We start from the raw sequence: 71,928 nt of genomic DNA, 5'->3' as shown, positions 1-71,928 counted from the left end.
TGTTGTATTTTATCTATATGTGTTCCTAAAGGGTGTCTATTTCTATTTTGGTTGTTTCCAACTTGATAAAAATACATTCTGCAGTATTTTTTTTTGAAGAGACTTTTTTTCCCCACGTACTATCGTATTGGTAAGAATCATCCTCATTGCTGCCTGTCACTGGAGTTCATTCATTCTGTGTCCTTTGTATCTTGATTTATTCCTCCACTCTCCTCTAGATGGCCATTCAAATTGTAGGTTTTTGCTATTGTGAAGGGCGCTGCTATAAATATTCTTTTTTTTTTGAGATGGAGTCTCGCTCTGTCACCCAGGCTGGAGTGCAGTGGCACAATCTTGGCTCACTGCAACCTCCACCTCCTGGGTTCAAGCGATTATCCTGCCTCAGCCTTTCGAGTAGCTGGGACTACAGGCACACACCACCATGCCCAGCTAATTTTTGTATTTTTGGTAAAGATGGGGTTTCACCATGTTGGCCAGGATGGTCTCGATCTCTTGACCTCGTGCTCCGCTTGCCTTGGCCTCCCAAAGTGCTGGGATTACAGGCGTGAGCCACCATGCTCACCTCAAAATATTCTTGCCTCAAATATTCTTATATGTTCTCCCCCTACACCTGGTATAGTCCTAGGAGTGGAATTATTTAACTTTAAGATTAATGCTGGATTGTTTTTCCAAAGTGGCTACAGCAAATTACTGCCCCTAGCATTGGATTCCCATTATCCATATCCTCTGCTTCCCTCCAATGCTTTTATTGATAAGCTTATTAATTTTTTCTGATTACCTGGCCATCTAAAATGGAATCCAATTTGAGCCTTCATTTACATAAATACCATAGGCTGGGTTTTTGCTTACGTGGAACTTGTCACTCCCTCCTTCCTTTTTATTTCTCCTTTTTGAAATGGGAATATTTATCCTATGCCTGTCCCACTACTGCATTTTGTAAGCACATAATACAGTGCTTACTTCTCTGGCTTTGCAGGTTCACAGCTGGCGAGGAATGTTTTCCTGAGATAAATCATACCTTGAGTCTCACCCATATCTGATTTAGATAACATTTAGATCAGACCTTGGACTTCAGACTTCAGGGCTGATGCTGGAATGAGTTAAGACTTTTGATTATGTTGGGATGGAATAAATGTATTTTGTATGCTTTAAGGACACGAATTTTGGGGGAGGCACTGGGGTGAAATGCTATGGACTGAATTATGTCCCCCAAAATTTGTATATTGAAATCTGAATCCCCAGGGTGAAGATATTTGGAGATGGGGACTTTGGGAATTAATTAGATTTAGTTGAAGTCCTGAGTATGGGATTAATGCCCTTGTAAGAAGATCATGGAGAGTGCCACCCAATCCACCAAAAAGGCCATGTGAGAACACAGCGTGAAGACGGCTGCATACAAGCCAAGAACAGCGCCCTTGCAGGAACCTGACTTGGTTCCCAGCAACTTCCAGCCTCCAGGACTGTGAGAAAATAAATGGCTGCGGTGTAAGCCCCCCAGCCTATGGTATTTTGTTATGGCAGCCAGACCTGACTAAGACAGCTGGTGCTGTCGACCATCTCTTCATCTGTTTACTGGTCCATCTGTTGCCTTTACAGTTAAATGCCTGATCACATCTTTTGTCTGTTTTTCAATTAGGTGGTTCTATTAGATACCGAGAGCTGCTGTAACCAGTTACCACAAACTTGGCAGCTTAAAACAACACGGTTCTATTATCTCACAGATCTGGAAGTCAGAATTCTGAAGTGGGTCTCGCAAGGCTACAGTCAAGGTGTGCAGAGCTGCCCGCCTTCCAGAGGCTCTCAAGAGAATTTGTTTCCTCACCTGTCCCAGCTTCTAGGAGTTGCCTGAATTCCATGGCTCATGGCCCCTTCCAGCAATCACATCACTCTGGCCTGTTTTTGTTCTTATCTTTCTCTCCCTGATCCTCCTGCCCCCGTCTTATAAGGACCTTTGTGATTCCAGTAGGCCCATGCAGATATTCTTGTACAATGTTCCCATCTCAAGATCCTTAATACAATCGTATCTGCAATGTCCCTCTTGCCATATAGGGTAACATATTCAGCGGTTTGGGGGATACGGTTGTGAGTCTCCTTGGGGAGAGGGGCATTGTTCTGCCTACCATAGTTGTGCTTTTGCCTTTTTTCATGGGTCAGTATAAGAGGAGCCTCCTAACAGAAAATAAAAAGTGTTAGCCGGGATGTGGAGAAATTAGAACCCTTGTGCCCTGCTGGTGGGAATGTAGAATGGCACGGCAGCTATGGAAAACAATATGGCAGTGCCTCAAAAAATTAAAGATAGGATTTCTATATGATCTGGCAATTCCACCTCTGGGTATACACCCAAATGAGACGGAAGCAGGGACTTAGTCAGATGACCTGTAACCCCATGTTCACAGCAGCATTCTTCACAATAGCCGAAAGGAGGAATCAACCCAAGTGTCTATCAACAGATGATGGATAAACAAATGTGGAATACACAGACAGTGGAATGCTTGAAAAGAAGGAAATCCTGACAAATGCTACAACATGGCTAAACCTTGAGGACATTATGCTGAATGAAATAAGGCAGACACAAAAGAAGAGCTATTGTAAGATTCTACTTATATGAGATTCCTAGAGCAGTTAATTTCATAGAGACGGAAAGTAGAATGGTGGGCCTAGGGTAGTGGCTTGTGCCTATAATCTCAGCCCTTTGAGAGGCCAAGGGAAGAGGATTGCTTGAGGCTGAGAGTTTGAGGCCAGCATGGGCAACATAGTGAGAACCTCTCTCTACAAAAAATAAATTAAATTAAAAAAAAAGAAGTAGAATGGTGGTTGCCAGAGGCTAGGATAAGAGGAGAATAATCCTTTCCTCTTATCTCTATTTAGAGAATAGTCAAATCTCTAAAGTTACTGTTTAATGGGTAGAGTTTTTGTTTCCCAAGATGGAGGTGGAGTTCTGTAGATAGATGGAGAGTCTGGGTTTCCTAAGATGGGGAGAATTCTGTAGATAGATGGTGGTGATGGTTGCATAGTAATGTGAATGTGGCCAGGCGTGGTGGCTTATGTCTGTAATCCCAGCACTTTGGGAGGCCGAGGCAGGTGGATCACCTGAGGTCAAGGGTTTGAGACCAACATGGAGAAACCCCGTGTCTACAAAAAATACAAAAATTAGCCAGGCATGGTGGCACACGCCTATAATCCCAGCTATTCAGGAGGCTGAGGTGGGAGAATCGCTTGAACCCAGGAGGCAGAGGTTACAGTGAGCCAAGATCACATCACTGCACTCCAGCCTGGGCGACAGAGTGAGACTCTGTCTCAAAAAAAAAAAAAAAAAGTGAATGTACTTAACGCTGCTGAACTGTACACTCAAAAGTGGTTGAGATAGTAAATTTTATGTTATGTATATTTTTAACCGCAATTAAAAAATGAAGAGTGACATATCAGCATTTGCATGTGCAGTATTGTTCATTTTTTTTGTTCAGTAAACTCTTTTTTAAAAACAATTATTTATTTACTATCATTTTTTAAGAGCTGGGGTCTTGCTTTGTTGCCCAGGCTGCAGTGCAGTGGCATGATCATAGTTCACGCTAGTCTAAAACTCCTGGACTCAAGTGATTCTCCTGCCTCAACCTCTCAAGTAGCTAGGACTACAGGCGTGCCACCATGCCCAGCACATTTTTCCTTTTCCAGTAGAGACAGAGACTCACTATGTTGCCCAGGGTGGTCTACAAACTCTGGGGCTGAAGCAATTGTCCCACCTCAGCCTCCCAGAGTGCTGGGATTACAAGCATGAGCTACCATACCTGGCCTCAATAAACTCTTATTAGTGAATAAACATTCTCCAGATCCTGTGTCAGGCACTGGGGCTCCCAAGAAGAATAAGACACTGTCCCTGTCCTCAGAGCTCATGGTTTCAGAGAGATGAGGCGCACAGCTAAGCAATGTATGCAACAGAGTGCTCTAGAGTATTCTGGGTGATAAAAGCCTATAGGTGACCCGAGGAATACAGGGGAGGGAGTGGCTGGTTCTTCTAGCGGGCTACAGGGCAAGTCCGAAGCCTTTCTGGAAAGTGTAACATGTGACCTGATTTCTCAAGCCTGAACAAGTAGTCACCAAGCTTTGGGGGTTGGGGAGGGAGAAATTTGAGCAATGCAGGGGCCTGACATGTCGTGGTGTGTTCATGGCTCTGCACTTGGTTCTTTGGGGCTCGAGGTGACAGAGGAAGCCTGGGCCAGCAGCGGATAGTGTAGAGAAGGAAGCAGAGGCCAGACCACAGGCGTCTCTGGCTGGATGAGGTGCTGGACACTCCCTGTAGGCCATGGGAATGGCCTGTAGGACAGATTCTGAGCAGGAGGGTGACAGGATCGCCTTCAAGTTAGAACCATCAATCGGCAACGCAAGACTACTTATCCGATTTATTCATTCTTGCTTCTAGACTATGTAGAAACTAGCAGAAAGCCTAAAAGTCTAGCGTTTTCAGGCCTATTTGGAGAGAATGATGGACATGGGTTTGTGAAATATCAAATGCTTATTCTGACCCAAATTGCTCATAATCAGAAGGGGTACTTTTTTATTTGTTTATTTTTTGTTTTGCGATAGGGTCTTACTCTGTTGCCCAGGCTGAGGTGCAGTGGCATGATCATAGCTCACTGCAGCCTTGAACTCCTGGGTTCAAGGGATCCTCCCAACTCAGCCTACTGAGCAGCTGGGACTACACTGCATGCCACCACACTTGGCTAATTTTGTATTTTTTAGTAGAGAGAGAGTCTCGCTATGTTGCCCAGACTGGTCTTGAACTCCCTGCCCCAAAGGATCCTCCCACCTTGGCCTCCCAGTGTGTTAGGATTATAGGCACGAGCCACTGCACTCAGTCAGAGGAGTATGAGTACTTAGATATTTGCACACAAATCTCAGTCTGACATAAGTCTGTAACTCCAGCAGCAAAAAAAAGTCTCTATTCTCTTTTCTTAGCAGTGTTTCAAATTGAGCCTTATTGATTATGACCTTGTAGTTTATCTCTCACAAGTAGCTTTCTAATAAAAAATACTTATGTAATTGTCTTTACTTAATGTTCAAGAGTCTAGCATATTCTCCGTGAATCAGGAGACTAATATTTTATGCTGGCAGTGACGCAGAAACCTAGAGTTCATTGTCTGAGACTACAGCTTGTCCCAAAGATCTCCATGGAACATGAAGTAATCCCTATCAGCTACAACCAGAAAATCAGTTTCCCATGAAGTTAGAACAATACGGCTGGGTTCCAGGAGGTAAAGCATCCTGCAGCTTTGCTGGATGGTATTATTTCTGGTTTTCATCAGGCTGCAATGAATTTTCACTTGTTATAATAGGGAAGCCCATTTCCTGCAAAGAAATATCTTTCCTAGGGGTCTGTCTGCTCTCTAGCTCACCACGTTCAGAAAGAACAAGAACTTTACAAGTGTTTACAAACATCGTCTTGTGTTAGGCAAGTATCAAAAAATCTTGTCTCTCACAGACATTTCGGGGAATCCACACAAATAACTCAGAAAGTCTGTTCATTGCAGAAAAGCCAGTATGAGTTTGCCTTTTTTTTTTTTTTTTGAGACAAGGTCTTGCTCTGTCACCCAGGCTGGGGCTGGAGTGCAATGGCGCGATCACGGCTCACTGCAGCCTCGAATTCCTGGGCTCCAGTGATTCTCCCTCCTCAGCCTCCTGAGTAGCTGAGACCACAGGGACATGCCACCACATCCAGGTACTTTTTTAAAATTTATTTTTATTTTTATTTTTTTTGAGACAGAGTCTCGCTCTGTTGCCCAGGCTGGAGTTCAGTGGTGTGATCTCAGCCCACTGCAACTTTTGCCTCCTGGGTTCAAGCAATTCTCCTGCCTCAGCCTCTCGAGTAGCTGGGACTACAGGCGCACGCCACCTCGCCCAGCTAATCTTTGTATTTTTAGTAGAGACGAGGTTTCACCATATTGGCCAGGCTGGTCTCGAACTCCTGACCTCAGGTGATCCACCTGCCTCGGCCTCCCAAAATGATGGGATTACAGGTGTGAGCCACCACGCCTGGCGAATACCCAGCTAATTTTAAAATTTTTTTGTAGAGACAGGGTCTCACCACGTTGCCCAGACTGGTCTCGAACTCCTGCGCTCAAGCCATCCTCCTGTCTTGGCTTCCCAAAGTGTTGGGATTACTGGTATAAGCCACTGCACCTGACCTATTCTGACTTTTGTGTGGCATGAAGTGAAAAAGCTTAACAGGGCATTTCCTTTCGTGCTGCTCTGGCTGTGATGAGCATTTGCAGAATCCCTGGGCATTATTCTCATGGCGTTACTCTCTCACTAAAGAGCCTGAGGGCTCGAAGTCATTATCACTCAGTTCTCCCTGAAACTTCAAGTCAGCATCTCAGCTATTCTGTCAATATTGTGAGCAAAAACTAGTAGCCACACTTTCCAAGTGACAGAGAGGAAGTGTGAGCATGCCACTTCATTACATTTCGTCTCCGGTTGACAGAAGATTCTGACCATCCCTCTTGTTGTCTAGAACACTGGAGGGTGATTTTGTGTCTAAAGCACATGTGGCAATGTTTGGAGACATTTTCCATTGTCATGACTGGGGTTGAGGGAGCTACTGGCATCAGGTGAGTAGAGGCCAGGGATGTTGCTAAACATCCTACAATGCCCGGACAGCCTCCTTTCTGCAACAAAGAATTTTCCAGTCTAAAATGCCAGTGGTGTGAAGATTAAGAAATCCTGGTCTAGAACTAGAATCCAAATGCCCCAGTGCCGGCCATTTAGTTCTCTCAGAAAGCAGACTTTTCTGCCCACCCCAGTCATGTTCTCCTTTTGTAGTGATGGAAGTTACAACAAGATGCAAGACCAGATTACATTTTCCAGCCTTCTTTGCAGTTTAGTATGGCCATTTCACTAGTTCCCACCAATGGAACAAGACCTAAAGTGATGTGCGACACTCTGGCCAAGGCTTCTGAAAATTCCCTTTCTCCTTCTGCTGGCAAGATGTAGATGACAACTAGGCTTTATAGGAGAGCCATGATGGGAGCCTGGATCCCTGTATCACCTTATGGCAGAGAGCTGCCCACCAGCTGAAAACACATACTGCAGTCTCTTATGTGAGTGAGAAGTAAACTCCCGTGTTTGAGCCAATATACATCTTTAGGTCTACTTGTCACAGCAGCTTAGCTCACCCTAGCCAGTAAACAGCCAATCCCCAAAAGCCTATTTTGATGCTAGGAGCCTCAGGAAGCAGAGAGAGCTCTGAATGAGGCAAACATGGCAGGAATCTTTGCCCCTGAGGTTAGCTTGGGTCCCCTCTGCTAACTGGTAGGAGCAGTGCAAGCTCAAGCCTGCCATCGAGGGGCTCTTGCTTTGTTGAGTACAGCCTTGACTGCAGGAGTAGGTGGTGATGTGATCCCCACTCTGTGTGATTTCAGCTACGTCATCACGATTAGACACTTAGGCTACTCTGATGGTCCATTTTATGTGTCAGCTCAACTGGGCCACTAAAGGCCCAGATATCTGGTCAAACATTATTCTGCTGTGTCTGTGAAGGTGTTTCTGGATGAGGTTAGAATTTGAATCTGTAGACTGAGTGAGGCCAATTGTTCTCTCTGATGTGGGTGGGCTGCATCCCGTCAGTTGAAGGCCTGGGTAGTACATAAAGGCTGATTAATAGGAAACCCCTTCCTGCCTGACTGTGGGGACCAGGACATTGGTCTTTTTCTGTCTTTGGTCTCAAACAGAAACATCTGCTCTTCTTGGGTTTTGAGCCTGTGGCTTTCAGACTGGAATGTACACTCCTGGGTCTTCAACTTGCTGACTGCAGATCTGGGGAAGTTTCAGCCTCCATAATTGCACAGGCGAATTCCTTATAAATCTCTCTCTGTCTCTGGCGCTTTCTTTCTCTACACACACACACACACACACACACACACACACGTACCCTGTTGGTTCTTTTCCTCTGGAGAACCCTAATATAGTTGCAAATTGCAGAAACTCACCTGAAAGCAGTTTAGGCAGAAAAGGAAGAGGCTCAGAGAACCAAAGCATAGGAAGTGATGGGGTGCAGCTGGCCACAGGGACGGCCTGACCAGCAGGGTGCATTTTGTCCACCTCTTATCCCTACTGCTTTGGGTGTGTTGGCTTCATTCTCTCTTTCTGCAGTTAAGCCTCTTCACACAGCAGGGAAAAAGCATCGTCATCTCTGAGCTCGTATCCTCACAGCTGCTGGGTCAAAGAGGAAGCGTCCTCCCTGTCTCCCATTTGAAAATCCTGGGAGGGACTCGGGTTGAGCTTCCCTGCTGTGGCTGGAGCAGGCTGTGTTATCAGGAGAAATAAGAAATGGGCATAAACAACGGCTGTACATTGTTTCTTGTGTGTGCTCTGTGACATTGGGATATGGTCACTGTCCCCTTCCACTTCTGCTGGCTCATCTTTGCCTCCCATCCCTGCTACTTTGACCCAGGGACTCAAAGTGTAGCCTCAGGGAGCAAATCACAGAATTTTTTCCCAACAACCCCTCCCCCACCACTCCTACAGTGGCAGTGGTGGCTGTCCAAAACGTGACAGGAGAAAATTCTAACTGCAAAATGTGACAGATCCTACAACACGATGATACATGAGATCTGTCATTTAACTCAAGCTAGAAAATTTCAGAAGATAAACTGACTGCCATACATCTTAACTAGTCCCTGTCCAGTTTCTATTGGCTACTGCTAGTTTATTTCTTTTATGTTTTTGAGACGGAGTCTCACTCTGTCACACAGGCTGGAGTGCAGTGGCACAATCTCAGCTCATTGCAACCCCCGCCTCATGGGTTCAAGGGGTCCTGCTCCCTCAGCCTCCTGAGTAGCTGGGATTACAGGTGTGTGCCACCATGTCCAGTTAATTTTTGTATATTTTTAGTAGAGATGGGGTTTCACCATGTTGGCCAGGCTGGTCTTGAACTCCTGACCTCAGGTCATCCACCTGCCTCAGCCTCCCAAAGTGTTGGGATTACAGGCATGAGCCACTGTGCCCGGCCCATACTAGTTTATTTCATTCATCATACTTATCATACTCTGTGATTCCTTGCTTGATGTGTTTACTTGTTTACTGTCCACCTCTCCTACCAGAATTCAGCTCCCTGAGGGCCAGGTTCCATCTGTCTTGGTTCTTGCAGTGTTTCCACACCTGGCACAGTGGTTGGCGTACCCCTACTTGTGATGTGTGCAACAGAATATGCCTTTTGCCAATGCTTGGGATGTTGCTGGGGTTTTGCTGAGGTTTTCCACTTTTCTCTGCGCATGGTGACTTAAAGGTCTGCAGGCACTTCTTGGAATCTACTCTTACTTCCGCCATGCCTTGCAGAAGTTCCTTGAGGTCTCTGAGGCCTGAGCAGCTGTTTTCTTCTTATGTCTAGTGTAATCGTCCTCTACTTTCATACTCTTTTAGTCATTTCAGTGACAACTTGGAAGAGGGGATTCCTGGTACAATATCGGAAAGTCATAAAATGATACAGCAGTGATCGCTCTTTGGAGATGGTGCTCATAGTCTCACCTTCCAGGGGTTTTTCATTCATTCTACAAATATTTATTTATTGGCAGGGGCTCAGTTCACTCTCTTGGGCCACTCTCTTGGGCAAGTTCCAAGTCTTCATGTTGACCTGTCTACCGCATTTGCCATTGCGACTGCTCTTTCCTGTCTGGGGTTTTCTCCACCCTCTCGTTTCTCAATGCAGTAGGGGTCAAGACCCTGTTCCTTCCTAGTTTGCCTTCTTCCTCTTTGACATCACCTCTCTGTCTTCCTCAGAGATTCCCCGCCTTCCTTCAGTATACCACATGGCACATTGGCCCACTGATCTGCCCTTGTCCAGCTTCTTGTCCCAGGTGGTCTCCTCCAAGGCCTTTGGTTCGGTTTCCTTCCGCAGGGGCTGGTTCTCAATTGCGCGTGTGGAGTCAGAGCACACCCCTGTGCTTTAGCAATCACACCTCAAACTCAACACGTGCAGAGTGGAGGTTGCTTCCTCCCCACACCCTTGCTCCTCTTGCTTCTCTTTTCCTCAGCATTTCCCTGCTCCTCATCCAACTTGCAGCCAACTCTTGTGGATTCCACATTCCCAGCATCTCTGTGGGACCCTACCTCTCCATCCTGGCTACTCTTGCCTTAGTCCCAGTCAGAATCATGTTTTTTTTTTTTTCCCAAGACAAAGTCTTGCTCTGTCACCCAGGCTGGAATGCAGTGGCGTGATCTTGGCTCACTACAACTTCCGCATCCTGGGTTCAAGTGATTCTCCTGCCCCAGCCTCCTGAGTAGCTGAGATTACAGGTGCGTGCCATCATGCTTGGCTAATTTTTGTATTTTTAGTAGAGACAGGGTTTCATCATGTTGGCCAGGCTGGTCTTGAACTCCTGACCTCATGATCCACCCACCTTGGCCTCCCATTAGTGTTGGGATTACGGGCATGAGCCACCGTGTCTGACCCATGTTTAATGTCTGTCAGTGTGACCCCTATCTTCTTGCCTCCAGTTCTTCTCTCCTTTTAGCTCCTCCTTGCCTCCTTTAAATGATCTCTCTATAATACAGCATTGTATTATATCTGCGATACAGCATTGTATCTGACTTCATCCTTTATTTATTTATTTTTTGAGATAGAGTCTTGCTTTTGTTGCCCAGGCTGGAGTGCAATGGCATACTCTAGGCTCACTGCAACCTCTGCCTCCCGAGTTCAAGTGATTCTCCTCCCTTAGTCTCCCGATGGTTGGGATTACAGGTGTCTGCCACCACCCCAGGCTAATTTTCATATTTTTAGTAGAGACAGGGTTTCGCCATGTTGGCCAGGCTGGTCTCGAACTCTTGACCTTGTGATCTGCCTGCCTCGGCTTCTCAAAGTGCTGGGATTACAGGTATGAGCTGCTGCGCCCAGCCTGACTTCATTCTTTCAATACCTCAATACCTTGAACGCTGGATTAAGTTCCAAATCCTTGTCACCAGAGGCCCTTCATGCCGGGCTGCTGCCCGTCTCTCCAGCCTGCCCTCCATCCCTTGCACCCCTTACTCCAAGTCTGCAGAACTGTTTGAATGTGCCCAGTGTGCACTACTCTACCCTACCACACTGTGCTGCTTCCTTTTCACAAACACCTCTGTATTCGTTTGCTAGAACTGTCATAACAAAGTACCACAGCCCGGGTGGTTTAAACAACAGAAAGTTGTTTCTTCCCAATTCCAGAGGCTAGAAGTTCAAGATCAAGGTGTTGGCAGGGTTGGTTCCTTCAGAGGCCTCTCTCCTTGCTTGTGGATGGCATCTTCTCCCTGCATCTTCTCATGGTCATCCCTTTGTGGGTGTCTCTGTGGGTGTCTGTGTCCTAATCGTGTCTTATAAGGACACCAGTCCTACTGGACTAGGGCCCACCCTAATGACCTCATTTTGACTTAGTTACTTCTTTAAAGACCTATCTCCAAATACGGTTCTATTCTGAGGTTGTGGGTATTAGACTTCAATGAATAATTTTGGGGGGACCATAAGTCAGCCCATAACACTTCTCCCTCTGGCTAAAAATGAATGTCATTCTCACATGCAAAATACACTCACCCCATCCCAACAGTATCCAAATCTTAACTATTTGCAGCACCAACTTTTAAGTTCAAAATCTCATCTAAATCTCATCTCAACCCAGTATGGGTGAGACTCCAAGTATACTTCCTGGGGCAAAGTTTCTCTCCAGCTATGAAACTGAAACCGGACAACAAGCTACGTACCTACAAGACCTAGGGTTGGGGCCAGCATAGAAAGAAATTGGAAAGGAGAAAGGGGTCATATGTTAGGATACTTCAATGTATGCATTTTTGGGGTCAACTCAATGGAGAACAGCCTCCCTTGAGTGAACCTGGAAGACGCCGCTCACCATTTAATGTCCACTTATCAGGCTGCCCATTTGGGAGCCTCCTTCTCCCCTGTGCTCCTCCATATGCCACCCAATATATCTCTCCATCTCAGTGCCATAACACTCACCGCATCCGTTTGATGGCTGACTCTCTTCCCTGCCAGACTACACATCTCACGACTTTCGGTACACGCTCCACGAGTGACTATTACGCACATAAACCCCATGACAGGCGCTTTGTTGTTTTGTACATGCTGTGTCCTCAGAGCCTAAAACAAGTCTGATAGATGGCAGGTATTCAACAAATATTTGTTGAATCCGCGAGTGAATACAAATAAACACACACACCAAATGTGTATCATGCACACATTCTGGATTCTGATTTTCCAGGAGTCTGTGAATCTATGCAGTTTCTTCAAGGAGAGTCCAAGGGGACACCAACACACTCCTCCTTCCCCTCAATGGCCGGATACCAGCTGAGCAACCGTCAGATGTCTCCGGGTCTCCCGATGACTCACCGAGTGCTTTCTTTGGGAGGAGTGGGAGGAGAGGATGGCTGACAAAAATAACTGCGGGCACTTGAAGCGGCATCAAGCCTCTGTCGGTGGGGGAACAACGGGGGCGCATCTGAAGGTTTCTCCCAGGCAGGGCGGGCAGCTCTCTATTCTCCAGCACCGGAGGTTCTCCTATGTGTTTAGAGAATTAGACAGACGTAGAGTGAATGGAATAAAACAGGCATTGCTCCCAAGCAGTCAGCTGCTCGTGTCATATGTGAAATTCTGTACCAGCTGTGAAGGAAGCACACAGGAAGGGGGCTTAGTGAGCACTGTTAAAGTGATCATTCTGTGTGTCTGTCTTTTTTGTTCTTTAAAAAGGGCTTTATGCTTTGTACTTTATCTCATCTAATGATTACATCAATCAGGTCAGAAGGGCACTTTCACAGAAGAAAAAGGCTCAGAGAGAATCACTGACTTGCTGGAGAGGATCATTACAGCATGGTTCCCAACATGTGGTCCAAGGACCAGCAGTGTCACCACCACCTGTGAACTTGGTAGACACGCAAACTCTGGGCCCTTTCCAGGTTAGAAACTCTTGGGTGGGGCCCAGGAGCCCATTGTACAAGATCTCCAGGTGACTCAAATGCATACCTGAGTTTGAGAACCCCTGGCTTAGAGTCACACAGGCAGCAATTACAGATCCTGGATGAGAACCCAAGGACATCCTTGGGTACTATCCTTTAGCAAGTGACTTGCATGTTAGTAGCTGACAATATCTCTCTGGACAATCTATTGCGATATTAATTTACATTTTGCTTTTGCTTCTACTTCAGTTTATGAAGCTCTGCACAGTCCGGTGCTGGCTGCATCTCCAGTTCCCCTCCCGCTCACTGTGCTGGGGCCACACTGGCCTTCTCTCTGTTCTTTAGACACGGCATGCACTTTTCTGTCAGGACCTTATCCTTGCTGGCTTGATTCTTCTCACTTTAAGTCTCAAGGCAGTCATCCCCTCTTCAGAGAGAACTTTAGGACATGCCTTAGTCGCATCATAGCACTCGACACCTCCCAAAGTTAACTTGTTTATTTTATTTTATTTTACTTTACTTTATTTTTGGAGACAGTCTCACTCTGTTGCCCAGGCTGGAGTGCAGTGGCTCAATCTCGGCTCACTGCAACCTCTGCCTCCCGGATTCAAGCAGTTCTCCTGCCTCAGCCTCCCCAGTAGCTGAGACTACAGGCATATGCCTCTATGCCTGGCTAATTTTTTTTTTTTTTTTTAATTTTAGTAGAGACGGGGTTTCATCTTGTTGCCCAGGCTGGTCTCAAACTCCTGAGCTCAGGCAATCCGCTCGCCTCCCAAAGTGCTAGGATTACAGGTGTGAGCCACCACGCCCGGCCACCTTCGTTGTTTATTAGAAAGTAAATTCCCTGAGAGCAGGGTCCTGCTGGTCCTATCCAACATTGTATTTCCAAAGTCTACCGCAGTACTTGGCATATAGTAGACACTCAACAAACACTTCCTGAAAAAATAAACCATGAACTAGAGGCAACTTGAAAGAAGGAAAAAGCCCTTTCCTCCATTCTTGAATCCTGTAAGAATGGCCAGTCTAGGCTGGCTCTCCTTTGGGGAAGAGGGCAGGAAGAAAAATTAACAGTTTCTTGGTTATCAGGGATGCCTAATGGAAGCTGCAGTTGCCACAGATGGCACGGGAGGGAAGTTGGGCTTAGATGGGAAGAGTGTGGCTTCCTTAAGACTTGCAAGGGGACAGCTCTCTCGGTTTTTTTTTTTTTTTTGGAGACGGAGTCTTGCTCTGTCACCCAGGCTAGAGTACAATGGCGTGATCTCGGCTCACCACAACCTCCGCCTCCCGGGTTCAAGCGATTCTCCTGCCTCAGCCTCCCAAGTAGCTGGGATTACAGGCATGAGCCACCACACTTGGCTAATTTTGTATTTTTAGTAGAGATGGGGTTTCTCCATGTTGGTCAGGCTGGTCTTGAACTCCTGACCTCAGATGATCTGCCCACCTTGGCCTCCCAAAGTGCTAGGATTACAGGTGTGAGCCACCGCTCCTGGCCTCAGTCTTTTTTTTTATTGTGGTGAAAAACATGTAAGATAAAATCTACCCTCTTAACAAATTTGTAAGTGTAGAGTATAGGCTTATTAACTTTAAAACTTTCTTATATTGTGTGACTGAAACTCCACATGCATTAAGCAGCAGCTCCCCATCAATCCCCCCCAAGGCCTGGTAACTGCCATTCGGCTTTCAACTTCTATGAGTTTTGTTTGTTTGTTTGTTTTGCTTTAGATACCTCATATAAATGGAATCATGCAGTATTTGTCCTTGTATGACTGGCTTATTTGACAACATAATGTCTTCAACGTCCATCCATGCTATAGTATGTGTCAGAATTTATTTCCTTTTTAAGGCTGAATTATATTCCTTTGAATGCATGAACCACACTTTCTTTGCCCATTCATCTATTAATGGACACGTGGGTTGCTTCTGGCTTTTGTCTACTGTGAATGATCCTATTTTGAACGTGGATATACAAATGTTTCATTAAGGCTTTGCTTTCTATTTTTTTGGGTATATACTCAGAAGTGGGAATGCTAGATCATTTGGTAATTCTATTTTTAATTTTTTGAAGAACCTCCGCTTTTTTATTTATGAGACAAGGTCTCACTCTGTTGCCCAATGACTTGATCATAGCTCAATATAGCCTTAAATTCCCAGGCTCAAGCCATCCTCCTACCTCAGATCCCCAAGTAGCTGGGACTACAGGTGTGTGCCACTACAACTGGCTAATTTTTTATTTTTTGTAAAGATATTTTTTGTAAAGATTCAGTCCAAGCTGGTCCTGAACTCCTGGGCTCAAGCAATCCTCCCACTTCAGCCTCCCAAAGTGCTGGGATTATAGACTGAGCCACCGTACCCAGTCCATACTGTTTTTATAGTGGCTGGGCCATATTGCAGTCTTACCAATGGTGCACAAGGGCTTCGATTTCTCCACATCCTCATTAACACTCATTTTATGATTTTTGTTTTGTTTTTTGATAATGGCTATCCTAACAGGTATGAGGTGATTTCTCATTGTCATCTTGATTTGCATTTCCCTGCTGATTAGTGATGTTGCGTATCTTTGGAGAAATGTCTGTTAAAGGTCTTTCCTCTTTTTTTTTTCTTTTTTGAGATGAAATTTCACTCTTGTTGCCCAGGCTGGAGTGCAGTGGTGCAATCTCAGCTCACTGGAAGCCCCACCTCCTGGGTTCAAGCGATTCCTCTGCCTCAGTCTCCTGAGTAGCTGGGACTACAAGCACGTGCCACCACGCCTGGCTAATTTTTTTGTATTTTAGTGGAGACTGGGTTTCACCATGTTGGCCAGGATGGTCTTGATCTCCTGACCTCGTGATCTGCCCGCCTCGGCCTCCCAAAGTCCTGGGATTCTAGGCATGAGCCACCGTGCCCAGCCAGGTCTTTCCTCATTTTTAAGTTGGGTTGTTTGTTTTTGTGGCTATCTATTAAATTTTCTATCTGGCTTTCGATTCTGCCATTTACAGAGCACTGTACCTCAGGTACTATGGGAAGCCCTTAACACACACAATCTCATTTTATCCTTATAACAGCCTTGAAACATACATACAATAAGAATTCACATTTTAGAGATGAGGTATCAAAGCACAGGTAGGTTAAACTACATGCCCAAGGTCACATAGCTAGTAAGTGTCCAAGAGGGTCATCAGATCAGACCTATCTGATCCTAGCCCGGGTCATAATGTAGAAGCTGTCACCGCATCTCACCACCGTGCATGTTGATAGGGAGGTTGGGGCAGGGCCCTGTGGCAAGCCACAAGAGTCTCTTCTCTACAATCCAGTGTGCTGGGAAGACAACAGGTTGGAGGGTAGGATCCTGGGATCTGCTGATCTCAGTGCTGCTCCGACTAGCTGGGGAGATTCTGGCATAGTTGTCTCGTGGCGCTTGGCCTTAGTGACAGCATTGAGTCAAGGGATGAGAAGATGTTTTGAAAAATTAGTGTGTCAGAAAGGAAGTACTGCTAGGAGTCCCAAGGCTGGTGCATACATCATGCCTGCATCTTCCCCCATCTCAGAACCCAGAGCCTGTCTCCTGGCTGGGGGCTGACAGAGGGTCCTGGCTGGCCAAAGTCTTGCTTTCTGGTGTGTCAAACACCCACAGGGTTGGAGCAGAGAGGATGGGGAGCCCGGTGCTGGCCTCCTTGTTGGGACTGGCCTCTGCTGTTCAGGGGTCTTCAGGAGGCAGAGGGATGGGGTGGAGGGGTTATGTGGATATAGGGAGTTGATGCTTCCAGGCCCCACTTCGCCATGGTAACCCATGAGACCGCAGGCAAGTTAAGCTCCAGGACATCTGATTAGCACCAATTCTTTCCCTTCCCTGGATCCCTCTCTGCTTTGCCCCGTCTCACTCCACATGAGTGCAACCCTTATCGCACCTCAGGAGAACACCTGTCTGCCTTGGAGGAGGCTCAACCTGAATCTGAGCCTGTCTGCTCTCTGAGTCCAAACTCTGAGTCCAAACTAATGTTTAACCAGGAAGTACATTTCAGTTAGGAAGACTCCTTACTTCCCTGAAGATGTGGACATCGAAGTTCAGGGAGGGGAGAGAGATTTGCCAGACTTGACTGTTCTGCCATCTAGTGGTAGGATAAGAGGATTAGCTAGCGTCCCTTTCAGCTGTGGCTGCCCTGGAGAGAACAGCAATTTTTTTGGAGGATAAAAGAGGGAAGAGTGGTTTGGTAAATGCACCGTCATTATTTTAAGGCAGAACGCATGGCAGTACACTGTCAGTTGCTTGAGATATCTAACCAATTGTTGGGCAAAAAGCAGTATAATGTTGGCACCTGTGAGAACGCTATAAGTTTTCTCTAAGGGGTCACCTTCAAATGCCATCAGAAGCGGGACTTTGGAAATGTTTGGAATTTCCAAACATTTGGAATTCATATCCTCATAAGTCACTGGTTCTTGCTAACTTATGTTGATGCATCATAGTAGAGGTGGATTCTAACGATTCACTCTAGGCCAGGCGCGGTAATTCACACCTGTAATCCTAGCAGTCTGGGAGGCCAAAGTGGGAGGATAACGTGACCCCAGGAGTTTGAGACCAGCCTGAGCAACATAGTGAGACCTCCTCTGTACTATTAAATAAAATTAGCTTGACGTGGTGGCATGCACCTGTAGTCCCAGCTACTCAGAAGCCTGGGTGCTTGAGCCCAGGAGTTCAAGGTTGCAGTGAGCCGTGATTGCACCACTGCGCTCCAGCTGGGGCGACAGTGAGAGACCCTGTCTTAAAAAAAATTAATTCTAGAGATGTGCTTCCTCTGATTTGATTTATTTGGGGGAAACAAGTAGCTCTGAAACTGAAAAACAGTTACAGTGAGGACTCTAGAAATTCCGAAAATGATTACTGAGATTGTTCTACTGTTTTCATTTATTGGGAGCTGTATTCCTGAAATTGATGCCATACGGAGATGTAGTGGAGAAGGGAAGCTGGGAGAGGGGGAAAGAGAAAGAGCTCAGGCTCCTCCAGAAATAATATTAATAATAATATTATCCTTCAGAGATGATAATAAAAACAGTAAGAATGACAGCTAACTATCAGTCGGGAGAGGTTAGGTTTTGTTATGACGCTATCCAAGATAAACAATGCTGACCGACACTGGTCAAAGTGGTGAGGACAGGTTTTGTTCAGCAATACTATGGCAGCAAGGAATAGAGACCAGTGTGGATTGAACTCAACTTCTCCAAAACAAAAGGCTGGAAACTTTTAATCGTGGGCTGTGCTCAGGGAAAGGCACTAAAGGTGTGAATGGGGTTCGGCCATGTCAGGCCACCTGGGTTTGTTGGCTGCTGTCTATCTGAAGGACACACACACTTCTCATGTCTTCGTGACCGGGGCAGTGGTGCAGGTTGAAGTGAGGTACCCACAGTTAGGCCCTCAGCCTCCCCTAGAGGCTACGAGAGACAGAATTATCCCCTTGAAGCCTCACATTTTAACGAGAAGACTCTCAGGTCCTGGAGGAAACAGTTTTGGGTGGTAGTTTTACATCCCAAAGAGCAGAGAAAGGCTTTATAATTGCAAGCTTTCTAGAGTGACGGCTCTACAGGCAGTTGAGGGGTGGTGGTGCAGAGCTCTTGTTGCCTATTTCTTGGTACTGGCTAGATCAAACAGTCAATCCTCCTGGCAGCCTTGAGCTTTCTCAGGAAGGCCTTTCTTTTAATTAAAAAAAAATTTTGTTTGAGACAAGGTCTCACTCTGTTACCCAGCCTGAAGTGCAGTGGCATGATCATAGCTCACTGAAACGTTGACCTCCTGGGCTCAAGTGATCCTCCCTCCTCAGTCTCCCAAGTAGCTGAGACTAAAGGTGTGCATCACCACATCCGTCTAATTAAATATTTTTTGGTAGAGATAGGCTCTCCGTAGGTTGCCCAGGCTGGTCTTGAACTCCTGGGCTCAATGGCTCCTCCCATCTCGATCTCACAAAGTGTTGGAATTAGAGGTGTGAGCCACCATGCCCGGCCATAGGCAGGCCTTTAGCTGGGGTTAGGGTCATCCTAGAGACAGGGCCTTATGCTTCTAGAAGCCATGCTAGAGTTCAGTCGTCTATTAGGGCAGAAGTTAGGATGGAGCCATTATATGCTGGGAGTTCCGCAGTTTTTGTTTGTTTCAGGGAAAACTTTTTAAAATTGTTTCAAAATATACAAGTCATAAAATTGATCATTTTAACCATTTTTAAACGCACAGTTCAGTGGCATTAAGTGCATTCACATTGTTGGGCAACCAACACCATCCTCCACCTTCAGAATGTTTTCATCTTCTCCAACTGAAACTACCCCTCAAATAATAACTCCCCATTCCTCTCTCCTGCCAGCCCCTAGTAAACAACATTTTATTTTTTGTTTTTATGAATTTCATTCCTCTATCTACCTTGTCTAAGTGGAATTACACAATATTTATCCTTTTGCAACTGGTTTATTGAACTCAGCATAATGTCCTCAAGTTTCATCCCTGTAGCACTTTCTTCAGTAGGCTAAGATTCCACTGTATGGGCTGGGCTCACGCCTGTAATCCCAGCACTTTGGGAGGCTGAGGTGGGCGAACTGCCTGTGGTCAGGAGTTTGAGACCAACCTGGCCAACATGGTGAAACTCCATCTCTATTAAAAATACAAAAATTAGCCAGATGTGGTGGCAGGTGCCTGTAGTCTCAGCTACTCAGGAGGCTGAGGCAGGAGAATTGCTTGAAAACGGAAGGCGGAGATTGTGCCACTGCAAGGAGATGTGACAGTTTCAGATTTGACTATGTTGGGATGATTCACCAAAGTGACTGGTTGTAGAGAACCGATCTCAAGACTGCAGGGAACCCACACTGGAAGATTAGATGATTAAAATGGCCAAAAAGGTAATGAGCAGAGGGACAGTGTTATAAGGAAATACAGACTAGGTAGAATAACAGAGTAGGAAAAGGTACAGAATTAGAGCAGAGAACAAACTCTCATCACTCTAAGCTTTGATTAGCGGGGTTAGGGTCATCCTAGAGACAGGGCCTTATGCTTCTAGAAGCCATGCTAGAGTTCAGTCGTCTATTAGTGTAGAAGTTAGGATGGAACCATTATATGCTAGGAGTTCTGCAGTTTTTGTTTGAAACCTTAATGAGCATCTTGCCTTTCAGTTGCTTTCCTGATTCATTTGTAGCAGCATTGCACACTGCTATAAAACTATTCTTTCTAGAGTACCAATTTCATTCCCAGGCACAGGGGATCATGCCTGTAATCCCAGCTACTTGGGAGGCCAAGGCAGGAGGATCGTTTGAGGCCAGGGATTAAAGACTAGTGTTGGTAACATAGTGAGACTCTGTCTTAAAAAAAAAAAAGTGAAAAAAAAAGTTGCCATGTCTTTAGCTAAAACTTAAAGATTTTTAGGATAAAGAGTACTATATGTTGCATAAAGAATCAGTCATGGCTGGGCGCAGTGGCTCATGCCTGTAGTGCCAGCATTTTGGGAGGCCAAGGTGAGTGGATCACCTGAGGTTAGGAGTTTGAGACCATCCTGGCCAACATGGTGAAACCCCGTCTCTACTAAAAAATACAAAAATTAGCCAGGCGTGATGGCACGCTCCTGTAGTCCCAGCTACTCGGGAGGCTGAGGCAGGAGAATTACTTGAATCTGAGAGGCGGGGTTTGCAGTGAGCCGAGATTGCACCACTGCATTCCAGCCTGGGCAACAGAGTGAGACTCCGTCAAAAAAAAAAAAAGAAAAAAGAAAGAAAGAAAGAGTCATAATACTTGAGTAGACATCTCTCCAAGGCATACAAATGGCCAAGAAACACATGAAAAGATGCCCAACATCATTAGTCATTAGAGAAAATGCAAATCAAAACCACAATGAGGAACCATTTTACACCCACAAGGATGGCTATAATAATTTTTTTAAAACAGTGCGAAATAACAAGTGTTGGCAAGGTTGTTGAGAAATTGGAACCAGAAATGCATTGCTGGTGAGAATGTAAAATGGTGCAGCCACTGTGGAAATCGGTTTGGCATTTCCCCAGTAAGTTAAGCATAGTTATATGTCCCAGCAATTCTACTTGTAGGTATGTACCCAACAGAATTAAAAACACGTATCCAAACTAATTTTTTTTTTTTTTTGAGATAGAATCTCGCTCTGTCTACCAGGCTGGAGTACAGTGGCATTATCACTGTTCACTGCAGCCTTGACCTCCTAGTCTTCTTCTTTTTTTTTTTTTTTTTTGAGATGGGGTTTTGCTCTTGTTGCCCAGACTGGAGTGCAATGGCGCAATCTCAGCTCACTACAACCTCCGCCTCCCGGGTTCAAGCTATTCTCCTGCCTCAGCCCCCAAGTAGCCTGGGTTTACAGGCATGCACCACCACTCCCGGCTAATTTTGTATTTTTAGTAGAGATGGGGTTTCTCCATGTTGGTCAGGCTGGTCTCCAACTCCCGACCTCAGGTGATCTGCCCACCTTGGCCTCCCAAAGTGCTGGGATTACAGGTGGGACCTCCTAGTCTTAAGCTATCCTTCCATCTCAGTCTCCCAAGTACTTGGGACTACAGACAGATGCCACCATGCCTGGCCAATTAATTTTTTTTTTTGTAGATACAAGATCTTGCTATATTGCCAGGACTGGTCTCAAACTCCCGGGCTCAAGCAATCCTCCTGCCTCAGCCTCCTAGAGTACTGAGATTACAGACATGAGCCACCATGCCCAGCCTGAACAAAAATTTGAATGTGAATTTTCATAGTAACGTTACTCATGATAGCCAAAAGGTGGAAAAACCCAAATGCTCACGAACTGATGGATAGATATAAGTAAAACATGGCATGTTCATACAATGGAATATTACTCAACAATAAAAAGGAATGAAGTGCTGATACATGTCACAACATGGATGAAGCTAAAAAATGTGCTAAGAGAATTAAGCTGGTCACAAAAAGCTACATATAATATGATTCCATATATATGAGATTCCCAGAATAGGTAAATCCATAGCGACAGAAAGCAGATTAGTGGTTGCCAGGGTCTGGGGGAGGGGAGACTAGGTAGTGACTCTCTAGTGTGTATGAGGCTTCTTTATAGGGTAATGAAAATGCTGTGGAACTAGGTAGTGGCAATGGTTGTTCAATATTGTGACTACACCAAAAACCGCTTCATGGTATACCATTAAAATGGTTAAAGTGGTGCATTTTATGGTAGATGTATATAAACACACACACACACACACACACACACACACACACACACACAAAGAAACAGTCATAACAGGTTTTTTTGAGCAGTTGTCACCCGATAGATGATATCAGAAGAAATTAACATCACAGTATGATGGAAACTGGGACAGTTTCCTATTCTGGTTGATTGATTTCTGAGCACAGTTTTGATTACAAACATTTCAAACATACTGAAACCTACAGAAAATAAGACACCCACACATCTGTCACATAGATGTAGCAGAGGTTAACATTTTGTCAGATTTGTTTTTGGTTAAAAAAATCGAACATTACAAATACAAGTTTAACCTGACACAGATACACACACATATAATAGATGCTAACAGCAGGATTATTTATCATAGTAAACTAAACAGTTGGCGACAAGCTAAGCAACCACTGGTAGGAGACGGGAATCTGTGATCCAAGTTGTTAAATAGGTTTCCTTAAGTGGGGGTGACAAGAAGCTGTGATGGTGAAATCACCGAGGGACTTTTATCTCTGGTTGGTTTGTTGGTTTGTTTGTTTGTTTTGAGACAGAGTCTTACTGTCACCCAGGCTGGAGTGCAGTGGTGTGATCTTGGCTCACTGCAACCTTTGCCTCTTGGTTTCAAGCTATTCTCCTGCCTCAGCCTCCTGAGTAGCTGGGATTACAGGTGCCTGCCACCACTCCTGGCTAATTTTTTTGGTATTTTTAGTAGAGATGGGGTTTCACCATGTTGTCCAGGCTGTTCTCGAACTCCTGACCTTTGGTAATCTGCCTGCCTCAGCCTCCCAAAGTGCTGGGATTACAGACGTGAGCCGCCACGCCCGGCCTGTCACTGTTTTGCTTTAAAAATTTCAATGATCATCCTTGACTACAAACTCCCACTTGTGTTGGTTTTCTAGGGCTGCAGCAACAAAGTGCCATAAACTGGGTGACTTAAAACAATAGAAATTTCTTCTCCCACCGTTTGGAAGCCAGAAGTCTGAAATCGAGGTATCAGCAGGGTTGGTTCTTCTGGAGGCTCCAAGGGAGAGGCTGCTCCATACCTCCCTTCCAGCTTCTTGGGCTGCTAGCAACCCTTGGTGTGCCCAGGCTTGCTCCCCGGTCTTTGATCTCTGCTTCCATCCTTGCCTGGCCTTCTTTCTGCATGTCTTCATAGGGTGTTCTCATCTCTGTGCGTCTCTGTCCAGGTTCCCCTCATCTTACATGGACACTAGCCATTGGATTAGAGCCTACCCTAATTCAGCAAGACCTCATCTTAACTAGATTACGTCTCAAAGACCTGATTTCCAAGTAAGATCTGATTCACAGGTAAGGGGATCAGGACTGCAACATCATGTATCTTTTTGGGAGGACACAATTCAACCCACAGCAATCAGGTACAAACAGAAACAATAAAGATACTTCTGCGGATTAAATGTTAAAAAAGTCATTAGAAAATAGAGAGAAAAGAGAATGCAAGCAAAGCCAATTCAAAGAAAGAAATAAAAACGGAGAGGAGATGCAACGGGGAGATGTCGGTCACAGGGTGCAAACTGAGTCACAAAAGGAACCAGCTCTGGATCTCAGGTACAGCAAGGGCAGTGAGGGGTGTGTTCCTTAATTGGATTCTGGTAATCATGATACAATGTATATTGATCATCACATTGTACACTTTGGATATATGCAATCTTCATTTGACAATTAAATATTTTAAAATTAAAAAATTTAAAAAACAAGGCACATTCTGGACACTAAAATCCTGTTCCAGTAGGTACCATTCTTCCTGAATCCAGCTCCTTGAATTCCTTCCTGAATCCAGGAACGCCAGGATCACAAGGTAGATTTTCCCGCAAATTTCTGTTTTCTGTTAAACTGATATGTGCCGTTTAAAGTTTCTCAAACTAGTCCTTCCTTGCTGGAAAGTCTCCTGTGCTTAAAACACTGGGAGGAGAGGAGCTATGGGAAATGAGAAAGGGGAGGGGACAATATATTAACGGTGAGACAGTTCTCTCTACATTGGGTGGACTATCAAGTGACATTATCCCCTAGGCAGGTGGGAAGGACGGGAGTAGAGCCTAGAAGAGGCCACAGGACAAACACTGGGAGCTGCCCGCAGAGAACTGAGGACTGAAGCAGCCGTAAACGCTGAGTTCTGCAAGGGAGCGACCACAGAGTGAAAAGCGCAGAGGGTGCACCACGAAATCCTCAGGAGAACCTCGGAAAGGGGAACAGGGAAGAACTGACGTGAAGATGCCATACAAGGGGTGGGGATCAGAACTGGGCAGGTCTCCAAAGTGAGTGAAGGCAGGAGTGTCAGGGGAAGGGAAGTCCACACCGCATCCTACACACACGATGTCAACAAAGTCAGAGGGGAGGTGAGGAGGCAAAGACCCTAAAATGCCACTGGCTTCATCGGGAAGTTGGCGTTGATTAGAAGAGAGTACTTGGGTGGACTGAAGGAATTAGTGTTGAAAAGTAGAAAGAACTCCTATAATTTGATAAAGACTCTCTGCTTGACCAAACTTTAGTCAGGCTCCTGAACCTTGTCCCGGGCTCATCTGTGCGCTTCCTTGTAAATTAGTTTTAGCAAAGAACCCGGTCAAGTCAGTTTAGCCAGTGCCGCCGGCCTCTATGCTCTGATCGCCTGGATGTCTGATCAGATTCCTCACTCTGCACCATCTCCCAGGTAATGTTGGGTCACCCTGGCCTGTCTTTGCAAGAGTCCCGTTAGGTGCGGTTAGCCAGAATTCTCATTACCTGTAATGTTTCCTTTTAGTAATTTTCCACCCACTGACTGCCACCCTGCTCCTTGGTTATAAACTCCCGCTTGCCCAGGCAGTATTCAGAGTTGAGCCCAATCTCTCTCTCTCACCCACTCCAAGACCCCATCGAGTGGTCCCTATGCTCATCCAGATGGTCCTGAATAAAGTCTTCCTTACTGTGCGTTAACAAGTGTCATTGAATTATTTTTCCTTAACAAATTCAATATGAAAAAGACGACTCAATAGAAAGATGGGCAAAGTATATAAAACAACACCTACAATAGACTTCTTTACAGAAGTTACAGTGAATAAACAGGAGCTATAGGAATCCACATGGATAAATCTGAAAAAGACAAGATAAGACAAATTGCAGAAAGAAATGTACAATCTGGTACTTAAAATGTTTTAATTTTCATTTTTTACTTAACAGGTGAAATTTCACATATTATTTGTATATACATACACATGTAGAAAAAGTATAAATACATTTTAAAAAATGGTTATACATACAGTAGAAGACAAGGGAATGAGATTCAGGAGAGGTTCACAGGGGATTTTAATTGTATCTACCATGTTTCAAAAACATTTGACATTTTATTAAGGATATTAGACATCATAAAATAAGCCAGCCTGCTATTGTTGGTATCTAATGAAAATCTCTTTCTTGGTCAGGCACGGTGGCTCATGCCTATAATCCCAGCACTTTGGGAGGCCGAGGGGGGCCGATCACTTGAGGCCAGGAGTTGGAGACCAGCCTGGCCAACATGACGAAACCCTGTCTCTACTAAAAATACAAAACTTAGCCAGGCAGCCGGGCATGGTGGTGCAGGCCTGTAAATCCCAGCTACTTGGAACGCTGAGGGACAAGAATCGCTCGAACCTGGGAGGCAGAGGTTGCAGTGAGCTGATATTGCACCACTGCACTTCAGCCTGGGCAGCAGAGAGAGACTCTGTCTCAAACAACAAACAAACAAACAAAAGAACTCTGTGCTGTGCCCCTTGAGCATTGCGTTGCTGCATTGCACCCCACCGACTCCACTATGTTGAAGAAATTCGACAAGAAGGACGAAGAGTCGGGTGGAGGCTCCAACCCATTCGAGCACCTTGAGAAGAGTACCGTATTCCAGGAGGCTGGTGTATTTAATGAAACTCCCATCAACCCTTGGAAATGTGTCCACATCCTCACCAAGATTCTTTATCCTATAAACCAGGGGGAGCACCTGGGGACCATGGAAGCGACCAAGGCCTTCTTTGCCATGACCAAGCTCTTTCAGTCCAATGATCCCACACTCCATCGGATGTGCTACTTGACCATCAAGGAGATGTCTTGCATCGCAGAGGATGTCATCATTGTCGCCAGCAGCCTAACAAAATACATGACTGGGAAAGAGGACAACCACCGGGGCCCCGCAGTGCGAGCCCTCTGCCAGATCACTGATAGCACCATGCTGCAGGCTACTGAGTGCTACATGAAACAAGCCATTGTGGACAAGGTGCCCAGTGGCTCCAGCTCTGCCCTCATGTCTTCCCTGCACCTGCTGAAGTGCAGCTTTGATGTGGTCAAGCGCTGGGTGAATGAGGCTCAGGAGGCGGCATCCAGTGATAAGATCATGGTCCAGTACCACGCCCTAGGGCTCCTGTACCATGTGCATAAGAATGACTACCTGGCCACCAATAAGATGATCAGCAAGGTCACCTGGCACGGCCTTAAGTCTCCCTTTGCCTACTGCATGATGATCTGGGTGGCCAGCAAGCAGCTGGAAGAGGAGGATGGCAGCCGTGACAGCCCACTGTTTGACTTCATCGACAGCTGCTTGAGAAACAAGCACAAGATGGTGGTGTACAAAGCCGCCTTGGTCACTGTCAATCTGCCAGGCTGCAGTGCCAAAGAGCTGCCCCTTGCTGTGTCAGTGCTCCAGTTTTTCTGCAGCTCACCCAAGGCTGCTCTCCACTATGCTGCTGTTCCCACCCTCAGTAAGGTTGCCATGAAGCATCTGTCAGCTGTGACAGCTTGTAATCTGGATCTGGAGAACCTGGTCACAGACTGAAACCACAGCCGTGCCATGCTGGCCATCACCACCCTCCTTAAGGGGGCAGCGACAGCAGCATCGACCACCTCATGAAGCAGTTCTCCTCCTTCATGTCAGAGATCTTGGATGAATTCAAGGTGGTGGTTGTCCAGGCTATCAGTGCCCTGTGTCAGAAGTATCCTCGCAAACATGCCATCCTCATGAACTTCCTGTTCACCATGCTGTGGGAAGAGGGTGGTTTTGAGTACAAGCACACCACCGTGGACTGCATCATCAGCATCATTGAGGAGAACTCAGACAGCAAGGAGACAGGGCTGTCACATCTGTGCGAGTTCATCGAGGACTGCGAGTTCACAGTGCTGGCCACCCGTATTCTACATCTCCTGGGCCAGGAGGGGTCCAAGACCACCAATCCCTCAAAGTACATCCACTTCATCTATAACCGAGTAGTTTTGGAGCATGAGGAGGTCTGGGCAGGTGCTGTGAGGGCTCTGGCCAAGATGCCAAGATTGGAGCCCAGAATGAAGAGATGTTACCCAGTATCTTGGTGTTGCTGAAGAGGTGTGTGATGGATAATGGCAATGAAGTAAGGGACCGAGCCACATTCTACCTAAATGTCCTGGAGCAGAAGCAGAAAGCCCTCAATGCAGGCTATATCCTAAATGGTCTGTGTCCATCCTGGTCTGGAGAGGGCTCTGCAGCAGTACACTCTAGAACCATCAGAAAAACCTTTTGACCTCAAGTCTGTGCCCCTGGCCACGGCACCCACGGCAGAGCAGAGAACAGAAAGTACTCCCATCACAGCTGTCAAACAGCCTGAGAAAGTGGCAGCTACCAGGCAGGAGATCTTTCAGGAGCAGTTGGCGGCGGTGCCAGAGTTCCAGGGACTTGGGCCCTTCTTCAAGTCCTCACCTGAGCCCGTGGCCCTCACTGAGTCAGAGACGGGGGTATGTCATCGGCTGCACCAAACACCTTCACCAACCACATGGTGTTTCAGTTTGACTGCACAAACACAGTCAATGACCAGACCTTGGAGAATGTCACAGTGCAGATGGAGCCCACTGAGGCCTATGAGGTGCTCTGTTACGTGCCTACCCAGAGCCTGCCCTACAACCAGCCTGGGACCTGCTACACACTGGTGGCACTGCCCAAAGAAGATGCCACAACCTGCACATTCAGCTGCATGATGAAGCTCACTGTCAAGGACTGTGATCCCACCACTGGGGAGACGGATGATGAAGGCTATGAGGATGAGTATGTGCTGGAAGATCTGGAAGTTACTGTAGCTGATCACATTCAAAAGTCAGGAAACTGAACTTTGAAGCAGCCTGGGATGAGGTAAGGGATGAATTTGAGAAGGAAGAAACATTCAGCTTGTCTACCATCAAGGCACTTGAAGAGGCTGTGGGTAATATTATGAAGTTCTTGGGAATGAACCCTTGTGAGAGGTCAAAGTGCCGGGTAACAAGAACACCCACATGTTGCTCCTGGCTGGTGTGTTCCGGGGTGGTCATGACATCCTAGTGCACTCTCGGCTGCCGCTTTTGGACACAGTGACAATGCAGTTGACACCCAGAAGTTTGGAGGAGCTGCCAGTAGACATCATCTTGGCATCTGTGGGCTAAGGAGCCAGCCTGCATAGGACCTTATACCCTTCCCCAACACTATCTGGAAGTTGTGCCTTCCTCATGAAACCAGCAGAAACCCTTTCCCAAGCTTCTGTATTCAAAAACAGTTAGGAATCATTGCATGCATATATATATTTTTTATTCTGCATGCATATATATATATTTTATTCTGCCCCCTACCCGGGACTACTTGGGGGTGACTTTTTTTTTTTTTAAATAGGGGATAATTTTAGCTTGTCCTAAATCCTGCTATCCTCCCTTCCAGGAAAGTGACATCATGAATAAAACATTCTCAACTCCTCTTGAATTTATCCCCCAAGAAGCCATCTTATCCCTGTAATAAATCAACATGTATTTATTGGAAAAAAAAAAAAAATTCCTGGCCAGGTGTGGTGGCTCACGCCTGTAATCCCAGCACTTTGGGAGGCCGAGGTGGGCGGATCATAAGGTCAGGAGATCGAGACCATCCTGGCTAACATGGTGAAACTGTCTCTACTAAAAATACAAAAAATCAGCCGGGCGTGGTGGCGGGCGCCTGTGGTCCCAGCTACTCGGGAGGCTGAGGCAGGAGAATGGTGTGAACTGTGGGGGGCAGCTCTTACAAGTTTAAATATCTGAAACATGAAAACCTGCAAATATCTACAGTAAGCCGAGATCGTGCCACTGCACTCCAGCCTGGGTGACAGAGCGAGACTCCGTTTCAAGAAAAAAGAAAAAGAAAAAAAAATTCCCTTTCTTACAGGCATAAAACTGGTAAAGCAGGGCTGGTGAGAGGCTACCTCCCAGCCCCGCCAGGAAATCCAAATACTTGCAATCCCATTTCTTGGTGTTTCTTAGAGTCAGTCCAAGGTCATCACATGTACTTCACCACCCCACCCCCTGCCATATACATTGAAATTAACAAAAAAGTTTTCATTTTGTTAATAAAGCCATGATTTTGAGTTTAAAAGTGAAAATTAGGCCAGGTGCAGTGGCTCGCACCTGTAATCCTAGCACTTTGGGAGACCAAGGCAGGAGAATCGCTTGAGCCCAGGAGTTCGAGACCAGCTTGGGCAACATGGCAAGACCCGGTATCTACAAAAAATACCAAAATTAGCCAGGCATGGTCGTGTGTGTTTGTAGTCTCGGCTGCTTGGGAGGCTGAGGTGGGAGGATCACTTGAGCCTGGGGAGTTTGAGGCTGCAGTGAGCTGTGATTGTGTCACTGAACTCCAGCCTGGGCAAAAGAGCAAGACTCTGTCTCAAAAAAAAAAAAAAAAAAAAAAAAGTGAAAATTGTATTTTTTCTCTTCTTGGGCACCTTCAGCTATAACAGAAGAGAGAAGAGCTGACTTCTGGAATTAACTGAATGTGACAGGTCCAGGTTTAGATGCGTCTGGGCAGGTGTGGGGCTGTGCAGAGGCACACCGTGTTTAAATTTGTCTTGTTACATCTGGCTGACAGCCTGGCCAAAGCTACAGCATTCTTGCTCACACAGGTCAAAAGTGACTGCATTACAGTCTCATTGCAATTTCTGCAGCCCTGAGGGCAGGCTGGAATATCCACCAGGGATGTTAGAGAAACTAGAAGGTGCTTTGTTCCTGGGGCTGGACTTTTCTACTGGCGTTAATATTCACAAACTCTGGAAATGAGACTGAATCAAATTTCCACATCCAAATCAAGTTAATTGTACTCCCTATTCTCTCTTACAATTTATCAGCAGCAAGCATTAGAGCTGTCAAATCTTTATCCACTTGATGGAAAAGACCAACAAAGCTGCTCTTTTTGAACATTGCTGATTTTTATTTGCTTTTACTTTTTCTAGTCATAACAAGACATTCTCTCAGAACGTCTTATACTTGATCAAAAGATTTGTACTGACTTACAGATGTGCTTTTCTCTTAGATGAAGTGAGATTGGATAAACAGTGTACTACTCCATTTTCTTTCAATTCTCCAGCATGAAGCCATTGAAAAATATGAAAATTGCATTTTTTTTTTTAAGATGGAGTCTTGCTCTGTTGCCCAGGCTGGAGTGCAGTGGTGCTATCTCGGCTCACTGCAAGCTCTGCCTCCCAGGTTCACGCCATTCTCCTGCCTCAGCCTCCCGAGTAGCTGGGACTACAAGCGCCCGCCACCACGCCTGGCTAGTTTTTTGTATTTTTAGTAGAGATGGGATTTCACCGTGTTAGCCAGGATGGTCTTGATCTCTTGACCTCGTGATCCGCCTGCCTTGGCCTCCCAAAGTGCTTGGATTAGAGGTGTGAGCCACCGCACCTGGCTGAAAATTGCATTTTGAACATTCCCTTAATTTTCTTACAAGATTAACTATCTGAAACATGAAAAGCTGCAAATATCTACATTCATTGTACATCATAAATATTTTGTTACCCTTCAAGCTGCCATTTCTATGATGTTCATAAGAGGAATTCTCAGAGGATAGAAAATGATTAGAAAGTTTAAGCCAAGTTCAACATGAAAATGATTTGGCTTATTTTCCTTTAAACCTCGTGGCACCCAGGATACAGCTTCATGCTCACCTTGTTATTGTTCCTCACAAACCCACTGGTCACTCTGCTTCCTGCTCATTTTCTAGAGGCTTTTGTTCACAAACCCCAAGCCTTAGCTTCATGCTCCATGAAGTCAATGTCCACTGGATGATCAGTTCCACTTGCCCTGCTGTTCTTTGAATCTCTCATCTCCACCCCTCCGCCCCACCCCCTCCACACGCTGGCATCCCCATGCCTCACCAGCACCAGGACCTTTACCTCTAGAACATTCACCCTAGATATCTCTAACCACCAACAGTATGTCAGCTATTTGCTGGAGAACTCAGAATATTCAAATCCTTTTACCCCTGGGAGAGCTCTGCCCTGAGTGCACATGTTCCTGTTGCCAGAAAAGAGAGTCCCAATCCAGACCCCAAGAGCAGGTTCTTGGATTTCACGTAGAAAAGAATTCAGAGGGAGTCACAGAGCATGGTGAAAGAAGCAAGTTTATTGGTAACTACTCTGTTACAGAGTAGGGCATCCTCAGAAAGCAGGAGGAGGAATGCATCGTCCTTTGTTAGTGCTTCTACTTGTAAGAAACTTCAAGGAGGCCAGGCACAGTGGCTCATGCCTGTAATCCCAGCACTTTGGGGACCAACGTGGGTGGATCACCTGAGGTCAGGAGTTCAAGACCAGGCTGGGCAACATGGTGAAATTCCGTCTCTACTAAAAATACAACAATTTAGCCGGGCATGGTGGTGTGCTCCTGTAGTCCCAGTTACTCCGGAGGCTGAGGCAGTTGAATCGCTTGAACCTGGGAGGCGGAGGTTGCAGTAAGCCAAGGTCACGTGCCACTGCACTCCAGCCTGGGCCACTGAGCGAGATTCTGTCTAAGAAAGAAAGAAAGAAAGAAAGAAAGAAAGAAAGAAAGAAAGAAAGAAAGAAAGAAAGAGAAAGAAAGAAAGAAAGAAAGAAAGAAAGAAACTACAAGGAGCTATGACTAAACTTGGAACGTGCCTATGTACTTACTAAAGGTAGGGACTATAGGCATTATCAATTTTACATGACCATTATAATCCTTCAACCTAAGCCTGTTTGTTGGCATTATCTCCAAGTAAAGAGTGCTGCATTCCAGCCAGGCGGGTTGGCTCAGGCCTGTAATCCCAGCACTTTGGGAGGCCGAGTCAGGCAGATCACGAGGTCAGGAAGTCGAAACACGGTGAAACCCCATCTCTACTAAAAGTACAAAAAATTAGCTGGGCGTGGTGGCGCACACCTATAGTCCCAGCTACTGGGGAGGCTGAGGCAGGAGAATCGCTCAAATCCGGGAGACAGAGGTTGCTGTGAGCTGAGATCGCGCCACTGCACTCCAGTCTGGGTGACAGAGCAAGACTCTGCCTCAAAAAACAAACAAAAAAAGAGTGCTGCATTCTGAGGACATCTGGCAAGCTTGTCCAACCCATTTGATTTTGTTGTTGTGTTGTTCTGTTTTGTTTAGTTTTAGGCTTTCAGCAGCCTGAAGCCATGGTTTTTAGTTTCTGTCTCTGGTGATAAGTGGAAAATAAGAATGAGGAAGGGGCTTTACCGGCCCAATCAGAAACAGAAACTAAGAACCCATGACTGGGCCAGTAGTAGTGGCTCACGCCTATAATCCCAGCGCTTTGGAAGGCCAAGGCGGGCAGATCATGAGGTCAGGAGATCGAGACCAGTCTGGCCAATATGGTGAAACCCATCTCTACTAAAAATACAAAAATCAGCCGTGTGTGGTGGCACACACCTATAGTCTCAGCTACTTGGGAGGCTGAGGCAGAAGAATTGCTTAAATCCAGTAGGTGGAGGTTGCAGTGAGCCGAGATCACGCCACTGCACTCAGCCTGGGTAACAGAGCAAGACCCCGTGTTGCCCAGGCTGGAGTGCAGTAGTGTGATCATGGCTCACTGTAGCCTCAAACTCCTGGCTCAAGGGTTTCTCCTGCCTCAGCCTTTCAAGTAGCTAGGACTACAAGTGTAGGCCTGCATACCCAGCTAATTTTTTTTCGGTTTTTTCTTTTCTTTTTTTTGTAGAGATGGGGTCTTGCTATGTTACCCAGGCTGGTCATGAACTCCCGGCCTCAAGGGATCCTCCCACCTTGGCCTCCCAAAGTGCTGGGATTACAGATGTGAGCCACCATGCCTGCCCTAATCACATTCTTTAAACTGTGTATACTTTTAGTGATTTTTTTAAATCTGTTTATTTTACCAGTTACTGACAGAGATATGTTATCATATTATGATTCAGGATTTACTTTTCCTTTCAATTCTGACAGTTTCTGCTTTATATATTTTGAGATTAAGTTATTAGGTACCTTTTAAATGTACAGTTGTTATGATTATCTAGTGGATTAATGCTTGCATCATTATATTATTCTTCATTTCTAGTAATGCTTCTTGCCTTAAAATGTCTTTTGCATGATATTAATATAGCAACATTAACTTTCTGTTGATTAGGGTTTGTGTGGTATATCTTTTCTCCATACTTTCACTTTCTCCTTTTTGTGCCCTGAAATTTAAAGTGCATCTTTTGTAAACAAAGTTTTTAAAAATTCAGTCTGAATATTTGATCTTCACTTAAAATATTTATCCATTTATGTTTAATATAATTACAAATGTGTCTGGGTTTAAGTCTATGTTCTTGCTATTTGTTTTCTATTTGTCTCACTTTATCTATGCTTCTTTCTCTCTCCTTACTTTCCACCTTTTGGAAATTCTCCAAATGTTTGTCATTAAAGGACCGCTTGGATACACTGTAAAACAACCAAACAATATAGTAATATGCAACTGTAAAAAGGAATGAGAAATATCTCTGTGATCCTTAGGATTTATTTTTATGTGGGAAAAACAAGATGGATGCATGAATAGTATGCTACAGTTTAAGAGAGAACGGAAGGGATAGAAATATATATGTACACATTTGTTTATGCTAAATAATGGAAGAATAAACCATAAAATTTAAAAGTGGTTAGCTATAGGGGAGGGAGTGAACCAGGTAGAGGGCATAGGAACAGAAGTTGGGTTTCTCTAGAGTACTTTGTTTTGTGGATTCTACTTTGATAGCATAAAAAACTTTACCTAATTATAAAGCCAAAATATATTAAAGAAAAAGCAATCCATAAACCTAGAAAGTACAATGAAACAAAGGAACTTGTGTATATTAGTTTCTTGTGGCCACTGTACAAATCACCACAAACTTGGTGTCTTGGAACAGTTTCTCACAGTTTGGGAGGCAAGAAATCTGCAATCAGTTTCACTGGGCCAAAATCAAAATGTTGTCAGGGCCATGCTCCCTCCAAAAGCTCTAGGGTAAAATCTGTTCCTTGCCTCTTCTGGTTTCTGATTGCTGGCATTTCTTGGTTACTGACTGCATCACTCCAATATGTGCCTCTGAGGTCACATTATCATCTTCTCCCCTGTTAAATTTTCTTCTGCCTGTCTCTTACAATTATAATTTCATACAGAGCTCCCCAGGAAAAACAAGATAACCTCCCCATCTCAGGATCCCTAATTATTCACACCTAAAATCCATTCTGACATTATAAAGTAACATTCACAAGTTCTAAGGATTAGGACCTGGATATCTTTGGGGGCCATCATATGGTCTACTACACGGTGGAGTTGGTGTTATTAAGGAAGGAGACCACTACTACTGCTGCTGCCCTCCTCCCCCCACCTTGCCTAGTTCGCAAGACAGGAGGAGAGAAAAAGCAAAAAGTTAGAAAGAAACAAAAGTAAGATAAATAGCCAGACAACCCTGGCACCACCACCCGGCCCTAGGAATTAAAAAAAGGTGATAATAATAACATCAACCCCTGACCTAAACTACTTGCGTTATCTGTAAATTCCAGACACTGTATGAAAAAAGCACCGTACAACTTTTTGTTCTGTTAGCTGATGCATGTAGCCCCCGGTCACGTTTCCCATGCTTGCTCGATTTATCATGACCCTTTCATGTGGACCCCTTAAAGTTGTAAGCCTTTAAAAAGGCCAATAATTTATTTTTTGGGGAGCCTGGCTCTTAAGATGCAAATCTGCTGACGGTCCTGACTGAATAAAAAACCTCTTCCTTCTTTAATCAGGTGTCTGAGGAGTTTTGTCTGCGGCTCGTCCTGCTGCATTATAACACCCAGAGAAAAATTATTCCAAGTTACTTTAAGATTCATTGACTTGACTGTATATCTCTAGTAAAGTACACTCTAAGGACAGAAATAATTTTTTAAAAATCTTAAACTTTTCAATAATAATGGTGGTGGTACTATCATAATTGTTCTGAAACTTTAAAAAATGTGTGTATTGTTTGATAAAGTAAATGAGTAATTATATCGGCATAACTGATAATTTGGGTTTCCAACATTGGAGAATAGAGACACAGATGTAAGACTGATGAGGTTAAGTAAAAATCCTGTTGTTTGAATTTGAATTGGGAGTATCGGTTTGAACTGTAGCTCTATTTGGGAGAGGTCTAGACACATGACTTTTCAACAGTGATTAGTACCACTTGCACCTAGATTGTGGTTTGCAAATACCAGCTCCCACTAAAAGGAACCAGGGTCTCCAGAAGAAATTATTAAATCTAGGTATGGGGCAAGAAGTGTGCCAGTTGAACCTGGTACACCTTATCATTTCAGAAAATAAAGAAGTATTGACAACTAGGGTTATGTTAAAGTCCTCAGGAATCAATCTAAAAAGCCTTCCATAGGTCAAAGATGGAACAATTTGAGCATCAATAGGAATAATAACTACAAGGATTTGAAACACATGTCACAGGAATTTGGTATATAACAACACTTAAGAAGCAAGCAAATAAACAACTAAATAAACAAAACCTCATTGGTCAGTTTTCGTATCCTAGGGAACAAATTATTATTTTGAAAGATGTTAAATAAAGGAATAAAGCAAGCATTTATTACTTTCCTATATAAACTGTTACCCATGGTAGACAACTAGTTGATGAGAGGAAGTTTCTCCTTGTAGGAATAATCCAATTTATAAGTGAATAATGAATGATAGGTTTAGAATATTACTATTTTGCAACTCCTAATGAACTAATGGATCTAGGTAATAATCTTTAATGATTGTTTAATCTCAGAAAGAGAAACCCAGACATTATGTATTTTCTGATAAAACACAAACCTCCTATGAAATACTTTGGCCAAAAAATTAAACTTGAATCAGATCAAGCCTATTATCAGTTTATTTTTATTTATTTATTTTGCTATCAGTTTATAGAAAACACAGAGGGCAGAGAAACATGAAATATAGCACCCTGACTAATCAGTGAAGTCCAGATTGCGGGAAACTCTACAGGATAAAATCTAGTTTCCCCAAGAAATATATTGAAAGAGATAAAAGAGAAATGCCAAGAGACTGAAGAAAGTGACTTAAGTGACATGTCAGTTAACTTTAAGCTGTAGAACTTATTTGGATCCTTATTTAAATAAACGGAAAACCCCCAAATTTCCATCAAGTAGGGAAATTCATTCACTTGATATTTGACATTGTGATTTGAAGAGATATAATAAAGATGTCACTCTGTTCGAAGAGTCTCCATCTTTAGAAATTGGTACCGAAATGTTTACGATTCTGAGTTGTGCTTCAAAATAATGGGGGCGGTGAGCGCAGCGGTGGAAGCGTGGCGGGGTGCAGGTTGGAAATGAGATCGGTAATTCCTCAGGCCGTCCACAGGTACATGACGGTTCATTTAGAGACCAATGAGAGCGAAAGGCTGCTGCCATCTCCTCGGAGGGACATGACGGTAGCGCTGTAACTGGGGACAAGGCATTTACTTCAAGAAATCTCGTCGACAAGTTCCTCGGGCCCCTGAAGCAGGGCTCCTGAGGCAGCTGGGCCAGTGTGTGGGTGCGCACCCACACATTCCGCTACCGATCTGCCCCCTGGGGTGGGAAGATCTTACAAACTGCGTGTCTCTCCCACTTAAATTAGTAGTCAGCCTGAAATAAACCCGCTCTCACCACAACACCGCCACCGAGACCGGCAGTGCCTGCCTCAGCATCCGCCACGCCTCCTAGTACCCCGGCAGGGTGCGTGCGCGCTCTCGGGGACAGGGGTCTCCAGCCGAGCGCGTGCGAAGCAGGGCCACGGCGCCTGCGTGGAGCGGCGCCTGCGCAGCGGAGGCTGTGGACCCCATTTCCCAGGAACACTGCGTTCCTGGCCCCGCCCAGTGTCCCAGAGTCCCTTTCGAGCCGGAAGCTGGGCTCCTCCCTACGTCTCTTTCTGGGTAGCGGAGCTGTTGTTTCTGAAACCTGAGGGAGTCGTAGTTCAGGGAGGGGCAGCTCTTGCACCTAGGGCCGTTAAGAACGAGTTTTAGGTTCGAATCCCATCTTATGGAAGGTGGTATTGGTCCCTTGGGTGTCCTACCCGTCTCAGCCAAACTGCGGGCCATTTCGTGGGGTTGGCAAGGGGAGTTACCCCGCCAGTCGGTAGACTCGCGGCCCCTCGGAGGCGGGAGGAAGTCGAGCATCGACAGGAGCTGGGGTGCAGGGAGGAGTCTCAGTTAAGAATGAAAAGGGTGGCCAATGGTGGGCCAGGCGCAGTGGCTCACGCCTGTAATCGCGACACTTTGGGAGTCCGAGGTGGGCGGATCACGAGGTTAGGAGATAAGAGACCAGCCTGGCCAACATGGTGAAACCTCGTCTGTACTACTAAAAATTCAAAAATTAGCTGGGCGTGGTGGCGCGCGCCTGTAGTCCCAGCTACTCGGGAGGCTGAGGCAGAAGAATCGCTTGAACCCGGGAGGCAAAGGTTGCAGTGAGCCGAGATTGCGCTACTGCCCTCCAGCCTGGGCGACAGAGCGAGATTCCATCTCAAAAAAAAAAAAAAAAAAAAAAAAAAAGAATGAAAAGGGGACTCGCTTCCGAGAAGCTGCCCTCTCTGTAAACTTAAGGGACTGAAGTTAGGGAGAGGAAAGGGATACACATCTGTTAGTGCGAGTTGCATGTCTTGTTAGTGCGAACTTAAACCCAAGTTTCCTTTCGGAAGACTTTGGTGAAAGAGTACAGGAACACCAGCCACTCCATAAAGAGAAGACCGCTCCTCTTGAACCCGCCCATTTAACTCTTCCCACAGGCTCTGCGTTCCGCATACCTCCACCCTGATTTTAGACAGTTAAAGACGCACAATCAAGGAATGTCGACAGAGGGCGTCCTTGCTCTAAGTAGCATTGTCCCCTGCTTCCTGAGCGGAGATGATTATTCTCTGAACCTGGACTTCTGGCGTTGTGCCTCTATCCATTTCCCTGCTTCAAAGCTCTCCTAATTGACTTTGTTTTCGGACGCTTCCCCACTTTACCCTCCAGGAGTGTTGCTTCTTTTATTTCTTTGCTTTGCTGTTGCTTCTTTGCCTGGATGGTTGTTTGGCTTAGTAAATAGACCTAGACCCCACCCCATGGTGTAGAAGCAGTTGGTGGACTTCTACAAAGGGCCAGATAGTACACATTTTAGGCTTTGCAATCTCCTTATGGTTGTAAGTTCGGCTGTTGTAGCACAAAAGCAGCCTTGGACAGTAAACAAATAGGTGTGGCTGTGTTCCAACAAAACTTCATTGAAATTTGAATTTCACTGTAATTTTCACGTGTCATGAGATTTTTTTTTAACCATTTAAAAATGTAAAAAATAATGTGTGTGTCTGTGTGTTTTAGCTTGGGCCGCCAGCTAGCAGTAGTTTGCCAATTCTTGGTAGAGAAACAGAGCAGTCTCCACCTAGATCTGGGAATTCTGGGAGAGAGGTCCTTGCCAAAATAACAGTTCATGGCCTGCTTTTCTAGATCTGGGAGTGAGTAGGACTACTACTAGACTCTCATTTGACCTCTCCTTTGGGAATTGCAGGGTATATAGTGCCCACTGATTGGTGGGAATTTTGTCAAGGTGGGTCTGATAATCTGTGGCTTCTTTCCCTTCCCAGCTCTTTAGAGTCTTTCTTTCTTTTTCATCGTTCTCTCCCTCTCTCTTTTTAGAGATGTGTTCTTGCCATGTTGCCCAGGCTGAGCACAGTGACTATTCACAGGCCGGATCTAGTGCACTGCAGTCTTGAACTCCTGGCTTACAGTCCTGCTGGTTTCTGAGAAGCAGGGGAAGAAATGGCCACCATGCTCTGCAGCTAGGTCTCAGGTAGGTTTGGGCCGTCTCTCTTTTCTGATTTCTAGGCTTATCTCAACTCAGCATGCACCTCTCCCTAGAAAGGTGCATCCTGAGTTGAGATAAGTATTCATCCTGGTCGCAAGATGAATACTTTTCATTCTTCCACTACATAATCATTTTAAAGTTGTTTCATCTATGATGAGTATTCTGTGTCCTAGAAGAGAGCTGGTACCTGGGTCAGTCCCTTTCCAGTCTGGAGTCTAACACGTACAGATTAAATGAATGTGAAAATATAAAAATGCTTTGTAATTACAAAGCACTCTACAAATACAAATGTTGCAGTAAAGAAAAAAAGTATGGTTGACATCTTTCTTTATCCTGGAAAGTACAAATCTATCTTTTTTGAATACTTAGCACTTCTCTGAACTACTGTATCTTGCCAGCACTTTGCACAGTGCATATTAGAATGATTCATTCAGTTAATATTTATTGAGTGCCTACTTGCCTACTGTGCATCTCTTAGTGCCTTTCTGGTTCTTTTTTTTTTTTTTTGAGACGGAATCTCGCTCTGTCACCCCAGGCTGGAGTGCGGTGGCGTGATCTTGGCTCACTGCAACCTCCGCCTCCCGGGTTCAAGTGATTCTCTTGCCTCAGCCTCCTGAGTAGCTGGGACTACAGGCGCGTTGCACTGTGCCCAGCTAATTTTTGTATTTTTAGTAGGGACGGGTTTTGCCATGTTGGCCAGGCTGGTCTCGAACTCCTGATCTCAGGTGATCCACCCGCCTCGGCCTTCCACAGTGGTAGGATTATAGGCATGAGCCACCAAACCCGCCCCCTTTCTGGTTCTTAAGTGAATCTTCGCCATTACTGCTTTCTTTTGGTTTGAGAAAGGGCAGGACCAGAAATTGGCCTTCTCAGCATCCTTGATCACTTCCATTTTAGTGGCACCAGAGTCCCCTTAGCAGGTGGGACTTCCTAGGACCCTAGTGTAAGGTATTATAGAGTTGGCTCTTGGCCCTTGGTATGCAAATGTTCTGCATTTCTTTTTTCTTTTTTTTCTTTTTTTTGAGATGGAGTCTTGCTCTGTCGCCAGGCTGAGTGCAGCGGCACGATCTTGGCTCACTGCAACCTCCGCCTTCCAGGTTCAAGCGATTCCCCTGCTTCAACCTCCCAAGTAGCTAGGACTACAGGTGCATGCCAGCATGCCCGGCTAATTTTTTGTATTTTAGTAGAGATGGGGTTTCACCATGTTAGCCAGGATGGTCTCAATCTCCTGACCTCGTGATCTGCCCACCTCTGCCTCCCAAAGTGCTGGGATTACAGGCGTGAGCCACCATGCCTGGCTATGTTCTGTGTTTCCCCCAACCACAGATTGGAAATATTGAGCAGAAAACCCTCAAAATAATGCAATAAAAATTTAAAACTACTGTGTAACAACTATTTACATGGTATTTACATTGTATTAGGTGTTACAAGTAATCTAGAGATGATTTAAAGTATTTGGGAGAATGTACATCAGTTATATGCAAATGCTATGCCATTTTTTATATCAGGTACTTGAGCATCCAAGGATTTTGGTATCCATGGGCGTCCTGGAACCAATCCTGGAACCAATACTGAGGGATGGCTCTACTTTAATGTAAAATATAGTGCTCAGCATGAATATTCCAGGTATAGTTTAAAATCAGTTTACAGTGGAGATCATTCCTTTTCAACTTCTGGATGCAGATCTTATTTTGGTATGGCCCAAAATTGTTCTTCAGGAAAAAGCCTCTACTCTTGTAGGCATGAAACAGCCAACTTTATTGTAAGACCAATAGGACTAAGATGATTATTGGTGAATAAGAGAGTGGCTCCTAGCTCCCCTGTCAAAGTTATAATGAATTTAGAGAGAAGAGGTGTGGGGATGAAAACAATTTAGTTTTAGGTTAAACCACATAAGGTTCTTATGAGATAGTTCTGGGTGATCACTGACTATATGGCTTTGAAACTTGGGATAGATCTGAGTGAAAAATTGGTAGTGGGAGGTGCATCCTGAATTGAGATGTTCGTATTTAAACATTTGAATTTAAGAAACTGTATGGGAGGGGACCTCCTCTTTTGGCTTTGGAGGCCCCCCTACCCCATCTCTGTACAGGGGAGCTGCTTATTTCTTCCTTCTCCCTTCTTTCTTGCCCCTCTTGCCTATTAAGCTCTCCACCCCTTAAAACCACTCCATGTGTGTCCGTGTCATTTCATCTAAACCGGCATGAGGACCAAGAACCCTGGTATTCCTCCACTCATCAGAGCCATATCATTTTGGTGCATTGGCCGGGAAAGGAAATTCAATCATGAGACTGGTGAATACGGAGCGGATTTCAACTTTAAATCCGTCCTTTAATCTCAAGGCTCTCTTCCAGCTACCCTGTCGCCAAACTTTCTTTCTCTTTCTATCCGTGGTCTCTCTCTCTGTGTGTGTCTAAATGGGCAGGATTCTGTTAGAAAAGATCGTGAATCAAGGCAGGCAGTGACTCAATAAATGTCTCTCTACGTTTTATCTGGCAAGCACATAGTATTTCTAAGCCACCTAGTAGAAATCAGGCTCTAGACCTCTTCTAAGAACCGTAAGTTTCTACTTTTTAACAGGAGGAGGATGTCTTCCGTAGCCAAATTTTAGTCTCAATATTGTCCCACTGGCAGGAAGATGGCCATTCAGTTCCTATGTTCCTTTAAGCCATCATTCTGGCTCCTACTAAGACAGTACTTAATTAGTAAGGGGATTTTAAGTCCAGAAGTTAACCGGAACCATTCTTCTATGGGTAAATGCTTTAGCATGGGCTATAATAGCAGGATATACGGTTCAATCCAGCACGCCCCCTCCCTTAAAGGGGCTTTTCCTAATTACATGGTTTTTCTTGAAATCCATTTTTTGGGAGGCCACACAAGTCTAGGAGGTCAAAGGGAAATAAAAGGCAGAAAACTGATTGCTTGGAAACAGCGTGACTAAGGCCCCAAACTCAGATCCTCTGGTGCCATGGCTTGGAGGGTTACACCTGCAGTCATGGGTGGCATATTTAAATGGGTGCTGGGAATCCAGGAACGAAGGAGAGAAAATAGTTGGGAGACACCTCCTACTGCTTTCTTCTCCATTCTCGATCTCATACCAAAAGGAAGGAGACTAAAAGGATGCTTTTATTCTCACTTCTCTTTCTAGATGGGTAACAGATCGTCTTCAACATGCACTCCCCTTGGGTGTATTTTGAAGCACTGGGACTCTTTCGACCTTGAAACTTTGAAGAAAAAGTGGCTTATTTTCTTTTGCAGTCATATTGGGCAGGCCCAGGGAAAACAGTTCTCCCCAAATTAAAAAAGTAACTTTCAGGGAAGTCATCTGAGGGTCCCCCTTATTTGGGGCCCCTTCAAGTTCCCTTCTCATTGCAGGACCTTTGGCAAGTAAAGGGAGACTTAGGCCAATTTTCTGACGACCTTAATAAGTACACAGAACCTTTCCAAAATTTAACTCAGGTATTTAACCTCTCGTGAAGGGATGTTATGTTGCTGCTAAGGCAGACCCTCACTGTAGCTAAAACAGGCAGCTCTGCAAGCAGAAGAAAATTTTGGAGATAAGCAATATGTCTCCTATAGTAGAACAAAAGGGAAAAGAAAAAATTGGGAAGGCAAAGGGGAAACACCATTCCCAATAGGAAAAGAGGCAATACCTCCTGACAACCCTAATTGGAACTCCTTTCTGTGGTGGTTTTCCTTCTTCCTCAGTTTAAAATGGCTTCTATCTCTTTTATAATGTTCTTCCAACATGGAAAAGGTTAATTTTCCAAACCTTAAAAAGCTTGGCGTAGAGTTGAGCTAGGGGGAAGGAAACCCAGAAGCCTGATGTGCTGGCAAAAGGGTAAAATCTTCTTACCGGTTGGGCTTTTGGCTTCTCTCTTCCTGTGGAAACTGGAAAAGGGATAATAAAGGGATAATAAAAGGGATAATAAAGATGATTGTTTATGTTTTCTTTAAATTTATAATCAATGAAAAAGGATTTGTGAGGTTAGTCTTAAGCTGTAAACAATCTGCTCTGCTTTGCATATCTTTCTGTATGGTTCTGTTAAAGAAAAGGTATCTTGGCCGGGCCCGATGGCTCAAGCCTGTAATCCCAGCACTATGGGAGGCCGAGGTGGGTAGATCACGAGGTCATGAGATTGAGACCATCTAACACGGTGAAACCCCGTCTCTACTAAAAAAAATCACAAAAAATTAGCCGGGCCTGGTGGCAGGCACCTGTAGTCCCAGCTACTCGGGAGGCTGAGGCAGGAGAATGGCATGAACCTGGGAGGCAGGGCTTGCAGTGAGCCGAGATCACACTACTGCACTCCAGCCTGGGCGACAGAGCGAGATTCCGTCTCAAAAAAAAAAAAAAAAGAAAGAAAGAAAAGGTATCTTAGGTCAGGATGCAGGCCGAGAACCCCACAAGCCTGCTGTTCAAACCAGCCCAGCAAAGCGTCAACTGGCAAACTTGGCTACAGGCCTCCATCTTGTTTCATGTCATGGGAACATAATCTGTAGCCGCATGGCAATACTTTGTTTTAGTCTCCGCCATTTTACAATGGTGGCTGTCTTCTTGTGCTAAATGAGATACGCCAGTTTGTCAGTCTGGGCTGTGTCAGCTGATCCATCAAGGGCAGGGTTTACAAAACATCTTAAGCACTGATCATGAGAGCAGTTTAGGGAGGGCCAAAATCTTGTAGCCTCCAGCTACATGGCTCTTGGGCCATGGTTTCTAATCCTGTAGCTAGTTTCTTGGTCTGGTCCCCAGGCAAGAGGGAAGTATATCTTGAGAAGCAGCTATTATCGTCTTTGTTTTAGACTATCAACTGTAAACCAGGCTCCTCCCAAAGTTGGTTCAGCCTATGCCCAGGGATGGGCAAGGACAGCTTGGGGGCTATAAACAAAATGGAGTTGTTTGGGTCAGATCTCTTCCACTGTCTCAGTCACAATTTTGCAGTGACAGTTGTAAAAGCTGCCTGTCCGGGTGGATCACGAGGTCAGGAGTTCAAGACCAGCCTGGTCAACATGATGACATCACATCTCTACTAAAAATACAAAAATTAGCTGCGTGTGGTGGCATACAACTGTAGTCCTAGCTATTCGGGAAGCTGAGGCAGGAGAACTGCTTGAACCCAGGAGGCAGAGGTTGCAGTGAGCCGAGATTATGCCATTACACTCCAGCCTGGGTGACAGCGAGACTCTGTCTTAAAAAAAAAAAAGCTGCCTGTCGCTTCTTTAAAAATACCTTTTACACTCCTGGTTAAGTCATAACCTAATTAAAGCTCTTTAGTTTCACCTGTGAGGTTACTTATTGTAAAGTTCAAAAGCCAAAAATCTTAACTGCTTGGTGTGACTAAAGTCAAGTAGCAAGGGATTTAAAATAATTTTCTTAAAGAGTGCTCAGCTTAATTAAAAGTGGATATTCAAGTTATAGGTACATTAAAAGGCCTTTATGTTTTTTCTCTTCTTGAATCTTGTTTTTCTGGAAAAAGGCTCATCTCAGTCGACTGAATTGTTTTTCTCCATTTTTTGTTTTACTACTCTTAATGCATGCATACAAGGCCCTAAGATAACTTCTGGTAGCATGGGACTCCTTGGGAAAAACAGAGGAGGCGCCACAGACCCCGTTTTGGGAAAAAACCCCTCTGTTTTCCTCATGAAACCCCAGGAATTAAAAGCAAATAGTTCCTTCTCAAAATCAAAGGCTCTGTTCTGTTTTGCATTGTATTATCTGATGGTTTTGAGTTTTTGGGGTATCAGAAATTACTTTGCATTATGAGAAAACTTTGGTGTGTAATAATTAAGTAGAAAATACACTGTAAGGGATGGCTAATAGTAGTTATTAATCAGGGATGCTCTTGGCCACCTGGAAGATAAGGAAACATCCTCACCCCGCACTGGGAGATGAGACTCCCATCAGGGATGGCCTAATTACAAAATAAGCTAATTGGCTTTGGGTTGCCTCGCACTGCAATGCATGGTAGAAGCACTACAGCATCTTCTCCCATAGTATCTACATGGTCTTTTCATAAATTAAGCATTAAAATAAAAGCATAGCAAGGAGTTCTTAAGACACCAATCTGTCACTTAGTAAAAGGGTTATAAAAGGTTTGTAAAGATTTCACCTTGGCTGGATGTGGTGGCTCACACCTGTAATCCCAGCACTTTGGGAGGCCGAGGCAGGCAGATCATCTGAGGTCAGGAGTTTGAGACCAGGCTGACAAACATGGAGAAACCCCATTTCTACTAAAGGTACAAAATTAGCCAGGGGTGGTGGTACATGCCTGTAATCCCAGCTACTTGGGAGGCTGAGGCAGGAGAATCGCTTGAACCTAGGAGGTGGAGGTTGTGGTGAGCTGAGGTTGCAGTGAGCCAAGATTTCGGTGAGCCAAGATCATGCCATTGCACTCTAGCCTGGGCAACAAGAATGAAACTCCATCTCAAAAAAAAAAGATTACAGATTTCACCTCATGGTCAAATTGATTAGGATTAGATGGAATAATCTATAAGGTTTCATGTAAACAAATTGGGGTTAACATTAATAAACTAATGCAAGGGTAAAATTTTGCTTTGAACAAGATTTTCATTTCATAAAAAGGCTAATGAAAGGTTTTTGCCTTGAGTCATCATTTTGGCAAAATAATTTATGGCAATCTGGAAATTGTCCTTCCTGATGCCTGGCTCTTTGGATGGCTCAGAGGGCCCCTGAAACATTCAGAAAAGAGGTAAACAGGATTATTTGACATGTGTAGTCACATGAGATTGCCAAAATGATGTCCAATCTTATTTAAGTTATATTTTGGTGAATAATACTAATATATGTTCCAGAATTGTATGGGATTTCTAAGATTCTAATGTCTAAGTATGTGCTATCAATCATAATTAAGGGTAAAGTTATTGTAAACCATGAAGATAAATAAACTTCTTTGTCAGTCATGTTTTTAACTATCCTGAGAATTTTGTCATTTGCAGACAATTGTTGTCTTGCTTTGTTCCTTCTCAAAAAATAGTTTATAATCAAGCTCTATTAAGGAGTTTAACAGGTATTCTCAAATGCAGGTTTTTAATAGCTTTAAAGATTGTAACACTGGAATAGAGAAGAATGTACGGGACTCATAAAGAAGTAACATGTTCACAAATATCAAGCAAAACAAGAGTTAACTAAATGGACTGCACTCAGAAAGTTAAAGCAGACTTTTTAACTTTGCTTGGAATATTGCTGATCCTTGTTTTGTTTTTCAGAGTCAAAGTTTTAAACTATTTATGGCCTTTAATAATTGAGTAAGGTATACTCCTGTGAACAAAATTTGGAGCGTGTTTATTTTTCTCTCCCTGGTTCCTCTAGAATTTGGAGACTAGTTGTAAGTACTCTTAACTTATGGCAATATAGCTGTTTGCATCAGTGCAGTAAGAATCCATTTTTCTTTGTCAACAGGACACAATTGGAAAAACTGGTTATTTTAACCAAGGCTTTGACTGAAAACGATGTGTTTCTTTTTAAGGAATGAAGCTTGACATGCAGAGCCAATAAAGGCCCATTGGGGAGAACTGGCCTCATACCTTGTCTGCACAGTTCCCACACAGGATTCCTAACATGTGGTCAGTAAAGAATGTCACTTTCTAACAGGTCTGGGAGCTCCGAGTTTATCTTGGGACCTCAGGAGGAGGGGATCACCCAACTCACAGGTATTTGAGGATACAAACCCATGGCTGGGCTTGGCTTTAAAAGGTATTATCTGAGATTCCTTGTGGAACAGTTTCATCAAAGCCAATCCAAAAGGCCTGTATAGAAATAACCTTTCTCACTGCACTTTACGCAAATAATCAGGCCATGTATAGGACTAAAGTTTACGGACAACACACACGGTCCTATCATAATTTGTTTTTATCAAAAGTGAGGACTGGAGAGAAAAATTATGCTCCAAAGTTTATCATACATTTCTCCAAAGCTTAGCATACATTTCTCATTAAATCCTAGTCTCATTGTTTTTAAACTTTTTGCCTACATTTTGTACTAACCCTGCTTATTCCTCTGAATCAAGTGGTAATCCCCTCCAGTTTGGAAGAAATAAAAAGGGATAGGTAATGTAAAAATCTGAATCAATATGCTAGTTCTGGGCAATTATCCTGCAAATTCTGCCAGGTAATGAAAGTGAGTATGATGCCCATAACCCAGAGGTTTTTTTTGTTTGGGAAAATAAAACCAAGGCTTCATAGACTACCAAAGGAAAATTCTGTATCTTGGCAAGTAAAATTTTACATGGAAATTATCTACTACACCATACTTGTGGAAGTTGCTATACTCACTCTACTATTTGCAATAGGGTTATACATGGTAGCACCTTCTAACTGAAATATTGGACAGAGTTTCCATTGCTGTTGTATTTTGCTTAATTATCCTTATAGCAGGGATAATAGTTAACTACTGACAAAAAGGAAGCATGAAAGTTTTACTATCACTGAGTATGCTAGGACTTTTTTTTTTTTTTTTTTTTTTTTTTTTTTTTTTTTGAGATGGAGTCTCACTTTGTTGCCCAAGCTGGAGTGCAGTGATGCACTCTTGGCTCACTGCAAGCTCCATCTCCTGGGTTCACGCCATTCTCCTGCCTCAGCCTCCCGAGTAGCTGGGACTACAGGCACCCGCCATCATGCCTAATTTTTTTTGTATTTTTAGTAGACGGGGTTTCACTGTGTTAGCCAGGATGGTCTTGATCTCCTGGCCTCATGATCCACCCGCCTTGGTCTCCCAAAGTGCTGGGATTACAGGTATGAGCCACTGCGCCCGGCCTCTGCTAGGACTTTTTATTGGGTTTAGTAATGATTAACACCTCTAGTAGAGGAAAATCTACAGGTACTTAAAAACTAAATCAAAATTATTAACAGGCTCAGGGAAAATGCCAGCTTCAGCCCTGCGTGGCTACAGTCCCTCTTTAATGAATTCCATTCTTCTTTATGGAATTGGTTAGCCCCTTTATCAAGCCCTCTCTTGCTTATATGTCTTGTATTGATATTTGGACCCTGTACACTCAATACTATAACTCAAACTCTTTCTTCTCACCTTGAAGCAGTCAAACTCTAAATGATGCTGCAAACTGAACCACATATAGACACGCCAGTCTCCAGAGGACCCTTAAGTTGACCCCAGGAGGAGCCCTCGCTGCTGGTCCCCATTTGACTTCCTGCTGAAAAGCAGGAAGTAGCCAGAAAGAGTCGTAGCCCAAAACCCCCTAACAGCAGTTAGTGTCATATCGCCACAGGGAGGAATGTGGTAGGAGTTACTAAGAAATTATTTTAGGCAGATAGAGAGGTAAAGGGGTCCTTGGGAAGTTCTAGTTTTTTAAAGCATCTCCAGAAAAGATTCTTGTAAAGCCCAGGCTCTTACAGTCAGGCTGTCAACCTTTGATATGCAAATGCAGACCATTTGAAACTGGGTCAAGGCAACATGGTGATTCCCACAGCCTTCTTGCCCTTGCCCCACATGTTCCTGGCAACATGGCCACCCCCACCTATCCCCACGTGTGTAGAACATCATGGCGCCCCGTATTTGCATATTAAAAGACTAGGGTGGGAGGGCCAGCTCTTTCTCTGGCTATGTAAAGACATGCCTAGTCAAACCAATCCCCTGAGCCCTACGCAAATCAAACACTGTGTTCTCCAGCCTTTGCATATATACCTAGCTGGTGTCCATGGCAGGTGGGGACCTTCTCTTTCGGCTTTGGAGCCCCTTCTCCTTCTGTCTCTGTACAGGGGAGCTGCTTCTTTCTTCCTTCTCCCTTCCTTCTAGCCCCTTCTTGCCTATTAAACTCTCTGCTCCTTAAAACAAAAAAGAAAACAAACAAAAAACAAACAGAAAGAAACTATGGGAAATAAGACAAAAACAGATTTAAAAAACTTTCAGTGCTCTAATCTCATAAAAATACATAATTTTATAAAATTGTAGGTACATATTCTTTGTACTCAGAATTTCCATTCAACATTATTTTACAAGAAGAACTCAATTAATTTTAAGTGCTGGAGCTATGCTGTTCCAATCCTTATTCTGTCATTATATGACGTATGACCTCAAGCAAGATACTTCAGCATCATGGGCTTCACTTTCCCCATTCATACAGGGTGTGGGGCCCCATGGTGCTTACACACTTACACATTTGTATGTATCACTGTTGTGCACATGCTTGCCATTTTTAATGGTTACAGTGTTCTAAGGAGCTAATACTTATGAAAGGTAGAGCCATAGGGAGAATAACAGAAACAGAGGAGTAAGAATACATTTACGGGCACATGCAAGTGAACTGACACCAGAAGACAAAGAATGAAACGTAACAGCCTTAAAGTTTTAGAGACCAAATAAAGGTTTAGTAAGAAAAACTAGTACTTAGATTTGCATGAAACAGATCCTTAGGATTAATATTCAGATCTTACTAGAAATCTGCCTTAAGAGATGTGATAAGAAAGGAGGGCTATTAGCTTATAAATACCATAAGTTATCAAGACATGTGATAGTTAAAACACAACAGATTAGGTATACATCTAGTTGCTCTCTTAATTGCCCTCAACCCACTTGGCAGATTAACTGACAAGCTCTATTCCCTTGTAAATTTCCTGATGGCCTTGTCACAGGCCTCTTGCAGCTAATTTGCTGCTTTCTAGCATACATAACATGGAAGTGTTCTCTCCAATTTAGGTGCATGCTTAACAAGATTTAGTTGTTTGCGCCCGAAAGTTTATCCCAGTTATGTAATTATATCCCTCATCACACAGACATTATATAACTGATGGCATGAGTGAAGAGTTGTCTTTATGAAAACCAACTTGAATGATTGGAAAGAATTGCCAGTGACACTCCAGGAGCAGTGAGAATGCCTAGTGCCCAGATCTTGGTGTCTAAATAGCTACCTATTAGAAGGAGCCAGGGATTCTTGGAAAAAGGTTTCATTCCATGCCTGGGGTATTGAAAATGCAAGGTCAACTTGAGATATCTTGTGTTAGAAGGCAATCAAGTGTCCAAAGACTAGAGAGTGAATGTCAAAAGGACACAAGAGCTACTTGAAGGGCTCCACCTGGCCAAATTTGGGACAATCTGAACATCAGAAACAATGATCATAAATGACTGTTAACACATTGAATCATTTGTTATCACTGCAGATGAGAGCATCAAACTCTTTACTGGTAATTAAACTCCTACACTGGTAATTAAGGCAAAATAATTGAGCCTGACTCTGCCTCTAGTGCATTCCTAGTTGATGAGGGAAGGTTATACAAGAATGCCACTCAACAAATGTAGTGTGGTAGAATTAGAAAATTGTCATTTTGCAAACACTGATGAGACAATGGATTCAGGCAAGGATCATCGTTGGTTACTTTTTACCAGGTAAAAAGTTGTTGGCAATCAAAATATCCATATGCTGCCAGTGTCAGTACACAGACTAACTGTAATAGGAAAAACTATCTTTATGTTGGGAAGATCTGGTGACCTCAAATGAGTGATCCATTGATAGTGACTCAACCTGATATTAATGAGACTTTTGATATGATGCACTATGAAATACATTTGTGAGATGTTATCATTAAAAATGTTTAAACAACCCAATCAAGCCTTTTGCCCTAACTTCTAATTTATGGAAACTACAGGGGATACCAGAACAACCCACATGTAAATAGTCAGTTGAATCCTGAATGTGAGACGTTTTTCAAGACAACTGACCTGCTCTCTTAAAGAAGAAGTACCAAAGTGGGGACTGTTCTAGATAGATGAAACAGATTTAATAATCAATACTATGTGTGAAAACTGACTGGATCAACAGAGGAAATTTAAACACAGACTAGGTGTTCAGATATTAGGGAATTACTGTTCTTTTTTTTTTTTTTTTTTAAAGGTATGTAAATGTATTGTGGTTATGTAAAAGACCATCCTTATTTTTATGCAATGCATGCTTAAGTGTTTAGCGATGAAATGTAATGTCTGTAAGTTCCTTTCCAATGTTTGGTTAAAAAAAATATGGCAAAATGTTAGTTTTAAAATCTAGGTGGGTATACAGTTCACTTTATTATTTTTAAACCTTTCTGTATATTTGAAAACTCATAATAAAAAGTTCCGGAAAATAAAGCTATTTGCTAAAAACTGTTGAATAATTTGTGGGTCAGACAACTGTAAAAGTGGGAAAAATACACAAAAATCTAGAGTTCTCCACTATTACTAGTCTGTTATTTTATAAGGGCATCAATTGCCTCTGTTTATCAGTGGAAGACTTTATAAATGCATTATTTACATAAAACATACAAAGGCAGGAAATAACAGAGTAATGCAAAGGAAGGTGCTATGGACTGTCACATGCCACATGCTCAACCAAGGGAAATAAGTGCTGTGTGAGGGATGAAGCAGCATCAAAAAAATAAGGTCAAACAACTGTTACTTAAAAAAACATAGCTATATAAGCACAGTTTGAGTATTCTGCAACCTGTACTTTGTGCAGGATGATACTATGAAATCAAGGTTAACTAATGTAAGGGAAATGGAAATCAAGTTTTTTAAAGAAAACACTCAACAATATAGCCTTTAGGATGCTAGCATCCCGGGTCTTTCCTTCAGTACCTGTTTGTAGGATGGTTTTATAAACAGTAATGTCCAAAGGAAGTTGCATGGTTAATACAAGCTTAAATTGATATTTATAGTACCAGAATTGATATCAATTTCCCCTCATTTAGCTCAGGAAAACTTCCTGTACAAGGATGTCCCATGAAATCTGATTCACTACTTTTAAGCAGTTCCCAAGTAAATGTTATTTGTTGAACATTTCTTTGATATATGCACAAAAGTATTTTTAGTTATGCCAACTTTCACTCCATGCCAGTCAATTCTACTTTATTACTGAAATCTAATTTATATAATTTATTCATTAATTCAACCATGTATTGACTATGCACTATTATGCAAGGGACTGGAGAAACAAATATGAGCACAATGAAATCTCAGTTATCAGAATATGGCCTTATATTCTGGTAGTGGAATGCTGTAAATATGAAATACAATAGTATTTTTATCTATTTCTATTTGCATTTCTGCCAGTTTTCCTTTTAAGACCCACAAATCCAGTTATCATTGTTTAATGATTACTGCATCAGTGCTTTTGCCAATTAAATTTTTTCCTGACATGTTAAGAGTAACCTCTATTTTACTTGCATGTATGAGGGAGTGTCAGGCTTCCAATTATTCCTTAAAAATCAGTCACTTTGTTTTTAGTTTCTTCTAATATTCAGGCTGAATTCTTTTTTATTTAGCCACTCATTTTATAGGCAAAGCAAGTCCAATTACATTTCATGTTATAGCAATTATCTATGTATTTTTTTCCTCACTCCATTAAAATTTCACCTTTTCCCCTAACCCACATTCTGCAGTGAACTCAAATCTAATCTCCATTATTTATTTTTTCTCACATTATTTATATAGCTACACTATTACTTCCACTTCCTTCTCTTGGGATGTAGGTAGCATTTGGCAACCCATTTTAGCAGGTTGCTTATGCTCATCCCATGACCAAATATCACATCCTCACTCTCTCATTGCTCTGGAAATCTTTCTGTTGTGTAAACCACCTGTGATTTTCAGCACTGTAACAAGCCTTGAAAGGATCCAATTAGGAAGTCTGGGACCTAGGCATAGTAGACACTCAAGAAATGTGTTTAAGTGGAAGAAATGAACTTTCCATAGTAAAACAGTCACAGAGAAATCTAAAGTATAAATTTAGGAGTCAGATGAAAAAAATGCAAACTGTATACCTTATACCTACTTTTTTCCTTCAGGATGACCTTGAATGTCAAAACCTAGTAAAATCAAGGCTAATGTGTATTAAAAATTCATTTAAGCTTGGAGCATGTAATTTTTGCCTGATTAACTAAATCTCTACACATCTAATGTTATATACACATTAGTTTCTATCATATCTTTCATTAAGCTTCTCTTTAATATTTCGATATGTGAGGGAAGGTGTAACCAAACAGTGGTCATATAGAAATCTTTAAAATACTTTGAACTGTTTTTTTCAAACCTACTGGCTCCATATGGCAGTTATGGCATAACAGGAGAAGGGGAAGTAAAAAAGGGAAAGGAATCCTTTACATATTTTAAGGCTTCAAAGCTGGGAATAAAAGGCCTGAAAGCAGCTTTCTCTTTCCTGTAATTTTAAGATCACTCTCTGGTGTGAAATCTCTACTTGAAGGACACCTTCCCAAGTTACATTCATAAGGCCTCATCAGGATGTACAGTTGACCCTTGAACAACACATTTGAACTGTACAGATCCACGTATACTGGAATTTTTTTTTTTCAACTGAACAGAGTTTGAAAGCACATTATTCAGGGATGGGAAACCTGCGTAGATGTAGGGTTTTTCATATACACAGGTTCCACCAGGCTGACCGTGCAACTTGAGTATGGGTAGATTTTGGTGTACATGGGTGGTCCTGGAACCAATCCCCCGAGTATACTGAGGGATGACTGTACTTGAAATAAAGAGTTGATGAGTTATGTTTCTGAACACCCTTCACAGGGTTTCTTTCTGTAATGAATTAAACTCATATCAAATAAAGGTTAAGAAGTCAAGTTTCCTTCTTAAATTTCACATTAAATCTAAATAGGTTATATCCCTACCACTACTTCTGATACTTCTGCTGAGTGGTATCTAACATATTGCACTTCTTCGGATTTCTTCTGAATATTCTGACACACAGAATGCACAAAATAAAATTGAAATGAAGTTGTAAAACCTAATTGAAGTTTCCCTTATCCATTAATTACGATGTTTGGCACCTGTATGAACACGTTGATGCTGAATAAGGTTTGTACTCTGGGTGAAGGTTTTACCACATGTACGACATGCATAGGGTTTCTCTCCTGTGTGAATTCTCTGGTGTTGAATAAGGCATGTTCTCTGGCTAAAATCCTTATCACATTCATTACATTTATAGGGTCTCTCTCCAGTATGAGTTCTCTGATGTTGATTAAGTGATGAGGAATAAATGAAAGCTTTCCCACATTCATTACATTTATAGGGTTTCTCTCCAGTATGAATCCTTTGATGCTGAGTAAGATTTGCACCTTGTCTATATGCTTTCCCACATATATTGCATTTAAAGGGTTTTTCTCCATTATGAATCCTCTGATGTTGAGTAAGGTGCACACTCTGGCTGAATGCTTTCCCACACACACTGCATTTATATGGTTTCTCTCCAGTATGTGTTCTATGATGTTGAGTAAGATTTGCACTCTGGCTGAAGGCTTTCCCACATATATTACATATATAGGATTTCTCTCCAGTGTGAGTGGTTTGATGTTGAATAAGGGTTGAGGAATGAGCAAAGGCTTTTCCACATTCATTACATTTATAACACTTCTCTCCAGAATGAATTCTCTGATGTCGAATAAGGTAAGTACTCTGACTAAACACTTTCCAACATTCATTGCATTTATATGGTTTCTTCCCAGTATGTATTTTTTGATGCTGAAGAAGGTGTGTACTCTGACTGAAAGTCTTCCCACATTCATTGCATATATAAGGTTTTTCTCCAGTATGAACTCTCTGATGATTAATCAGTGATGAACTGTGACTGAAGGTTTTACCACATTCCAAGCATTTATATGGTTTCTCTCCAGTATGTGTCCTTTGATGGATGGTAAGGTGTGCACGCTGACTAAAGTCTTTCCCACAGTCATCACACTTATAGGGTTTCTCTCCAGTATGAATTCTCTGATGTATAGTAAGGTGTGCACGCTGGCTGAAGGCTTTACCACACTGGTGACATTCATATGGTTTTTCTCCAGTGTGCATTCTCTGATGTGCAATGAGGGATGAAATATGCCTAAACTCCTTCCCACATTCTTCACATTCATACGATTTCTCTTTGGCATGGGTACTTTGGTGTTTCAGGAGGGAAGGGTATTTCCTAAATTTTTTCCCACACACATTACACTTGTAAGGCTTCTCTCCAGGAAGTATTTTCCTATGTACAATACCATATGAGACATGATTGAAGGTTGCCCTGCCTTCATTATACACAGAAGTTTTATTATCTAATTGGGTATCAAACTGTACAATTAGGTTTGAATGCTTTTCAAAATTATTTCTATATATATCATATTTACTAAGACATTCTTCTGTAGGATCATCTTCTTGTGAAAGGACTGACTTCAAACTGAAACCTCTTTCATTAGTGTGAAATTTCCAGAAGCCACCTGTTGCTCGCCTCTGTAATCTATCATTGTAGTCATATGAGTCTTCTAATTTGATGGTCTGGGTTTCTTCCTTTGTGAGTTTAGACATATTCTCCACTGGAGTACATGCTTGGACTTTAGTTTCCCATTCTGAAATAAAAAAAATATAAAAAGTCTTTATTTTGAGAGAGGAAACTGCCAAAATAGAAACAATAAACATAGATAAAATGCCCAAAGAGAACAGCTCTGAAAACGTCATCATCATGGCCTTTCAAATTTGGGAAAGGAGACAAAAAGGGCAAAAAAAAGGGAGACTAAGTTGTTGAAAACAGACAGGTTCTTCATATTCAACATGGACACAGAGGGAATAAAACAGATTAAGTCAGGTGACAGAGCTAAGAGAAGCCAAAACAGTGATAACACTGTGTGGGATAACTTGGGATGGCTTCATGGATTAATTTATGTAATGGGTTCATAAAGTAGACATGCTGACTCTCATCACTCTCTCTTCCAATCTGCTCTGCACAATTCCACATAATATTCCTAAAGCAATTTCACCAAGTGCTTTCTATGCTCAAATATCTCTAGTAAATCTCCCATAGCCTAAAACAATGGTTTTCAAGGTAGTCCTCCTACTAGCAGCATAAGCATCACTATCATCAAGAAATGTGTTAACATTATTGGGTCTCACCAAGACATACTGAATCAGAAACTCTGGCAGTAGAGCTGAGTAATCTATTTTATTAAACCCAGCAGTTTTGCTACCTACCAAAGTTTAAGGACTAGTGGCTTAAACTATAAAAGTGAAAAAGTTTAGAATACCTCCACTTGGCATTCAATCCCAGAATAACTAAGCCCTTTCTATTCTATTCTGTCTCCTACTACAACTCATGTTCAGCTTAATTTAAAGTTATCCGCTATTTTTTTTTTTTTTTTTTTTTTTTGGAGACAGACTCTGTGCCATCTTGGCTTACTGCAACCTCTGCCTCCCAGGTTCACGTAATTTTCGTGCCTCAGACTCCTGAATAGCTGGGATTACAGGCAGTAACCACCATGCCCAGCTAATTTTTGTATTTTTAATAGAGACACGGTTTCACCATGTTGGCCAGGCTGGCCTCAAACTCCTGGCCTCAGGTGGTCTGCCTGCCTCAGCCTCCCAAAGTGCTAGGGTTACAGGTATGGGCTGCCACACTCGGCCTAAAGTTATCCACTACGCTTCATAATATTCTCTAGATGCCATGCTAATCCTAGACTCTAGGCCTTCTCTTACGATGCCTTCTCCACCTATTAAAAAAGCTGTTTATAGTCCAACTCATATTTCTCTCTACAATGCTTCTTTGAATTTAAAATACAGATTAGAGGCCAAGCTCTGTGGCTTTCTCCTGTAATCCCAGCACTTTGGGAGGCCAAGGCAGGTGGATCACTTGAGGTCAGGAGTTCGAGACCAGCCTGGCCATCATGACGAAATTCTATCTCTACTAAAAATAGAAAAATTTAGACAGATGTGGTGGTGTGCGCCTGTAGTCCCAGCTACCTGGGAGGCTGAGGCATGAGAATTACTTGAGCCTGGGAGGTGGAGGTTGCAGTGAGCCATGATCGCCCCACTGCACTCTAGCCTGGATGACAGAGCAAGATCCTGTCTTCAAAAAAATAAAATAAAATATAGATTAGGTTGAATCATATAGGAAATTGCCTTTTTTTATAAGTCAAAATGGCTGAATGTCAGTAACCCTATATGGTTCAACCTAATATAGTATTGGGCTCATGACAGAACTTGGCTTTATATGAGTACAGTCATGGATTGCTTAACAATGAGGATACGTTCTGAGAAATGCGGTGTTGGGTCAATTTCATCCCTGTGTGAGCATCATAGGGTATACTTATATGAACCTAGATGATATACATATATTTTCTTTTTTTAAACATGGAAAGCTAAATGTACCAGCACTATTACTGAATATCAATAATTTCCCCTACTTGATCTGCAATACAAATATCAAGTGCTTATATATCAGGCTTCTATATATGCTCCATTGTTGTCTTATGGGACCACTGTCATACATGCAATTTGTTGTTGACCAAAAAATCATTATGCAGCACATGACTGTAATTCACAATTCTGTACATTTCTTATATTTCCAACCTAGGTGCAAATTCTGGAAATAGTTTATCCTTCTTACACATTTCCTTTAAAAATGGCCCAAGACTCTGGATATGGTGGTGACTCAACTGAAATGGTAAAATAAATGACATTAACATGTAAAAAGGTGAACTCAAATCAAAGTGTACACAGATGTGCATGCATACACATAACCAAACACACACACACCAAACCAAACCAAACCAAAAAGGTTGACCCTCAATCGAACCTGGCTGTAATAAGGCAGTCAAATGTGTATTTGTTGCTGCCTATTAAGTTTCTTGTATAAATATTTAACACAAAATTTAAGTTACAACCTCTATCCTTTGAAACCAGGTGGGAAACATATAACTTGCAAATATCAAGAATTACATAATGTAATTTAATCAAATACAGAATTTATAATATAGCAAAAATGGTACTAAATATTTCAGAAACTTTCTAAGAGGCAAATCACAGTATAATACCTTTACAAATATATCTATTCAATTGAGTAATATGCAGTAATTGAAAATGACAGCTACATCATCAGTAAGGGACTAGTTATTAATAGAATAAGGGATAACAGAATATTGATAACTGATAATTAGGTAGGTCTAGGTACATTGACATGAAAAAGTGTGCAGGATACATTAAGTGAAAAAAAAAGCAGGTGTGTAAAAAAATGTAGAGCAACATCCTAGCTGTGTAAAGATATGCTATTTGTGTTACACACAGACAGACACACACACACACCCCCCCCACCCACACACGTAATCTAAGGGGAGAAGGTCCTGGTCATGACTGAGGAGAGAGGTACACTTAATATTTGCTTCCTTGTACTGCTTGAATTTACAAACGACTTTTTTTACTTTTATTCAAATACAAAATCATAGTTTATATAAGAAAATGTTTAGGAGTAATGTTAAATGAAAAAGAGTATCATAACAAGCATGAAAACACATCAGAAGTGGAAAAAAAATTACCAAAATGCTAATAATGATATAGGTTTTCGTTTCTAGTTTCTAATTTTCAATAAATTTGCTATATTACTTTTGTTGCTATTTATTACTAGTAAGTAGTTATATTCCATTCCAGTAGGTGTAGCAAAATAAAAAGTAATAAAGAAACATAGAAAATAGTTATATTACTTTCATGAAAGAAAAAAATTTATAAACCAACTTTCTCAAACCAGGATTTGTTATTCCCCTCCCCAGAAGAAAATGAGAATGTGGATGGACTGTACAAGTAGGTGTGTATACACACAAAAAAGAGATGAGATAATACCAGAAGCTGAATTCAACTTCTGTGTAATCAGTATCAGTCTATGACAGATTGTACATACAACTGAAAAGTACTAAAGTTATAATTAACAAACTTAAAGTGAAAGACTGAATAATGACCAGGAATAAGTTGCTACTATAAACACACTTTTTTTTTTGATATGGAGTTTTGCTTTCGTTGCCCAGGTTGGAGTGCAATGGTGCGATCTCGGCTCACCACAACCTCCACCTCCCGGGTTCAAGCGATTCTCTTGCCTCAGCCTCCTGAGTAGCTGCGATTACAGGCATGTGCCACTACGCCTGGCTAATTTTGTATTTTTAGTAGATAGGGTTTCTCCACGTTGGTCAGGCTGGTCTTGAACTCCTGACCTCAGGTGATCCACCCGCCTCAGCCTCTCAAAGTGCTGGGATTACAGGCAAGAGTCACTGCGCCCGGCTGATAAATGCACATTTTTAAACAAATTAGTTTACCAAAACTTCTGAAACAGATCATTAAGCAGGGTTTAAATACATGTTTATCACTAAAACCAGAAAGGATTGGTTAGAAGTGTTATCCCTTGGTTAATAAGGACAAACAGTGGTATAATATTTCCAAACAGAGGAGATTAATGTTGACTCAGGTAATCAAGGAAAGCTTCAGTGGGAGAAGTGTGATTTGAAATGAGCCTCAAAGAATGGCAAAGTACTGTATAAACATAAAGAACTATAAACCATAAAATATAAACATAAAGAACTATAAAAGATCTGAGACAGTAATGGCCATCAAACCAATACTACTATTCTGTTTGTTAATTATCAAAGTTTCCATTTCCTGAAGTATGACTAACCTACTTCCTGAAGTACCCTAACTAAAGGTAGATTCAACTTACTATATATCTCTGAGCTGGCAAGAAAGCAAAATCCTCACAGGCCAAAAATTAAGTAAAAGCAGGAAGGCAAGAAGTGAGTAATAGCTGAAGTTGACTGCCTGAGATAGCTCTTCAATCATGTTTGATGACCTTAAGCTTCCATTTTGAGGGTACAAGGGATTCTGGGGCTAGAAGACAAAGGCTGGGGCCCAGCCAAGGAGAGGAGGCTGACAGGAGTCCCTTGAACAGAGGACTACACACTATGTAAGAACAGGCTAGGCTAAAAAAACAAAACCCCAAAACCTCACTGTTCAGAAGGAAAAAAGGAACTGTCTTTCTCAGTCTTGGTGCTCTTTGGGGGGAGAAAAATCCCCCCCTCTCCAAATGCATAACCATACATTGCCCTTTCTTGAGTATTCAGAGCCCAAATTTGTGCTCTCTGATGATCTAAAAAACTCTTCATGTTGAGAAGTGACTTCAGACTGCAAGTATCTCCCAGAAGACTATCCTGACTCTAATCCAGGCTTATTTCCATACTCTGTATGTTTTCTCAGTGCCTAGAGTGTGCAGAATGTGTTCCCCAGAGAATTTAGTGTGCTGTAGGTGTATTTTGTATTTTGCCAACTAAGGCATATAAAGCGATAAATTATAGAGAATAATTAGCTTTTAAAGTTTATGACCCTTAAAATACCTAATGACCAAAGTTAGTTTTTTAAAAAAGTGAAACAATTCACTCTAAGGTAGCATTTTTTTTTTTTTTTTTTTTTTTTTGAGACAGAGTATTACTCTCTCACCCAGTGGGAATGCAGTGGTGTGACCTTGGCTCACTGCAGCCTTGATCTCCCGGGCTCAAGTTATCCTCTCACTTCAGTCTCCCTGAAGCTGGGACTATAGTCATGAATCACCACGACCAGTTAATTAAAAAAATTTTTTTTAGTAGAGACAGGTCTCACTATGTTGCCCAGGGTGGTCTCAAATTCCTGAGTTCAAGCGATCTGCCTGCCTCAGCCTCCCAAAGTGTTGGGGTTACAGGTGTGAGCCACTGTGCCTGGCCATATCATATCTGTCATTATTATTTAATTCACTGTTGTATACTAGCATCCATATTGGTGGATATATAAGAAGTCAGTGTCTTAGATTTAAAAAATGGAATAATGGCTGGGCGCCATGGCTCACACATGTAATCTCAGCACTGGAGGCCAAGACAGGTGGATCGCTTGAGCCCAGAAATTGAGACCAGTCTGGGAAACATAGCAAGACCCTGCTCTGCAAAAAATACAAAAATTATCTGGGCATGGTGGCACACACCTGTACTCCCAGCTACTCAGGAGGCTGAGGTGGAAGGATCGCTTGAATGCAGGAGATAGAGGTTGCAGTGAGCCATGGTCATACCATTGCACTCCAGCTTGGGTGACAGAGTGAGACTCTGTCTCAACAACAGCAATAAAATAAAATAAAATAATAAAATAAAATAAAAAATGGAATAACAAAGCAAGATGCAAGAATATACATAGTATACTTCTTTCGTATACAAAAGAAGATAATATATTATTAATTTATTTTTGCAAAGAGAAACATAGGAAGGATACACCAGAAACTGATGATCATGGTTACCTATAGGGAGTAGGTGGAAAGAGAGCAGAAGGAAAGGAAATGTATACCTTTCTATATAGTTTTTGAGTTATCAGCCATGTTACTGTTTTCGCATACTCAAAAATGTAAATTAAAAATAATTTTAAAAAGCAAGAAAACACTATCCTTAGTGGTATATATTCTAAGGACAAAAAGGACTTCAAAGAAATCTTGAACTTTCTAGACTGTTTGTTATAGTGATGTAAATTTGAAACTATTTTTGTGTGTAACATATGATACAGCAAATAAGTAAATATGCTGATGTTGGAAACTAGGTTATTCACTGCATGAGACAGGAGATACAAAATGGAAAATGGGAATATATAAAATGGAATATCCTTGTTGTGTTAGATTTGAATTGGAGTTTAAGTATGAACTCCTGACTTAAAAGAACTAACACACATGTACACATGCATAAACACACACAAACACACACACACACACAAACTTCCTAGCTCTATCCACTGAACAGTAGCAATGATACCATTAAACAGTGAATACACTTATGGCCCAGATCTTGGTTTCTAAGTACCATTCCCTACTAAAATGAATCAGGATTCCTTGGAGAAATCCCAAGTCTAAGGTGAGCATAAGGTGAGCCTAAAGAACATCTGGTTGTGCCAGAAAGCAAGGAAATGGATGAAGACTAATTGGGACATGTCAAAAAGATGCTGGACTTTGTTTGATGCTAGAGTGCCCAAATTTGGAACAATTGAGCATCAAAAACACAAAACAAAATGTAAAAACTGGAATTAATGGACTAATAATACATAAATATACATACATATATATATATTTTTCCTTTTTCTTTTTTGAAATGGAGTCTCGCTCTGTTGCCCAGGCTACAGTGCAGTGCCACAATCTTGGCTCCCTGCAATCTCCACCTCCCGAGTTCAAGCGATTCTCCTTCCTCAGCATCCCCAGTAGCTGGGACTACAGGCACGCACCACCATGCCCAGCTAATTTTTGTATTATTATTATTATTATTTTTAGTAGAGACAGGGTTTTACCATGTTGACCAGGCTGGTCTCAAACTCCTGACCTCAAGTGATCCACCTACCTTGGCCTCCTAAAGTGCTGGGATTACAGGAGTGAGCCACCGTGCCTGGCCAACTAATCATATATTGAATTTTTAAAATTTCCATTAGTCCACAGTGGTATATACATAAAAATGGGGTGAGGGAAGGAGAGCTATTCTTTTTTGTTTTTTTTGAGATGGAGTCTAGCTCTATTGCCTAGGCTGGAGTGCAGTGGCACAATCTTGGCTCACTGCAACCTCCGCCTCCTGGGTTCAAGTGATTCTCCTGCCTCAGCCTCCCAAGTAGCTGGGATTACAGGCACCCGCCACCACACCCAGGTAATTTTTGTATTTTCAGTAGATACAGAGTTTCACTGTGTTGGCCAGGCTGGTCTCGAACTCCTGACTTCGTGATCCACCCACCTTGGCCTCCTAAAGTGCTGGGATTACAGGCGTACCCGGCCGAAATAGCTATTCTTTAATGAAGAATGCTGTTAATAATTTAGAAAAGATGACTGAATTAGAAAATCACCATTTTGTAGCTGGGCATGGTGGCTCACGCCTGTAATCTCAGTACTTTGGGAGGCCAAGGCAGGTGGATCACCTGAAGTCAGGAGTTTGAGACCAGCCTGGCCAACATGGTGACACCCTGTCTCTACTAAAAATACAAAAACTAGCTGGGTGTGGTGGCACATGCTTCTAACCCCAGCTACTCTGGAAGCTGAGGCAGGAGAATTACTTGAACCCAGGAGGCAGAGGTTGCAGTGAGAGGCGATCACGCCATTGCACTCCAGCCTGGGCAACAAGAGTGAAACTCCATCTCAAAAACAACAAAAACGAAAATCACCATTTGCAACCAGCAATATAACAATGCAAAGATAATCAAATGGATGCTAAAAATTTTAAGTAAAAGATTATCGAGGAATAGTCATGTGACCTCAAAGTATCACTCCACAGATTACTTATTAATCATAAAGAATGCACCTTTAAAAAGGAGAGATCCTGTAGACACCACCTTAACCAAACTGAGCATCACCAATGATGAGATAAATTACCACTATGTACCTCCTGAGGAAATGCAATGGAAGATACATATCACCTTTCAAATATTCTTGGTAAAATCTTTAAACTGACTAATCTTTAGGAAACAATGAGGCAAATCTAAACTGTAGGTCATTAAAAAAAACTGGCTTGGATCCTTTAAAAAATGTCAATATCATGAAAGACTTTTTTAAAAAAAGAAAAAAGGCTGGGGAACATTTCTCTATTAAAAGGTACTAAAGATACGAGATAAACAAGTGGAACATGTGATTCCTGACTGGATCCTGTATTGGGGAGAAAAATATCTATAAAGGATGTTTTTGGGACAGTTGGGAAAAATCTGAATATTTGACTATACATTTGATGACACTATTATATAAATGTTAAATATCTAGAGTGAGAGAATGGTGTCATGCTTATGTAGAAGAATGTTCATGTTCTTAGAAGGTATTTAGGGGTTGTCATGATGTCTATTAAAATGGCTCAGTGCAAAAACCTTTGTAGAGAGATAGAGCAAAAGTGGCTAAACGATGATAATTAGTGATTCCAAGTAGACAGTACATAAGTGATTAATGTAATGTGCCTGTGTAGGTTTGAAATTGTTTAAAATGAAGTTACTGTGGAGGGAATAAGCAAGGAGTGAGAATGAAAAAGTCCATGACTAAGGAACAAGTTCAATAATAAAAATATGATGCAGATATAAAAAAAGAAATGAGGAAGCTCTTTACATACTCATTTGGAAGGCTTTTCAAGATATACTTTTAAGTTAAAAAAGCAAGGTACAAAACAGTATGTATAGTATGCTACCATTCATATTAAAAATGGAGAAAAACTATTTTTATATTGACTTTACATGCAAAAAACTCAAAGCAAAATAAACATCTCTAACAACTGTTTATTGCCACACTTTTATCCTGGAGACAACAGTTGTTCAAACTTTATTACCTGACTTCTACTTATGTGGGAGGACAGACTTCTACAGGAAAACAGTGGTTCATGGACATGCTCTAATGACAGCGGTCACATGCTAGGGAGATGTAGGAACTGGGTGAATGTGGTATTCAGGTGGGTAATTTATATATATATTTTTATATATATTTTGCTTTATACATTTTTAAAAATTGTGAATCGTGAATATATTATCTTTAAAGTAATTAGAAAATAAAAAAGAAAGGGATGATTTAGAAAAGTGAAGGCAGGGGGATGTAGGGATTTGTCAGTGAACAGAATAAAAGAAACTCAAAAAGAAGAAGGTTTAACATTTAAATTTTTAGGGGGCATTCATGCATGTTTAAATCTAGAGGAAGGGGAACATGGCACAATGAAAGCCCTAGACAAAGCCCTAAGAGATGAGACCTAGAGGTCATGTAGAAGGATAAAATGAGAAGAGACACGGGAAAAGTGTGTTAATAGTGATCTTAGGAAGCTCTTCCTGAAGAGGCCTCTGTAAAGAAGCAACACCAAACAGCTCAGTGTTCTTCACAGGCTAGAAAGCCTTTGCAAAAAGTGACCTGGTCATATTTAAAATGCATATCTCACCACACTTAGGATATAGATTCTTAAATGCAAAGAAGCTCATGTGCTTTCTGTTTCTCACCTGGACTAGGGCCTTCTAAAATTTCTTTTATCACCATCCATGGTTCTTCCAACATGGGAATCACAGTTGGTCTGTACACTGTAAGTCCTGTTCAGGAGGAATATAATGAATTTTATCCTGGAGATAAACAGTTGCTCCAAGTTTTATTACCAGACTTCTACCTATCTGAGAGAACAGACCTCTGTAGGAGAACAATAGTTCATGGACATGATCTAATAAGAGAATTAGGCTGTTGGTTGTTATCCTTTTCCGAGACAGGATAACAATTTCCTGCCACTTAAGAGGATATGTGAAGGAAGAAACCTTCCTTTAGAGTAGCAAAGGCTGGGCAAGGCAGCATCGGGTGGCAGCACTATGAAGCTGTGCATCAGTTGCTAATGTTCTCTCACTTAAAAACCTTTCATTTGGGAAACGGGAGTAAAACAGTCACTCTTGTGGTTGAATGAGATAAGAACATTTATTTCTAGACCCCATTTTTAGCCAAGCATGTCTGAGGGCCAACCCATTTTTAACAACAGGTATATGAAAGAGACCCGGGGGGACAGGCTGAGAGGAGGAGGGGTAGAGATGATCCTTACCCAGAGAAACCATGTTCCAATAGTTCTGTAGTGTCACAGTCTTGTATAATTCCTTCTGCACAGGACGCATTAACTCCCAGTCCTCCTGGGTGATGTCTACAGCCACATCTTTGAATGTCATCGATTCCTAAAATATCAAGTGTAACTTAACTCAGTTCAAGAACTAATGGCAAAGGGGACACGGATGACACTGGGTGTATGTATGCTGGGGGAGTGTCACAGAATTTTAAGCTTTAGTAGGATCCTAGAAGTTGTCTAGTCAAAACCCTTCCCCGACATATGGACAGCCCCACAGCATCTCTCCATGACCCTAAACGGAAGTTTGAAAATAGATCAGAATTTATTTTCACTTGGCACTCGTGCATGCATTGGTGGCAGCTCCATTTTACAAAGAAAAAGTTTATTATTAATATTTTTAAAAGAGACAGGGTCCACTCTGTTGCATGTGCTGGACTAGTGCATGCATTGGTGGCAGCTCCATTTTTAAAAGGAAAAGGTTTATTATTATTATTTTTTAAAAGAGACAGGGTCTCGCCTGGTCACCTGGGCTGGAGTGCAATGGTCCAACCATTGTTCACTGCAGCCCCGAACTCCTGGGCAGAAGTGATCCTCTCACCTCACCCTCCCGAGTAGGTGGGACTACAGGCACACACCACCACAGTTGGCTAATTTTTAAATTGTTTTGTAGAGATGGGGTTTTGCTATGCTGCCCAGGCTGGTCTCAAACTCCTGAACTCAAGCGATCCTTCACCTCAGCTCCCCAAAGTGTTGAGATTACAGAAGTGATCCACCATGCCTGACTTGAGTTTTAAATTTTAAACACAGATGACACAGAGTTGAATGGTTTTGCTTTTCAAGCTATGCTTTAAGAATAAATCCAACATATTATAATTAAAATGTTAAGATATTTTTATGTGTTCTATAGTTAAATTCAGTCTTTCTTTTAAAAAATGTAACAGATGCCAATAATCACAGTGTTGAACTGCTGCACTGTTAAATACAATTCACAATCTGGTAAGGTTAGTGCCTTTCTTGTTTGCTCTTCTTTTGTTAAAAAGATAGTATTATCTTACATGTTTCTTTTTTATTTATTTTTTTTTGAGACAGAGTCTTGCTCTGTTGCCCAGGCTGGAGTGCAGTGACCTCCCGAGTAGCTGGGATTACAGGCGCATGCCACCATGCCCAGCTAATTTTTGTATTTTTAGTAGAGACAGGGTTTTGCCATGTTGGCCAGGCTGGTCTCCAAACTCCTGACCTCAGGTGATCCAGCTGCCTCCGCCTCCCAAAGTGCTGGGATGACAGGTGTGAGCCACTGCGCCTGGCCATGTGTTTATTTTTGCATATAATTGTATCTTTAAAAAATAATATTGGAGGCTAGGTGCAGTGGCTCATACCTATAATCCCAACACTTTGGGAAGCCAAGGCAGGAGGATCACTTTGAGGCCAGAAGTTTAAGACCAGCCTGGGCAATTTAGTGAGATCCTATCTCTTAAAATTTTTTTTCTTTTAAATCATATTGGGATTTAAAACTTGTATTAAGTTTATAACTTAGGGAGAACTGGTGACTTTATAATATTTAAGGTTTCTTTCATGTTCCACAAAATATTAGACATGAAAGTACTGCAATATTTATACTATGCTTAGTTTTAGATATTTTAAATTTTTTGGGGGGGTGTGATACTGGAAGCATTTTTTTCATTTTATCATTTATCTCATTTTTATGTGTATATGTTGATATATATGTATGTATATATGTGATTAATTTTTGCATGTCATTTTCTGTAGTCATTTTATCCAGTTTTTCTATTAGTGTTTCTAACAGTTTTTCCCTTGATTTTGTTAGGTTTTCCAGGTAAATGTTCACATCATCAATGAATAATCATTTTAACTTGGTTGCCAAAGGCTTTCCAATTTCAGAAAGACCAGTTATATTTTTACAGTAAATCTTTCTCTTAAGGTAGCTTGAGTTACTATTCTTTAAAATAATACAGACTCATGGCCGGGCACGGTGGCTCACATCTGTAATCCCAGCACTCTGGGAGGTCAACGCGGGTGGATCACCTGAGGTCAGGAGTTCAAGACCAGCATGGCCAACATGGCTAATCCCTGTCTCTACTAAAATACAAAAATACAAAATACAAAAATTAGGCAGGCATGTTGGCGCGCACCTGTAACCCCAGCTACTCCAGAGGCTGTGGCATGAGAATCACTTGAACCCAGGAGGTAGAGGTTGCAGTGGACCAAGATCGCACCACCGCACTTCAGCCTGGGCAACAAAGTGTGATTCTGTCTCAAAAAATATACATAAATTCATGATCAACAATAATATGACAGAATGCATGGCCTTTAACTACTTGTTAATGAGGAAAAATAATAGTAACAATCATCTATTAATTGTTTAATCCAGGCTAACTACAAGTCTCATAATATTTAATACTCACAATCTAAGAGGTAAATGCTATTTATGAGAGTAGAATAACTCAGGCTAAGAGAGGTTAAGTATCTTGTCCCAAATTGCAGTTCCAGTGGTAGAGCCAGGAACCAAAACCTAAATCCATCTGGCTGTGGAGGTCAATCCTGTATCCTCTATGTGATATTGCTGACAAAGTCAAAGTAAGGAAAGACATATGGGAAGGGAAGGGAATGGAAGCCCCTTTTCTTTATAGTACATTCACCTACCTTAACAGACCAAGATAACATAGGAGAGAAACTGGAGCTTAAGTCCTTGATAGAGCTTCTGGGGGCACAGTAGTTATAGGGCCAGGTCAGAAAATGTCCTCACACACTAAGAAGGCATCTTAAAATCAGAAAACACAGTCACACTCACTTTGGTCACCAAGTCATTTAGCCATCCTGCCTGGAAAGCATGTTTTCCTCTGGGGTCTTCCTCTGGGGTATCTTGGGAAAGGGTAGAGTTTTGAGGAGCTAGAGAAGAGAAAGAGGTCATGAGGGAGATTAGTCCTTTTTGAATAGACTAGGAAACCCCTCACCAAATAGATGCCTACACTTTCTTAAATTGAGAAGAAGGAAATAAAAAACAGCACTCCTACTTCAAAGCATCAGACGAAAGGGCCAATGACTTGTCCTAAGACATCAAAACACACTTCAAAAACAAGCTTGCTCTAAAAATCTTAAAGAGTATGAACAAAATTCACATTTTAACTAAATCCTTACAGAATATTAATTTTGTGAGTTATCTCTTAATAAGGGAATGTTCTCTAGACCCTTTCTTCCTTTTTTGGAAGTATTTTATTGTAAAATTCAATTCACAAAGCAAATGATTAGTAGAATGGTGCAAACCTCTGCAGGTACTTTCTGAGGGCTCACACAGTGGTAATTTGGTTGTGTCTGGTCATTCTTTCAAGACATTTTTCCTGGGGGTTTAGATAATGTGTGTTTGCTCCCAAGCAATCTGGAAGGAGAACATCATGGATGGAGCTCATGTTAAAGCCTTGTTCTCACTCACTAACCTTTGTTCTCCCCAATTTCTTTCTTTTTAAAAAATGCATCCTGGCCCTCTCAGTGTTCTCCCCAATTTCTTTAAAGGAGCTGCTCAGATGTGCTAGTTGTCTTCTTTAACCACCCAGGGATTCCTCCCCTCTCTGCTCTATGATTCTCACCTTCCTCTTCTAGAATCTGAGTCAAATCCTCCACCAGAGTCACTGCTTCCTCGCTGCTCTCTGGATACTGGGACTTTACCCAAGTCCTAACCTCACCAGGCAGGATGGTCAGGAATTGCTCCAGCACCAGCAGCTCCAAAATTTGTTCCTTTGAGTGAATCTCAGGTCTCAGCCACTTAAGGCAGAGCTCTCGGAGTTGACTCAATGCCTTTCGAGGACCAGCCAGGTCTGGGTATGGAAAATTCCTAAAATTCTGTCGACAGGTCTCAGTGTCACGCAAGAATCTCGAAGTAAGGATTTCCTTCTCAACATTGTAGGGTCCACTCTGAGCCTTGTCTGACTTCCACCTTAGAAGGATTTGGGAACGTGAAGAATTGTTCATCCTCTTGCTTGAGGCTAACATTGCTACAGACAGGAGAGTCAATCTGGCAATATCCTTTATTTCTCCAGTAGTGAGCCAACTGCTTGAAGTCTCATGCTAGAGTCACAAGGACACTATATCAAAGGCTGCTGCAGCCGAGGGCAGAACAGAATCAAGGAAGAGTTAGCAGCCTTAGTGACAAATTCTGAGCCCAGAACTTGCAGGGATGGATAAAAGACCCTGAAACACAAGCATGGACCACAAGGTCAAGAATCCCTGGTGTACTCTACTATACATATACACACACAGAAACAGACTCGCAGTGTGCATAGATGAACACGCGTAGCTTTACCTTGTCTTCCTCCCCTATATCCTTAGACTTGTAAGGGAACTGCAATCTGCTTGGGGTTGGTGGGGGATGGAGCTGCTATTAAAAAGGTAGTGTCAGAGGCAATGACTCAAAGAATCTAAGCAAAACAACAGATTAAACCTCTAACCTGTTGAAACAAAAATTAAACATTTTTATAGAGAAAATAGTTTCACTATTTTAGTCACTGATGTTACAGAAGCTGTAATGACTGAACTGGCTCTCAACAACAACAGAGCGAATCTGTTACTTGGAAGAAACGAGGAGAATTTCTTCTTAATACAGTGCTCAAGGTTCCCAAGGGAACTGTCAGGGGAAAGGGCGAGCCATTTCTCTGCTTTGCATGTTAATGCCAGACGATTCTAGCCTTTCACTATCAGAGGGCTGGGAAGACCAGCGGGTTGGACTGGAAAAGAGTGAAGAGGTTGGTGTGACTTGAAGTCCTTTAAGTGCTTCTACAGGAGACAGTTCTTTAAGGATATATTGGAAACAAGGATTCTCGAAGGAAACCTTAGAACCGGCCTGATCTGGAGGAGAACCGACACCACCTGTCCCCAGGCTCCAGCTCCGAGCCCTGCTCAGACACAGTCGTGCCGCCAAACACAACTGTTTACAAGGCCCTGCAGAGAAGATGCGACAGCCTTGCCTTGCCTCCTGTCGCCTCCCCTTCCCGGCCAAGTCCCTCTGCCTCTTACTCCTCTTCAGCCGCAGGGTCGAGGGCGAGGGCAGGGGGGGAGTCGGGGACCCTGCGACGCGCAACGCTGGGACTGGGCCCACAGCAGCCTCCACCCCGTCTTTGCCCTCCCGCAGGCCACTAGCACGGGAGCCCGCGCGTGGACGGGATAGGGCTGTCACTGACCGCGCGGACACTCGCGCACTGCGCCCGGACATCAATACCTGTCGCTGGGACCCGGCCGACGGGCAGCCGTAGCGGCCCTAAGGCCACAGGCAACAATGGCGACGCTGGCACAGGCGCCTGCGTGGCGGGCTCAGTACTGAGCGGCAGCGGGTCCTCGGGCTCCGCCAGTTCCCTTCCCTGCAAAGCACAGAGTGTCCCGGCCAGGAGCTGCACGTTCCAGCCCGGTCCTGAGAAGCCCGGCCCAGAAGCCTCGGCGCCTCTGCCTCGCCGCGACCTCGCCTCGGCGTCACTGCGCATGTGCACCAGGAGAACGCTGCGCGCCCGCAGAGCCAATCGGAGCCCGAGTTTCGGCCTCCCCCTCCCGCGCCTCTGGCCCTGGACCTGTCTCCATGGCAACCTCCTCCACCCATCGCTCTGACTTGCTTGTCAGCCTGCGAGGTTCCGAAGGGAACTTCAAAGTTTCCCCGGGCAGACGCAGGTCTGGTAGACGTCTTAAGAGGCCAGGGAGGTGCCAGTAGCTGGAGGAACGCAGGGAGTTGAAGCCCCGCGCCAATTACCCAGAGAAAACCGGGTGCCAGATTTCCTAGAGGAAAAATGGGCAGGGAAGATGTGGGTCTGAAGGCAGAAAGACTTAACGTACGGTTTCGGGCTTTACTGTGCATACGTATTAACTGTTAAAGGTTCTCATTTCCTCCTCAGGAATTTGATTCTGAGACTTTCAGATTGGGGGAAAAAACCCATGTTATTTCTTTCTTTTTTCTTTTGAGACGGAGTCTCGCTCTGTCCGCCAGGCTGGAGTGCAATGGTGCGAGCTTGGCTCACTGCAACCTCTGCCTCCTGGGCTCAAGCGATTCTCCTGTTTCAGCCTCCCGAGTAGCTGTTATTTCTAAGAGACACAAACAAAAATACATAAAACACTGTAAAAATAAAATGACAGAAAAACATATTCAAGGTGTTCCCGTTATCTACTGTTCTATTAACAAACCACCCCAAAACTTAGTGGTTTTGAAGAACAATCACCTTATTATGCTCATAAATTTCGTGATGAGGAATTTAAAAGGGGAACTGAGTGGGTGGGCCTTTGCCTCATTATGTGTGTAGCCTCCGTTGGGATGATTTGATGGCTGGGAGGGACCGCTACCAACATGGCTTTTCCACTCACATGTCTACTGCTTGGGAGGAGTTGGGCTAAAATATGAGCTTGGCTTGTATTTCACCAGAGAGCCTCAATGTGGTCTCTCCAGTATAAAGGACTGAGGCAGCTGGACTTATTACATGGCGGCTCTGGGCTC

The 71,928-nt window shown here is 43.0% G+C and overlaps 1 protein-coding gene, 1 long non-coding RNA gene and 1 pseudogene across 7 annotated transcripts; 2 read left to right on the top strand and 1 right to left on the bottom strand.

Annotated features, from left to right (window-relative positions):
- Window positions 1–25,863: 25,863 nt before the first annotated feature.
- LOC123569433 (coatomer subunit gamma-1 pseudogene) lies at window positions 25,864–30,022 on the top strand (annotated as a pseudogene).
- Window positions 30,023–37,175: 7,153 nt separating this feature from the next.
- Window positions 37,176–50,908, top strand: LOC135967955 (uncharacterized). Its single transcript, XR_012425304.1, has 3 exons — window positions 37,176–37,309; window positions 38,954–39,107; window positions 50,739–50,908. It is a non-coding gene; the product is annotated as an uncharacterized lncRNA (long non-coding RNA).
- A 1,428-nt stretch (window positions 50,909–52,336) lies between these two features.
- On the bottom strand, window positions 52,337–70,937 carry ZNF287 (zinc finger protein 287). Of its 6 annotated transcripts, XM_045375310.3 has the most exons (7): window positions 70,675–70,929; window positions 69,763–69,907; window positions 69,050–69,650; window positions 68,257–68,354; window positions 65,430–65,556; window positions 64,852–64,938; window positions 52,337–55,463 (listed from the first exon to the last, which is right to left on the bottom strand). In XM_045375310.3, exons 3-7 carry the CDS (start codon window positions 69,450–69,452, stop codon window positions 53,893–53,895), a joined length of 2,286 nt encoding a protein of 761 aa, XP_045231245.1. In that variant the 5' UTR covers window positions 69,453–69,650; window positions 69,763–69,907; window positions 70,675–70,929; the 3' UTR covers window positions 52,337–53,892. The 6 variants fall into 6 exon arrangements, with proteins under 6 accessions (XP_045231245.1, XP_073874734.1, XP_065388891.1 ...); XM_074018633.1 differs by having other exon boundaries at window positions 69,763–70,929; XM_065532819.2 differs by lacking the exon at window positions 69,763–69,907 and having other exon boundaries at window positions 70,637–70,929.
- Window positions 70,938–71,928: the final 991 nt, after the last annotated feature.

The sequence above is a fragment of the Macaca fascicularis genome, chromosome 16 (genome assembly GCF_037993035.2).
Source record: "Macaca fascicularis isolate 582-1 chromosome 16, T2T-MFA8v1.1".
NCBI classification, from domain to species: domain Eukaryota; kingdom Metazoa; phylum Chordata; class Mammalia; order Primates; family Cercopithecidae; genus Macaca; species Macaca fascicularis.
The sequence above is the reverse complement of the archived record's forward strand: the minus strand, read 5'-3'. Positions and strand labels throughout refer to the sequence as shown.

Coding starts and splice junctions, on each gene's coding strand:
- ZNF287 (XM_074018633.1), bottom strand. CDS start 69,452: ATGTTAGCCTCAAGCAAGAGGATGAACAATTCTTCACGTTCCCAAATC. Junction 65,557..68,256: donor TAAATGACTTGGTGACCAAA/GTGAGTGTGACT, acceptor TTGATATTTTAG/GAATCGATGACATTCAAAGA. Junction 64,939..65,429: donor TTGGAACATGGTTTCTCTGG/GTAAGGATCATC, acceptor CCTCCTGAACAG/GACTTACAGTGTACAGACCA.